Consider the following 72,089-nt stretch of genomic DNA (forward strand, 5'->3'; position numbering starts at 1 on the left):
ATCTTAAATCAGATTAACTTCCTGTTATGTTTCCCTGAAGCTGATTTATCATCCCACAGCTTGTTAGGTCGACTGACTCAAACATTTTCCGTGCAACAACCGAGCAGTGCTGCAGAGGAGTTTATCTTCATCAGATGATGGACCACTTGAAGTTGACACTGTTGGCAGTGGGCAGGTGAAGAGGTAGGTGTGTGTGTTTCAGAGTGTGTGCAATGAAAAGAATCTACCTCTTCAGCAATGAGTTCAAGGAGGTTGTGATAGGCTCTCAAAGCTTGAATCAAACAGCTAAAAAAGACAGATTTCTTACTTTCTGAGAGGCGAACAGCGCTGCACTGATCGGAAAGGTGAATTTGAGAAAGATGTTGGTCTTTAGTGTGCTAGAAATGTTAAATCAGTGCTCCTTTCTGCTTTGCAATTCACATTCAATTCAGTTCTCTCTAAAGTCACTGGTTCCAGGTTGATAATAACGTGATTTCATTTGTTCAAAGCATCACAGTTGGATTCAACCTTTTTTATAAGAGCAAATCCTTAAATCAGACTTTTCAAATTGTAAGAAAAGGAGTGTGTTTAAAACATTCTGGGTAAAATTGGGACAGTTATCCAAGAACAGCCTGGAAGAGTCTGGAAAATGTCTATAAAATTTTATTTTTAGGCTTTTTGTTTTTTTGCTTTGCTTGTTAAAGAGGACAGATGAATCGACAGGAAATAAGAGGAGAAGAGAGTAAGGAAAGACCTGCAGAAAATAGCCTGGGCTGAGAGTCAAATAGTGTGGGCTGCTGAAAAGACAACAGCGTCTATACATGGGGTGCACGTTTTAACAGTTGGCCAACAGCAAAACACACAAGAGCAGCGATAAACACACAACTCGAGGTAATCAACTGAACTTAGAACTGATTGATGGAGAAGATAGGCGAAAAAATTATTAATGTTCAAACAAAACATACTTTTATAATAGTCTTGAGATTTTTACTTTCTACTATTTAACTCTTTTTTTTCAATCTGTGCGGATTTTAGTGCCCCTCAGGTGTACAGATGCATATGCAGGAGCCGGGGGCTCAAGAGAGAGCCAGTGAAAGAGATGCCCAAACTCTTGGGAGACTGGGCAAAAACTGCAAACAAGTAAAAGCATACACAAATCACCCCATATCTTTACATTTTTTACATGCTGTAGTGAACAATGTAGACTGTGTCCAGTCTGACTAGATAAATAACTAAAAAGTGAAATAAATAAATAAATAAATAAACTAGAAAAGCACTCTGAGAGCGCAGACCTTCACCAAGCATATTGTGATTGTCAGGCAACACTTCAGTCCTACTTTAATGTTATACTCCCTTTCAGCAGACTGTCTGCTACAGTTTGGTGTTAGTAGCAGGTTTGTACCATAATTTGTGACCTGACAGTGTTGAAAATTATGATTACCCAATACACATTACATATTCCGTTATCCAGAATATAGCCAGGATCTCGATCATATTTTTACATCTGTCAGAAATGATGTTGACCTTGTCTTGTGTTGTTTTGCAAAGCAATCCAACCATTTATCGTGGAGTTATATACACATATGGCGGAAACAGCCCTATCTTACAATGATAAAGAATCCTTTAAAAAAGTCCTGGATCCAGACAGTGATTCAGATCATCTCCAAAATTCAATCACTTCTTACTTAGTCAATTTTGAACATTTCCTGAGAATTTCATCAAGAATTTTGATTTTTTCATTGCTGGCATGTAAAATCATTAAGATAGATGACAAATTGCTAATCTGCAGATGATTTTATTGATTTGACAAATAAGATCAAGCTCTTCCTAATGCTGTTCTTGCCGTTAAGGATAAATTACCAGTATTGTGAGGTTTGGACTAATCAGGATCAAGTATCGACACAGATAGATAATAAGGCCAATATTTAAGATGAAGCAGATTTAAAGTAGGAAAGTAATGGGGGTGGGGAAGGGTTGTGTTATTAAGGCTCATGTTCATGGGGAAAGGAAAATAAAGAGAATCTTGTTTTTTTTCCTTTTTTTTTTTTGCAAGACCCTAACAACCACAAACTTTCTGCCTCCGCTCGAAGCTGCTGATTCATTCCCACCTGAGTGTCACATCACTCCTCTTAACATTTGGAAACTCATTCAAATGCAGCCAAAATGGACTCTCTTAAAGCCCAGCTGCACCTGTGAAAACCATCCCCGGCTCTGGCTCTAACTCTGAATAATCTGAACTGCAGGCTGCAGATTTTAAAAACAGCTCTCACTCTGAGCTGAAGTTTTCCCCCCAGCAGCCAAACCTCAGCATCTCCTGGTTGATATCTTAGGGAACACAGACGTGAGATAACGGCGTTAAAGCTTTGTGCTGCAGAGCGGAGTGACTGCCTCACTGATCTATGCTAAGGAGATAAGCTGTGTCCAGACTGTGTGAGTATAACAGCATAATCAATGTTAGGGATGTTATTTAGGAGAGTCCACATCAGTGATTTTAATGAACAATATGGACTCATAAAGAAGAACTTTATTGCCTCATAAATTACCAAAGAGCAGACCCTTCCACTCAGAGTCCAGAGCCAAGAGTCTGCGATTTATGAATCTCTTATTAATGTGATGGTATAATTAGAAAGAGAGATCCTCTGTATGTCAATATGTAATAATCACAAATAATCCTGATCCCCACAGGACTGAACTCAGAGAGAACCAGCAGTGAAAGTCCACACACAGAGTGTTTTCTAGCACCACTTAAATAGCTTTTCAGGCTCTCAGGGCTGCAGCTCGGCCCACCAAGCAGAGGGCGTCTCTCACATAGTGCTCAACGTTCAGATCGGCCCTGAATTGATTTAAGCTTTTTCTGCACCCTGAGTGAGAAAAATCAGAATCAGGATACAAATCAGGAACAGCAGTATGAGGAAAGTATGCACACATTCTGCCTCTGGTTTACAGACGCAACATACAAAATAAAGCAGAACAGTGGCATTCTGTACTCTGGAGGTTTCTGTTGAGTTAGCGTCTGCAACATTAACAGAGATTTTTACACTCATCTCAGATCGATTTCAGTGAAACGATGGTATAAGTGAGCAGTGAATCACAGCCACAGATGGAAAAGTTAAATGTGTGTTAGTAAAGTATTTTGTGGTTGGAGTAGAGTTGGATTTTATCTCATGAGTGAATGAATCTTCTCGCTGAAACAGGTCAAAACTCACACTGTAATGCCTCAAATACACCGTATATAATTCAATCCATTCAATCAGATTCACAATTCAAACAAAGGCAAATGGATTAACAAAGTAAGTAACTAACAGAAAACAATGTGCAAACAAGGAATAACGTAGAGCCCAGCCAGGCCACACCAAGCCGAACAGAGCCAAGCAGGGCTGAGGGTGAAAATGTCCAGCCAGAACTTATACACCTGGGGGATCAACTCAGGTGTGGCGAACGGCTGCCACCAGGCCTGGAGGGACACAAAACAACAAAAAAGGGGAGACACAAACTGCAAAAGGCCCTAGAGGCAGGAGGCTGTCACACCCTTCTTCATAAAAGTGGGGTTCCTACCCCAGAATTAATAAAAATTACAATTTTCAGAAACAAATCATGATAGTGGTGTACAATGGTGAATTTTTGCTGTTTTTTTTTAAGTTTTCCAATATTTACAAGTAAGTGTCATTTTTAACTTTTGTTTTATCATATTTTTACATTTAATTAACAAAACTCACCAAGAGTCACTTTACCCATCTGCATTATGCACCAGAAACCAGCCTGATGCCTGATATCAATACCTTTGCTTCTACCTGCATCTCCCCCCTCCCACCTCTGCAACCTGGTACCTGGGAGCCATTTAAGAGGAGTAAGGGGAGATAAACAAATGGTTAAGAAACACAGTTTCTGACTTGAAAAACAACATCAAAATGGCAAAAACCAACTCAGAACAAAGCTGAAGGCTGACAAGACGGCACATGAACAACAAGGATAGATGTTATGGCCAGCCAAGGTTAAATGTCTCAGGGACAGATACCTGACATGGCCAGCATGCTTTATTGGAGATTGAGTGTGCAAATGTTTTGATAGAAGTTACAGGAAAGAATTTGAGGGCCGTTCAGGGAAATTTGATTTGTCACCATGGGTTGTTTCCATGGAAATGTCCAGGCATACGCACACTGATGTCATTGAGGGCTATAAAATATCGGAGAAAGGTTGGGGGGGGGTCTGTCTGTCGAGGGATGTTCAGAGATGTGAACTCAGTGTTGCATCTTCAGTAAATAGCACAAAAGGCTGCATAGCTGATTCTGAGTCCAGTTTTTCTCCAGGTGGAGGACATCAACAACAGACACAACAATCCGGCACAGAACAAGGGTAGACGGGCTTTTATATATGTTATATATCTGCTTGTTCAAAGTCCACAGTTTAAAATGAGATCATCAGCACCAAAAACAGTTATTTCCTAATGCTACTACTCAGTATCTGTGGATGAGAGCACAAGCCTTTTAACTGGACATTGATGAAATAGCAAAATCAACTGAAAGCAAGTTAAAAATCCTAAGCTTTATGAAAGTGATATGAAAAATGACGCCATTTTATTTTCTCCAAGTTGTTCCACAGTTTAGGTTCCTAGACAGACAAGGCCTCATCACCTTAAAGGTAGGGTCTGCAGGAAATGTCGTTACTTGTTAGTGAACGCAACATTTAAACTGGGCTCCTCCTCTTTGGCTTAGTGCAAGGGGCAGCACAAACCCGCTGCCTTCAACCACACTCACTGGGAGAGACTCAAGAGCTGTGCACCTGGGCATGTTAGCACAGGCTAATCACGGTTATTTGACACATACTTGGCTAGCAGAAAGCCAACTCGAGTGGCTCTTTGTCCTGTGCTGCTCTCCAGCGCCCTAAAGCGAGTGAAAGTCAAGCTGAGCTTCAACCGGGTTTGGTAAAAACTTTATCTGTTTGGCGTTTCGTTTCACTTTGGATGTGTTTTCCTTCCTCTGTGCTATGTCCTCTACCGTAGCTGCTCTATTCAGTTTCTTGCAATCACAATCATCAACACGCAAAATCACTTGCACACAGGGCGCGCTGTGATTAGCTGAAGTAACCACGCCTACTCTCTGCCCAGAAACATTCTGACACTACGAAAACATCAATATAAAGGCAGAGGAGACGGTTGGGGCAAACAAAGACACTGACACACACATATAGAGTTTATGGCATTTTATTTTTCAAGGATTTATAATTGACCTACCAGGGACCTCAGGTTACATGCAGGCTCATAAGAGGTCAGAGATGTATTCTCAAGCTGACCCCCATCAAGTTTTAAAAGTGAGCACCAGAATATTAAATTTAACACAAAAACAGACTGAGGATCCTTCTGTCGGACCTGGTTTTGAGTTGGGCTGCAGGGTTTGGTTTGACGAAAAGGAAGCCGAGTTTTTTTTTCGATGTAATCCCCCTCATCCTTTGAAATCTATATTTGCTCAATAAATAAGTTTTAAGATGACAGCAGCTGTCACAGATATCGGCTTAATTCATACAAGAATTTAGATCTAATTTGAACAAAGTGCCATTCAGATGCTAGAACTCATAACGGTAGCTGATGCTGCCATGAGGTGTTTCATATTTACTCCACTTTTCAACGTTAATGTTGCAGAGCAAAGAGCTGCAGAGTGCGTTTATATTCCTGGCTGCGCACACGATGAATGGGCAGCTGCTTTATTCTGGATCAATGCCTCATAACGGCTTTATCGGTCATCATAAAATCTGACTCTGTAGCATTTTGCACAAATGAAACATAAAAATGGAATGAATATGTGATAATAACACATGAGCAGATTTATTTTAAAAACTGCTGAAAGGTTTAAAGTTTCTGGAGGTGTAATTCAGGAGGGAGTCACTGGTGAGGAGAAGGCAAGGTGGTAAAACGGGAAAATGATTTAGGCTTTTGCATAACTCTGAGATTCTTTTTTGTTTTTGGATTTATAGAGTAAATAAAAACTCTGCCCAGTCTTGCAAACATCAGTGTAGAGAGTTCAAAGTCCACATCCAGAATTTGTTTGACAAATGGTTTCATAGGCGAAGAACAAAGATAGTGAATTTGCCCAATTATCAACCTTTTTGGTTACCACTGTTTTTCCTTGAGCTCTGCACCCTTACATGTTTCTTAGTTGATGTTTTCTTTTCTCATAACCTCAGAAATAAGCAAGAAAATCTATGACAGCATATGGCAATTTTGGGGCACTTACAAAACCTGAGTCACCCAATTCTCTGAAAGCAGCATCAACGTGGTGGATAAACCAAATCTGATATGAAAGTAAGGCAGGTTTTACAATCAGAGAGGCAGAGAGAGAAGCCAAATTATCTTGAGAAACGCAAACTGTCTAAAAGTCATTTTCCACCAGAAGGTCCAGAAGCTTTTAGTTCCAAGTAAAACATTACTAAGAACTAAACCACTCCTGTGGCCCATTTTTTCTCGTTATTTTCAAAGTGGGCCAGGGAAGACCTGGGTAGACATATGTAGGGAAAAAAAAGGTAATTGCAATTCACTACCAGACCAGTAGAGGGCAACAAGACAGTGACAAAGGCCATTTGACAAAAATATAATATATATAATAATGCGCAGCACCACAAGTAGCCTGTTAGCATGGAGAGTATTCAGCCTGTGCTGGTTTTGACAATGCTTTATTTTACTGGCAAAGCTGTTGCTGGTCGAGACCTTTTTAAAACCCGACTTCAAAAGCCATTTCAAAAAGCTGTTTCATGTTTAAAAATACTGCTACAAAAAGCACTTTCACAGTTCAAAAAGCCAATTCATGTTTCAAAGGGTAATTTCAAAAAGTCTTTTTACATTTCAGAGCTTTTTCATGTTTCAAAAAGACATTTCAAAAAGCTAATTCACATTTAATAACGTTGTTTCAAAATTTTGTTTCACAATGCCTCAAAAGCAGCACTTTAGACTCAACTTCATGCAGTTTACAACACGTCTTGTTGCTTCTTCCTGTGATATTGATCTGTGGCTGTAAACCTGTACACTGTGTATGTAACTTAATATCATATATACCCTACATGTGATGTGTTTGAGCATAACAGCATCATGAATCCTGTAACATGTCTAGACTGCACTTCCTCTCTATCAGACCTTAATGTTTCCCTGTAGAAAATACTGATATTGTAATCTGTCCGTGCAGCTAATAGGTGAAGCACCAATTAGACGGTATGTATGCACTAACAAAGACACGGCTTACACTCTCCCTCCCACAGCCAAAGGTCTACACCAGCCTCTCTTCAGCACTGACTCCTTTAGGGGGAACGCCAAATAACTCTCCAACAAATAAATCCAATTAACCACAGGGCAGGATGTAAATGAACAGCAGAGAGCACCTCTCACTGAACGCAAAACACTTCATCAGGAGGAAAATTATGGCTATCAAGTTTCATACGACAACACAGAGAGGGCGATGAGAGAGCAGCGGCAGAAAACGTGTGGGAGTCGGCGTGTGAGCATGTGGTGGGCTGAGGTTAGAAGGTCTTCTCGACACTGTCTTTGCTGAGTGTCCACACACTCTGCAGCACACACATGTGCACACATGTATCAACATGTATGCACAGCTGCAGAGAGAAAGATAAGGTGCAGGAGATACTGCATGTGGGGGCAGTGTGCTTGTGTTACAGAGCGAGAGAAGTTGGTGGTTCCTGCAGCCCTCCTACAGTCTCCTCTCCTCTGTGAGCTTTCCAGGCAAATAAAATTACCCCCATACATCTTCTGACTGTGACATATTGATTGTGAGGCGGAGGAGAGGCTATCATCTCATCTACAGTATGGTGCCGTCGTCCTCTCCACTCGTTTTAAGTGTTCAGACGTTTATGGGAAGAGACAGTGTTAAAAATGCATGTTGGTTTTTCTAATTAAATGTTTATTCCGTCCATTTTTCACACGTTTTATTGGATTTCTGACCAAACAAGGCAGAAAAAAATCTATGAGATGATGTGCTGAATGGACGCAGGGGAAGTCTGTGAGAGGAGAAATAGAGAAGCGGTGACGGGAAGAGCTTGGATAAAGAAGAAGTGTCAGATTTTAAAAAGCACATCAAGTGCGAGTGGAAACTTTGCACACACACACACACACACACACACACACACACACACACACACACACACACACACACACACACACACACACACACACACACACACACACACACACACACACACACACACACACACACAGTCACAGTGTTCTTGTGCATGACTGCCGGCTCTCTCCCAGACCCTGCTGACTAACAGTTCTCTTTTTCAGGAGATCTGAGCCCCGTCTCTGGGCAGACGCCATCACTTCCGCCCCTTCCACCTGTCAGGTGTCCTTGCCTGCTTTAATGGTGGCAGCCGAGAGGGCAGGCGGCTGTGTGTGTGGGAGAGAGAGGAGGAAGAGGAGGAGGAAGGGGGGAACACTGGACGAGCTGCTGGATTCTGTCCCTGCCTGCGTGTGCCAGGCCTGCATCACAGTTCATTTCCCGGCCTCGTCTCTCCTCCACTGTGCTCAGCCAAGCCTCTCAGCAGGTGTCTCTCCCTCTTTCTGCAGAAGATTTCTGCCTCCACACAGAGCTGCATTTCTGAGCCACAACTCAAGCAAGAAAGCATCTCCACAACAGAACTAATGACCTCAGAGTTGAGGGAGCTCTTTGGAAAATTCACTCAAATCTTCACACCAGACTCTATTAAGGTTTTTTACTTCTTTTTCAGCCACTCTGGGAATCTATTTCGTGTTTCCTGAGCTCAGCTTCCTCCTTCTCTGCACATCCTGATGGCCCCTGTGTGTACACTTCTGCACGTTGGATTAACTAACTGTGCAACTGTGCAAAAAACTGGCATCCTGTGTGCTTTCTCTCTGGCTTGATCTAAAACTCCTCATAATCATTTCTGTCTTTATCATTTGAGGCCCTGTTTACACAACAATGTTTCATCCAAAAAAGCTTACATGCAGTGAAAAAACTGCATTTACACAGAAACGCTGAGAGACTAAAAACGCTGTGGTAAGCATGCCAGGCCTGTAGTTGGCGCTATAACTGTCTTGTCCAGAAGCCGCATTTAGGACATCTTTATCGAAGTAGAGTTGAGCCGATTATTTGGTGTGTCAGGGAATACTAAGTGCAGAAGTGGAGCAACAGATGCACATTTTGTTGAAAGACAGTTAGCAGATACAGCAGATTCAGCAGCACAAGCACAACATAGTCTGCGACGGTTGTAACAATGGTACTGTTGCATGTGCTAGCACAAACTGGAGCTTAGAGTTAGCATTTCTACTACAAAAGGCCGGCTTATTGTTTACATGACAAGGGTGTGGGCAACGTTTCCGAAAAATTCCACTCTGAAGGCCCTTTTCAAAAGTTTGCGTTTTAGCTTGGTTTTGTCATTTCCGTGTTAACATGAGGCCGAAGCGCAACAATACTTCTGCGTTTCACCTTAAAACCATTGTCATGTAAATGGCAGAGAATAGTGGTTATCAGGTTCAAGACTTTGCATTCGGATCCTTCCAAACCAGTGTCTGTTCCATCTCTGCTCCAATCAGTCTGGTATCAACCAAGAGGACTTAATGGTTGCTTTGGTCCCTGACTTCCTGTCCTGCTTGATCTGCTCTGAGCCATTTGACACTTGGGTATGTAAACCTGAGGCCTCCAACCTGCTGAAGCTGGTTCACAGCTTCAATGCAACTGAATGGAGTCATGGCCAAAGTACCCCAGACACATCTCCAGCACTAATCAGATAAGTTTCTATTTAAGTAAATGTGTCAATCATAAACAGTATAATAAATGATGACTAATATTACCTGTCTAATATCTTTTTTGGCTTGGTGTGAGTACTTCCAGAGCCAGCCTGTAGCGGACAGTCAACAAACTCTTCCATTGTCTCAAATTTTTAGACCGGAGTTTGCCATTTGGTGTCAACTCCCACTAGCTCCACTCCACTGTGGTCCAGTTGTGTCCCTGCACTGGCAGCTCGCAGCAGATATGCCACTGTCTTATCTTTGCCGGATGTCGTCTGGCAGATTGAGCAGGACAGGAAGTCTTAGATAGGGACTACTGAAAAGCCAGTGACTTTCAGTATAAAACCAAACCGTGTCCCAAACCACGAGACTGCACACAGTTAACACGAAATGGAATGGAGCCAGACCAGAGAAGAAACTGGTTTATTCCCTGCATCAGTGTGTTTGAAATAAAACATATCCAATGCAGTTTACTGACAGAGCAGAGATGGGTTGGACACAGAACTGGTGTGCTTTAGCTCTATTACTTGTCCTCGAAGGCTATCATTGCTTATGATACTTTAAAGTCTGTGGGACTGAGTTAGAGAGCATTCCGTTAACAGCTAAGAAAATCTCTTACCAATCTATTGGCTTTATGAAATGGCATTAAAGCCTATTCTAGCAGCTTAACAGGGTTTTTTAGTCATTGAAAATTAAGACCTTGACTGAGACTCCAGGTGGTTTTGCTTTACTTGGTTACAAAAAGGCATTAGTATCATTAAGGTCTGTTTTATCAATTAATTGATTTATCAATTTATTTAAAAACTTTCTAGCTTAAATAAAGAGTCTTGTCAACACTTTAAACTAAGTATATATTCACTAAAATTTTTCTCTAAACATTTTAAGGCACCTGGTTGTTTCTTCTCTGTAAACTTCCTCTGGCTCTTACGTGTTTCACACCTGCTGCAGTCATTTCTTAAAAGATAAAGTTCCCGGTTCGACTACTTTGAAGATAAAGGCACTGCACTGAGTACTGTCATCAAGAAGCAATCAACAAAGGCACAGCTGGACTCCTGCTGCTTTTTAACTCTACTGTTTGAAGTTAATACGCTGAAGATGGAGCTCTGCCAGGCGCTGGAGGAGCAGAAAAATATTCAAACTGTGAAGCTGGGGTCAAAAATGAATAGAGCGGTTTCAGAAAGTCAAAAGTTCAAGATTTTATCTCAGCAGCATCAAAGAGTGACAGAAGAGTGATGGTGAGAAGGATTCATCACAGTTCATCATCTTTTCTTCACACTTATTCCAGCCTGTGATTGTGTTAACAACTCTTTTATTTCATCATACGTGATTTTTAATGCCCCGTTCGTGGCGCTACTACCCTCATGCTAATGTGTCTTCTTTTGCTGGGAAAATGTGTGATGATGAGATGACAAAGTGTGAGACAAAGGTGATGTTGACGCCATGACAACACCATCATTACTTCCTCCTCTGGCTGTTACCTCCAAATGTGTGAATAACACGATTACATTTTCTGCTGATGAATGGAGAGAGAATGTAATTAAGGAAAGCGGGGAGCCACTCAGGGTGATATATAATGACATCCTATTTATCAAACAGGCTGCTGCAGCTTGATGCCAGATAAATCAGAAAAGTGTCAGTTTAGCATGTGCATCCTGACAGTGTTTATCAAGGATGCATCTTAAGGATTGCACTTTTCATCTACATGTTTTCAACAGCAACAGATCACTCTGAAATAACCAAAACATCTCATTTGAATTTGGGTTCTCCCTTCTTTATCACCCTGCAACTTTCCCCTGCAAGATCTGTCTTATTTAAGTCATTTATTAGTCGCACCAATGTTTTCTTTTGTTTGTTTTTCAGCCCCTCACCCTCTGTCACTGACCTTTCCTACACAAAACAAATCCCTGAATTTACTTTTAAAACCAGCTTCATCTTGCCTTCCCTAAAGAGAAAAACAGCTCAATTAGCCAGTTAGATTGAAGAGAGGCTCATCGTTTAAAGGTTGACACATCATTGAGAAAACTTAAGGCAGGCCACATCAACCTGGCGTCCAACTAATTACAAAAAGCACCCACACTGCATCTGGCCTGCCATGACCAGCTAGCCAACACAGCAACAAAGCTAGCAAAACAGAGTATGGGCAGAGAGGGACCTTGAGTTTCTTGTAAAAAATGATTTTACAAAACTTCCTTTTGGGGAATGCCATTCTTCTGTGACACCTCAATTCACCATAGGGAAGATCATGCTGAAACAAGAAGTAGCGCACGAAAAAAACACCCAGTGACTTTCAAAATAAAAGAAACTAAATTAAAACCAGATGGTATTTAGCTTGAGTATGACAACAAATAGACATAACAAGTGGAGCTAGACCAGGAGTCAACAGGTTTGAGGTTTTACAGCCCAACATAAATGAAAAGAAGCGTATCAGTAGTTAGTGTGGTAACTCAATAATCAGCCAAAAGATACAACTTCAACATCCCAGTACACAGGAAGATTCTGTGAAGATTAAATGCCTAAGGGTAAACAAACACCCTCCACGAAAAAGGAAATTATTCTCCACTCTGTGAAATCTACAGCTCCCTAAAATCATACCAGTATTATCCTGCTAGAATATGTTCTGATTTATTGAAATGTTCAAAGAAATTGCTAAACGCTTAAGCTATGCAAATCTTCAATGCATACTACCTCGCCCCCAATAATAATGATAGCACGATATTATAATGAACCAAAGATTTAAAAAAAATAAATAAATAAAAACCTTTCTAAAAGGCTAAAAGTAGGATTAATGTACTCTTTTACTGCACTTTGGTCTGTTATCATTGAGATAAACAATGCCCCTATTTCTGGTCAGTAAATTGAATTTGCAGAACTTTGAAACAACACCACAATTCAGTTAATGAGTGCAGCAATCCAACACCAAAACAGTGTTTTTAAAAAGTTTTACACCAAAAAATATATAGTGGCACAGGGCAGTGCTGTACCTGGGAGCCTAAAAACAACTAGATACAACTCAACCAGTGGAAGGGAGAGGCTGAGGCTGGTACAGGAGGAGGTGGGAGCTTAAACTGAGGGAGAACTAGCAGAGCAGTGGCCATGTGGAAACAAGGTGCCTGGTTGAATCGGAGCAAGCGATGGAGAGGAAGGTCACCTGGGATAACACCTGGATGTGTCTGATTCAGGGGGTGATTGATATCCTTCTGAGTCCATTGAACTTGCGCACTCTGGGCAAAAATACCTGCATGCCCACCATGTTCCCAAACAGGGACACTTGAACACATCATTGTCAGCTGCCCAAAAGTGCTATGTAGGGCCGGTATCTGTGGAGGCACATGCAGATCTTGAAGTCCATTGCAGAGACAATCAGCAAGGGAATCGAGGACAGCCAGTACCACCAAAGCTACAACCAAGACCATTCACTTTGTAAAGGAAGGAGAGAGACCACAGGGAATGTCAAGGAACTGCTCTGTTGGTTTGCTCTTCACAGCTAAAAACCAGGCAACAACAGTTGACCTGGAGAGGCAGCTGAAAGTTCCACCACACATCACCCAGTCCAGACTGAAACCTGACATCATCCTTGACCCGGAGGCCAAACAACAGATCCTGTGGGAGCTAACAATGCCCCTAGGAGGGAAGGATGGAGAAGGCTCATGAGAGGGGGAGGAAGAGTAACTAGGAGCTGGTGAGGCACTGTCAGAGGAACTGGTGCAAGACCAAGGGTATGCCAGTGGAAGTGGGCAGTTGCTTGTCACTCCCTGGGCAAGGGCAAAGGGACACTGGGCTTTACAGGAGCCAAATGCAGAAGAGCCACCAACAACAGTGTAGAAGCAGCAGAATATGCATCCAGATGGCTCTGGTTAAAGAGGTGAGAGGTGAGCAGAGGGGGCAGTAGAACGCCACTGGACACAGGCCTGGGTCTAATCAGCCTCGGCGGGGTCGCCTGGAAGAGAGTATCTGTTGCAAGATCCGAAACACCCAGTGAATTCAAGATACTACACTGATGATGTGTCCAAGGTTGTGTATTTCTTAATATTACTATAGCAGAAGACATACAATATTGAATATGTCAGAAATGGGGCGACATGTCTGTCTCCAAGTCGACTCTGAGAGAGCCCTGCACAAGAATTCCTATGTGTCTGGACTGTTGGTTGGTCCATGTACAACGGGCCAATAAAAACCTTGGCTTCTTAAATCCTTGAAGTCCTCCCCAAGTCTTCAAAAATGCACCTTAAAGCATCCAATGACACCAGCTTGCAAAAGCTCTGTTTTACCAGGCAGTTCAGTTCCCCAACTTACTGACCCATACTGTTCCGCTTTTTGGTACCCTTCTGTTGGGGTGCCAGACATAGCAATCCAACCCCAGAAGGTGCAGGTAGAAACACTGCAGTCTGTTAATTGGTCAAAAGATTCGTAGCTTCCTGTGCAACAGTGGTAATAAAGAACAACACATAACCCAGTCTCAAGTCGACTGTGTGTAGATAACTTTCTTTTTGTTTGGACAATGGTAATGTTGTATTTTTCTTCTCTGTTGGATTTCTTAGTGGTGTGTCATGCTGCCATGCTGTCACATAATTACGTAGCTAATGCAGCCATGGACATCCAGCTTATAAACCTCTCACCAAGAAGGGCACAGTTGACTGTGGAAACACAAATCAGATCAGGCTTTACCGATCCAACCCATACCAAACTGTACTGATCCTTACTGGACTGCTTGGTGGGAACCGGGCTTAAGTTTCAGGTCTTTTTGTGATTCCTACACAAATATATATTCACTTCTTGTTAAAAAAAAACATCACAGCCCAAAACTTTAAGGCTTGGTTTGATCAAAATACTGTTGTATATAAATTTACACCTGCACACTTATCATGTATAGAAACAGATGCTACGGAGACTGTGACATGCTATCTCTGCTGCTGACATAGAGGGGAGGATCCTTATAGGAAGGCTGTAAGCATTTGGGACCAGCCTCTTGTGGACATCTAAGGAACTGCAGTCTGCAGTGGCTTTATTTTTTTTTTAACACAGGAGGATGACAGTTTTCTGTGCAACAGGATAACCCTATCCATTCACAGGGAAGAAAAAGTGAATATTTTTATCATATTATCCTTGCAGCAGTTTTGTTCCCTCAGTGCATTATTTATGTCTATCTCTTTATCACTGTGTTACTCCTTTCTTTTTGCAAGCTGCTGTGTGAAATAAATTTCTCCTGTGGAGCTTCAGTAAAGCTTATCTTTTGTAGTTAATGCAGAGGATGCAGATCTCATATGAAGACTTCTCCTGTCCTCTCCTCATTGTTTGCCTGTGTACTATATATCCTGTCCTGCTGTTGCAAGAGGAGGTGGTTTCCAAGGTAACATCTCTAGTGGCCTGCAATTTGAGAGTATAGTGCCCGGTAATGTTGGCTCCATGTTAGTAAAGCAGATTTCTGTGTTCTTCCGTGTGCACTGCATGAGGGAGCTTAGTGAGCTAATGCCCCTCAAACACTGAGACAGTTAATTAGGGTTTATGGAAAAATCAATATTGTGACAGCGGTTCAAGGAAGACTTTCTCAATTAAATTTATCCACCTCATCCTGCTCGCCTTCAGCCTGTTTTTCACTCCAGCAAATATACCACAATATTAAAACTCTAATGAACTACACTATTCAGCTAATTAGTCCTGCTATTACAATATTATTATCAGGACAAGAGATACAATTACAGTGGTAATAAAACCAAACAGCTTAACACTGCAAACAGACTTAAAGAGTGACTTTAAAGCTCCTGTGAAGAGTTTTCTTTGAACGGTTATGAAACACACCAGAGATGCAGATTGATGCCTTGGGCAAAAGGAAATTAGTCCGTCACTGACATGATTCAATATTTCTATATGTTTATTTAATGCCTCTACACGCTGTCAACTGCTGAGCGCCAGACAGGAAATGCGGTCAAAACAGCCTTCACTTGAAAAAAAATTGAAAATAAATAACAACAAGGATTCTCCATGATTAATACAATTGAAGGTCAAAAGATAAAAGCATGATGTTTATGATACACACAAGTCAGGACTAATACTGCATCTTGGTGTCTCCTTCTTCTGTGTGCCTGTTTATAAGAGGACCTCACTGTTTTCTTTCTGTTCAACTCAGATTTCCAAACCCTCCCCCAAACTCCTCTCACCTTCTTACCTCTCCACTAAACAAGGATCAATAAAGGGGGCAGAACCAGAGCATGTTGAGATGTTTCCCCACTATGAGGGTCTAGTTTACTGAAGGATTGTGGAGGTTTTGCACCCACAAAGGTGTACAAACGAGCCAATAAGACATCCTCTAACTAAAGATGTACACAAAGTTCCTACTCTTCAGTTCCTGACTGCTTTTCCTTCCTACCCCAGACACCTTCTCACCCCTCCCTCCTCTCCTTGACCATTGATTTAGGTCGTTCCTTACCTCAACCCCTACTCATCATTTCTTTATTACATGAATCCTTAGTTACCTTTCCTTCCTGTCCTCAACCCCTATTAATTATTCCTTCCTTACCTCAATCCCTAGTTATTGTTCCTTCCTTCCACCCCTGCACATCCTCCAGTCATATCTCAGCCCCTATTCATCCCTCCATCCTTACCTCAACCTCAACTCATCCTTCCCTCCTTACTTCAGCCTCTAATCAGCCTCCAGTCATACCTCAACCCCTACTCATGCCTCCCTCCTTACTTAAACCATGGATCATCCCTCTCTCCATATTTCTACCACTACTCATCCCTCCCTACTTACTTCGACCGCTAATCATCCTTCCCTCCTTACTTCAACCACTAAACATCACTCCTTTCCTTCTCTCCTTTCTTCCTTTCTTCCTTCCTTCCTTCCTTCCTTCCTTCCTTCCTTCCTTCCTTCCTTCCTTCCTTCTCCCAACTGCTACTTACCATTTTGCCCTGTCTTCAACCCCTAATCCTTCCTTCCCTCCTTCCATCCCTATCTCAACCCCTATTCATTCTTCCTTCTTACCTCAACCCCATCTTATCCTTCCTTCCTCAACTTATTATCTACTTATCTGGCCTTCTTTGTCACAATCTTCTTTTCTTACTTTAACCCCTTTTAAACCCTTTCCTTCACTCAAACTTATTCTTTTTCATTTCCTAAACCCCTACTTATCCTTCATTCCTTACCTCAGCTCCTATTTATCACTCCTTTCTTACCTCAACCCCTGACCTGACTACCTTAACCCTAACTTATCTTTCCTGTCTTATCTGAACTTCTACTCATCCCTCTTTACCTCATTCCTACTTATCCTACCTCCCTTACCTTAACCCCTTTTCAACCTTTCTCCTTCCCTTCTTCAGCCTCTATCATTCCCTCCTTACCTAGACCCTTACACTTCCTTTTTTCCTTACTTGAACCCTTCTTTTCCTTCTTCTACATATTCCCACTCTACTCTGACTGCTGAGTACAGTTTTAATTAAACTTCTTAGTACACAAGTATTGTACAAGACTGGCTTAGAGGTGATAGATAATACATTGTTCAAAGGAGGCGCCAAATTCAACAAAACCCAAAATTTCTTAAAATGGACCTTAAATCGAGTTCCACCTCTTTAAACTTTTAAGCTCCATCAACAAAAAGCCCTATCATCTTGGACTTTTAAATAGAAGACTGAGGATGCCCAGGCCCAACAGGACAAGAGGAGCAAAGGAGCTGAATGCATTATACATAGTGCAAAGAGTGTGTTACATTTATAGCTCTATGTACTCTTCTGGAGGGATGACTTAACAAGAAAGCTTCTGCACAGGCACAAGGGAGACTCTGAGAAAAGGTTTGGCCATTTCACAGTGAGTTTGCACATTCAGATACACATACACAAAATCAACATCATTTTCCTTCAAATTTAAAATATCTAAGGATACATGCATCAAATTTTTATCACACGTGTTCACATGGAGGTCAAAAGAGCAATGAAAAAGCAAAAATCGATGAATTGCAAATGAATCTGTTTTTATACATATATAAAAGGATCATTATAAAAGAGGAATTGCATTATGCATTAAACAAATCTTGCCCTAAGAAGGAGCATGTAAATTTGCCCTTTTGAATGATACCACAGAGTCTTTGTTTACTGTGATGCAAACTGAAGCAGAGGCTCTAGGTGAAGCAAAGCTTCATGGGAATATATCATTCTTCTGGGCCACGGCTGTCACTTTAATTGAGTCGTTGACTATTGCATATTCAAGTATGTGCTGCACTCAGCTGCATTAGCCAATCATGAATGCTGTGTGCTGCCATTGGCTGAGCCTCGGAGAGAGCCGTACACAGTGCTGTGAGGGGCGGAGGGGGGGCTCTGTATCTCCTCTGCGCTCTCTCATTCAACCTCTGTAGTCAGCAGAACGGGAGGCTGAGGAGAGCCGCGCAGCATCCACGGCTCCAGCATCCTGCAGAGGACTCAGAGGAGGAGAAGTGAGGGGAAGAGAGAGGCACTGATCTACAGCTGGAGGGAGACTGGGAGGAGAGGATGAGCAGGAGAAAGAGTGGGAAATGAAAGGAATTAAGGAAGCATCGCTGCCTGTGTGAGGACCACTGCAGCTGTACTAAATCTGGGGCTGTCAGGCCAACGCTCAGCTCTGTGTGAGAGAGGAAGAGGAGTGAGGAGAAGCAGAGTGAGGGGCTGATCTTACCACACTGGATGAGCAAAAATGGAAACTCTTAGAGCCTGTGCATCCACAGATCAAACTTCTCACAGGAAAAGTGCCTTTGGATCTCCAGTGTGAGCCCGCCTGAAGTGAACAGGAGCAAACCAGACTGTCAGTTCCTGCAAGGTGAAACCAGGAACTCTAAGTCCCCGCTCTCCTCTCTCCAAGTCCCCCCTCCATCCGCCTGCTCCTGGTGAATGTCTTCTCTGCATGTACTCCCACTGCTCGGCAGTTGAACACACTCATGGTCGATGCCAAGGGAAGGAACATGAAATGTCTGACTTTCTTTTTAATGCTTCCCGAGTCAGTGAAAAGCAAGTCAAGTAAGAGCTCCAAGAAAGGGAATGCCAGCGGGAGCTCCAAGCTGCCCCCCGTCTGTTATGAGATTATCACTCTGAGGAGCAAGAAAAAGAAGAAGATGGCAGCAGATATTTTTCCCACCAAAAAGCCGGTGTCCACCACCACGGTGCAACAGTACCAGCAGCAGAACCTCAACAACAACAACACCATACAGAACTGCAACTGGCAGGGACTCTACTCCACAATAAGAGAGAGGTAAGGCTTCAGCTGAGACAGGAAGCATGAGTCTGAAGAGGGATTCATTCAAAATTTCACAAAGTTTTCAAAGCATACCATCAGAGCCTAAAAATATGAAAAAAGAAGAAACCTTTCATTTGTTCATCTTTGCAGTGTATTTGTGCGTGGGTGGGAGTGAGCACCAGTGGGTGTTCCCCTTGCCCTGCCCCTGCCCTGCTGGGGGTATCTGTGTTTACAGCCTCTCCTGCTCCTGCAGACTCTGCCGCTCTGACATAACAAGAGGGCGAACAGGCAGCGGGTGCATTTGATTTGCACAACACGCAGAGGCTGCTCAGTGCTAAAAGCTAAATATTTACCTTGGCCTATCAGCAAAAGACCCCAGCTGTCCATGGCTAAACGGGCGATTTCCGACCTGGCTTTGTTGTCTCTCCAGAACATCACAGGGTTGTTTACCCACCCGGTGACATGTTCCACTGCTCAATAATATATGAACACAGCTTTATTGTTGGTCCCATTCTCTCACAGTGGGGATTTTCCATTCAGCTCATTGTTTAATGTGAATTTATTTATGTGGATAGAGCTCAGGTTGAACATTATGAGACTTTGAGTGATTTTGATCTCTTAAAGTGTGTTATGAAGAACTTGACGCTATATTTCTGGCTTGTGTTCAGCTTATTTGGCTTCTACAACCTTCTGTTTGTCTCTAACTTTGTGTCTCTAACATCTTCTGCGTCTTTCCTCAGCAGAGGACCTTGTGTCTAAAAAAGATTATGTGTTAAAATAGAAGGGTGCCTGATTAAATAAGCATGATTTATCCAAACTCAATACTCTGTTTTTATCTTTAAGAGCTGCAGAAGAAATCAATATCTGTCGGATTCTCTCAAGAAAGTGACTTTATGTTCTTAATAATCAGATTATGTGCACTATCATGACTGTAATCTTAAACCAGAATCTCCAAAACACACTTTTCTCCTTTCATTCTCCTTCTCCAAAAATACACGCTACTTATGCCCTCCTGTTTCCTGTTATCCTATCTTCTGGAAACTCTATTTTGGCTTGCATTTCAGTTATATTGCATCTTCTTTTTGTCTTTTTGTTTTGCTGTTAATGTCTTGGCCAAGTCTCTCACCTTATTCCTGTTAAAAAAAAAAAAAGGCGTTATGCAAATCCAATACTCTGTTTTCTCCTTTATAACTGAAGAATACTGGTATGACTTACCAAATCAAGTTACTTTTTGCTTCTTTTCAAAGTATAAAAATTAGATTTTGTGTATTATCACAACTGACATCTAACATCTTGCAGCATTATATCTAAAACGTGCTTTTTCTCTCATCCCTGGCCACCAAAACACATCCTATTCATTCACCTGTCTGATCTTTCAAAACATCTTTTTTGACTTGCATTTTAGCCATTTGTCTTGTCTAATCTTCTTTTTCTCTGCAACTTTGCGTTACTGCTAAAATAAATGGTGTCAACACTTTTTTTAATACAACAAACTTGCTATATGCAAGTCAGTGCTCTGCTTTCCCCATTAAAAGCTGCAGAAAACACAAGTATTTGTGGGTTTTACTAAATAAAGTGGCATCTGTCTCATATTTATGCACAGAAATAAGATTGTTTTTATACATACATGTTCATATGTACATACATATGACTGTAACCCTGCAGCAGATATCTTGAACATGCTTTCTCATCTTGTCTCCAACCACCCAAATGCATGCTAATGCATGTTCCTTCCTGTTTATCTGAAGTCTTATCTCACAGAAACTTTTTTTTTTCCACATTTTACTTATTTGGTATCTCCAATTTTCTTTTATGTCTGTTACTTGGTATTTTTCAGCATTTTAGGATTTTAGCCAAGTGTCTTAAGAATATGACAAACTTAAAGCTTTCTCCACTTCTTGATCAAAAAATACACTCAGACATGCAAAACTCAACACTGTACCTTTTACTTTAAGGGCTACAGATAAGATGCATATCTTTGTAATTTAGTAAATAAAGTGACTTTTATATACAGAAACAAGATCATATAGATTATTATGACTGCAATCTGGCTCAGGTATTTCTAAGACTTGCATTTTGTGCTTCACTTATTTAGTATCTCCAACCTTTTTTGTGTGTTTTTGTAACTTTTTGTTGTTTTGCTGCTATCATGCTGAAAATAAAAGATGGATCAACTTGGTCTTGATCCAAAACAAGCATGCTTTATGCAAAACCAGTACTCTAATTTTGACTTCATGGGCTGCAGAAAAGATGAATACCAATTAAGTCAGTGAAGTGACCTTTTACTTATTTTAATGCACAGAAACAAGGTAATACATGATGCTGCACAAGTACCTCCATAACATGCCTTTTGACATGCATTTTTCTTTTTTTGACATCTCTAATCTCCTGTTTATCTGAAAATGTGTGGGGGAGAGTTTGCTTGGCCAAATGTCAAAAGAAGATGACCTCCATCATGAATGATGTCTCCACTCGTGTTTTGTCAAATATGCATGCTTTATGCAAACTTAAAACTCTACTTTTGAGTTTAATAGCCGCAGGGGAGACAAATATCTGTTGAAATTAGTACATAGAGTGGCTCGTGCTCACATTTTTACACAGAAATGAGATTATGTCTTTCATGACTGTAATCTTGCTGCATTATCTCTACAACATTTTCCTCTCAACCAAAATAAATGCAACTTATTTCCTCCTGTTCTCTGTCGTCTTATCTTTCAGAAACTCTGTGATGTTCAACAATGAGCTGATGGCAGATGTTCACTTTGTGGTGGGTCAGCCTGGAAGGACCCAGCGGCTGCCAGGACACAGAGTAAGACTTTCATCATCCACTAAAAAAAAACAGCAAGAGAGGAAATTAACAAACAAGCTATCAGCCAGCCCGGCCCTGTGTTGTTCATATCATATCAGCGTAGGAATAATATTCTTCATCGGCAGCTGTAGTGGGAGTGAAATCCTTTGTGCTCTGCTCTCACTTCCGCACCATGTGTCTTCTCGAGACAGTCCTCAATTATTTATGTAAATGAGGCTGAAGGATGGAGGCAGGGAGACAGAAAGAAAGAAAGAAGGAGGACGGGATATCCTCCTCAGCAGTCATCTCAATGAAAAGATCGTCTTTGTTTCTGCTGTGGCTCAGATTTTCAGAGGCAGCTCTGCAATCACTCAACTTTTAATCAAACACATCCAGGAGGACGCGCTCAGGATAAGACACGGAGAGAGGTGTATTCAGCCCCACATCTTAAAAACACTTTGGAGCTCCTTCCCTTGATGAGCTTTTTTTAAATATTTGAAACCTGAATCTGCTTCAAAAAGATGGATTCTTATAATAATCAGACTTATTTTTATGCTGTTTGTGTCAGATGTGACCTGCAGGCCGACCCGGCTTTCTTTGTTTAATCCACTCTGTGACCTCATGTTTTTCAAGATGTTCCCATAAATGATTGACTAAGGTTCAAAGCTGCCTCACCCTCTCTAAAAGCACATTATGTCTGCTCTGCCTGGATGTTTGGGCTCATTTCACTTCATGGAGACGATGCAGTCTGACAGAAATACAGAGAATGAATCTCAAGGGCTGCAAAGAGCGAGTTCAAAACCTTCGCTGATGTTTGACTCTTGTCCCTGGTTTGACCTTTGATATAAAAGATTAAATATCATAAATAAACCTCAAATGATGAAAAAACAGCAAAAGACATGTAACATCATGACTTTTTTTTCAGAAACATAGTTGTTAATCAAAAACATATGCAGTAAAACAAAGAGTACAGCCCTGGTTAGCTTTCAGACACCACTTATCCCATCGAGAAAGCCAGACGCACAAAACAAAACTGTTAATTTTGTAACAATACCAACACTCCTGATGCAGTTTTAACAACTAACTAAAAACTAACTAAACTAACTAACTAAAATGATTGAACTTGAAAGCAATTCACATGGCACGTCAGAAAATTTTGTGATGGTGGGGATGTGCATGTTATCAAAATGCCATGACCCACGAGTTACAAGCTTATTGCTGGTTTAACAACTCATTCATATTTTTATGACTGTAGAATCAAAGTATTGTTCACGTGTTGTGTTTAAGCCGTAATGCAGCCTCCCTCCACTAGATGGGGCTGTAGCTACAACTTACTTTACTAATCCAAATTATAATTGCAATTGCAGGAATTAAGAGGGGAGAACGGGGTAAATTTTTGGTAGTCACACTCATTACTTCTTGCCACCAGAGGGCGCTGACTCTTGAATTGTGATATGGAAATTTACGGAATTGGGATCAGAGCTCAACCACTTAGACTTATCTGGAGTAAGACACCTGACCTTTAGGAGTTCTGTTTTTCATGTCAAATTGTAAATATTGGCTTCAACACAATGGGCTCTAATTTCGTGGCGCAGCGCAGGGGGCGCAAGCCTGGCGCAGCCTGCGCAGTGCTAATTTCGTGTGGCGCACCGCTGTGCGCTGCCAATTTGACAATTTGGTAGACCGTCTGCGCAGTGATGGGTGTGACGGCGCGCCAGGGCACGCCCTGTGCGCACGGCGAAGGCTGGCGCAGGGCAGGTGCGCCTGCGCCTGTGCCTGCGCCTGGTCTACGAAATGAGAGCCCACTGAGTTTATAACAAAACAAGTATTAGCATTCAAACGTGTGAAAGGAAATCCATTGTTTACATTGTCATAAGCTAGCTTACTGGCTCTTACACAGTTGTTAGCCTTGATGCTAACAAGAAATTCCAGTTGGGGTTGGTCGTCGGTTGGTTGCATTATGTTATATAGAGAAGGTTGGCGTAAAGATGTGTTATTTGTTCATGTTCTTTGCTCACTTTGTGTTATATTAATTAAGTTATGTATTTGTCAACTTGTCAGTGAAGTTAAACTTTTAAATACAGTTTTGCCTTTTTGCCTTTTCAAAAGATTTTTCACAGTTAAATAACACCGTCACCTCTGCTACAAAAATTATTTATAAAAAAAGACACCTTCCAAATACAATTACATAACAAAATGTCGCTAACTGCTTTTAGCTTATGGCAGTCTGAGGTCAGAAGAGGCAAAACAATCTGCCATATCTTTTAGTTGTCTTTAGAAGAGTGAGATAGCGCCACCCTGCAGGCTTTCAAGAAAATTCTTCAGCTAGCAAGGTTTACCCAGAACCCCTTCAGCCTTTTTGACAACCTGTTTCCTCCAGTGGGCGCTAAAACCCTCCTGCCTTCCTCCAATCATTTCATAGCAGATTGCAAAAACAAGACGTTAAAAATAGCACAAAAAAAGAAAATGTTAAAAGTCGGAAAATAAAAGCTACTTAACATGTTCTCTGAGATACTAAAAGACGAAACTACTGTTATCTTTTACAGTCATTTCTGTATTTCCATAAAGCTGTTCTGATCTACTACCTGGATGTAAACAAGCACAGACGATAGAAAGTGGGGCAGTTTGTTAGTGTTTTGATCTAAAGAAAAGAATGAAGTCGTATACAAGCTATTCATGGTTAATTTGACTAGAGAGCAGCAGTGACTCAGTGGTAGAGCAGGTCATCTCTCAACTGGAGGGTCAGAGGTTTGATCACATGACAAAGTGTCTTTGAGCAACACCTTAAACCCCAAATTGATGCTGCTTTTGTTCCTGCTCAGACACTAATGGGGTCACAAACCAGTTTTCTCATTCGTGCTGGCCTCAAGCCTGAAAAAATGGGGAGGGTTGAGTCAGGAAAAGCATGCTAAAACTTGAGCTAAACCAATGTGTAGAACACAAATCAAGAATAATGCTGAGATTACTCTTAAAAGGGAAAAGTCAAAAGAAGATAGTTAATTTTACTGGATCAATGTGTAACCAGCACAGACGTGTGGACGTTTACCCGTCAGAAAGACCAAAGGCTGTTGGTGCTAGCTCTGCTAGTGTTAGCCACACTCTGCTCACCAACCTGACACTGTTTACCTGCAGACTCTGAGATCAGCTGTGTCATTCAGCTTAGTTTTGAATGTTTTCTGACTTTCCAAGGACACTTTTTTAACACGCAGTTCACTGGGAGGGCATCTAGGGCTCTTTTTTTTGTTGCATCCACTAGAAGGGCGGCTACAAGAGCAAATTTAATGGGTTTTCCACCAAATGGGGACCCGAGTAGGAATGTTTTATCAGCCACAGAGGAATCCAAGAGGACACAAAACTTCTTTCAGAAAGTGAAATGTATAACATTTTCAAAACTTAAAAGCCTGTGCCTCTTCAGTATTTCATATCAGTGCTACTTTACATTTTTTCACCATTATTTTTAATGACAAAAAGAGAAAACCTTCACATTAAACCAGGCAGTTGAAATCCTGCTCCATGTGTAAACTGTCAAATGGGTCGTCTAGTTTGTCCTCTCCGTGGGAGCACCATGTTTCATCTCTGATTGGTCACTGCAGCGCTCTTTATGCATTTATAGAAAGCAGTAATGGGAGGACATCCAGAATGACTCGGCTGCACTTTATGCTGAGACATTATGCCGACGAAAATAATGACGACGTTCAGGGCTGCAGTCTTTATTGTGACCATTTGGCAGGAAGTCAGATATGCGTTTTGATTTGATCCACAAAGTTATATCCGTGCACGATGAAGGACGAGGCAAGCGGCGGAGGTCGGTTATTAATGTGAACATCCGTAAAATACAAAGAGTGTAAAGGTGATAGTAATTTTATTCTAATATGTACATTTTATAGCCTCATCTTTGACTCCTGCTGACAGTGGCTGTCTGACACATGACCTCTCTGTGTGAGACATATTCAACAACAACAGCAGCAGCGTTGTTGTCCGAATCCTTGCACACTTTATTTAAAACATCTCAGCTCACTTTGGAGAACATCTGTCTTTTTCAGGAAATTTCATCCCACCCACACACACACCTACATACTCTGCTAACACACACATATCACAGACATGCACACACTGAACTAAACATGAACAAAGCATAATTAGAGGCTCCCTTGTATTGCACTGTGCGATAATTACTGAATAAAAAGCAGCATTGTGTTGCTTCAGATTTCATCATGAGTTCAGAAAGTCATTAATTTCTGCAAATTAAACTTATGCTGCACGCTGATCACTGTGTTATTCAGAGTTTCTTTTTTTATAGTGTTGTGTTTTTTTTAGTCAGATTAGACCTCGTTCGTTAGAAATCTGCTTCCCTGTCCTCAGGGGCAGCACAGCTCGTTATGTGAGCAGCTACACAGGTTCATAAGAGCTACATGTGAACAAATTACACTCAGCACCCTCACATCATGTTTTCCCCCTTTTGCTGTGCTGTTTCCACTGGAGTCATGGATAAACTATGGTGTGTTTTCTTTCCTCATTTCACGCTCAAACCTCTCCATCTTCCCTCTCCCTGCAGTATGTTCTGGCGGTTGGCAGCTCGGTGTTCCACGCCATGTTTTATGGCGAGCTGGCTGAGAACAAGGATGAAATCCATATCCCAGATGTGGAACCTGCAGCATTTCTGGCAATGCTGAAGTAAGACCCGAAATCATTTCATCTTAAAATGGCAAAGTGAATCTGTTGGATCTGCTCATCGTAAACCCCGCCAGATAAATGAGAAATAAAGTGATGCTCTCAGTCTCAGAAATAAAATCCATTTCTGTCTGTTTTCATTTCATTTATGTAGTTTTGTTTTTGTGCCATTCCTGCAGAATAACTTGATACTGTTATTTACCTCCTCTTCTATGATCCTCCATCATCTTTATTTCTGTTTTATGATCTGGACCAGCTACAGCTGACGGTCGCAGGAGGAATATCATTTAGTTTGATTTCACTCTTTTAGAGCTTTATTCCAACCTGATTAAAGTGTAATCAGGACTAAAAGCAGATATCTCAAACTGCTGTGTTTGTTTGAAGTATAATCATCTTCTCTTTGTGCACAGGTACATTTACTGTGATGAGATTGACCTGAGTGCTGACACAGTCCTAGCCACTCTTTATGCTGCCAAGAAGTACATTGTCCCTCACCTGGCACGTGCCTGCGTCAACTTCCTGGAGACGAGCCTGAGTGCCAAAAACGCCTGCGTGCTACTCTCCCAGAGCTGTCTGTTCGAGGAGCCAGAGCTGACGCAGCGCTGCTGGGAGGTGATTGATGCCCAGGCCGAGCTGGCGTTACGCTCCGAGGGATTCTGCGACATCGACTCTCAGACCCTGGAGAGTATCCTGCAGCGGGAGACTCTCAATGCTAAAGAGATAGTGGTGTTTGAGGCGGCGCTGAGCTGGGCCGAGGCTGAGTGCCAGAGACAGGAGCTCACCTCATCCACTGATAACAAGCGCAAGGTTTTGGGCCAGGCCATGTACTTGATTCGTATCCCAACGATGGCTCTGGATGACTTTGCCAATGGAGCGGCACAGTCGGGCGTGTTGACGCTTACTGAGACCAATGACATCTTCCTGTGGTACACAGCCGCCAAGAAGCCCGATCTGCAGTTTGCCAGCCAGCCCAGGAAGGGTCTGACACCGCAGCGCTGCCACAGATTCCAGTCGTGTGCCTACCGGAGCAATCAGTGGCGTTACCGGGGCCGCTGTGACAGTATACAGTTCGCAGTGGATAAAAGAGTTTTCATCGCTGGGTTTGGACTGTATGGCTCGAGCTGCGGCTCAGCAGAGTACAGTGCAAAGATAGAGCTCAAACGTCAGGGAGTCCTTCTGGGTCAAAACCTCAGCAAATACTTCTCTGACGGCTCCAGCAACACCTTTCCAGTTTGGTTTGAGTACCCGGTGCAGATCGAGCCCGATACCTTCTACACAGCCAGCGTGGTGCTGGACGGGAACGAGCTGAGCTACTTTGGACAGGAGGGGATGACAGAGGTGCAGTGTGGGAAAGTGACCTTTCAGTTCCAGTGCTCCTCTGACAGCACTAACGGCACAGGGGTGCAGGGGGGACAGATTCCTGAGCTTATCTTCTATGCTTGACATCCTCTGTGAAAGCAACAGACTCTTATCAGTGCACTTACGGAGAGTAGAATCACTTTGTGCATAGTGTCACTTTCTTTAATTTATTTTTGTCACTGTAAAAGAATCTGATGTCAGACCTGAGAGGAGGTCTTTTGTGGTTTTGATTTGAGAATTGGTTGACTTGAGTAGGACTGCGTTCAGAATATGTTGGATTGTGAGTCCTAAAAGATAAAGAAAAGAATCTTGCACAGTGTGTGCATGTAAATATGGACATATGTAAATCCTGAAATGTATATGATTCCACAGATGTGGCTAAAGCTGGCCACAAAAATCTTATATAATGAATACGCTACAGTATGTTTATTATTTCTATGCTTGCATAGAATGCACATATATAGCAGCAATACTTCACAGTCTGTATTAAACAACAAGCATTTCATGTCACAACTCAGCCTGGGCCATTAAAGCATTTCACTGGTTCCTAACTGCAACAAAAATATCAGCAAGAAAACTTAAAGAGTTTCGGTTCTCCTCAGCATAGATGATCAGCAGACTTCAATTTAAAGTGCAGAGAAGGGTTAAGAAGAGACACCAAAATAATCCTGTCCCCTCTGCAGCGATGCAGAGTCACTCGTAGAGTCTCTGGAGAAGTTTTCACACACTATCTGCTGTAGTTTGTTTACTAGCTGTACGTTAGGAAGCATTTCTTCTTCTTGTGTTCACACCAGACATGAATTCAATTTTTTGCTTGCTTTATTCATGTACATTTGAGTGCAGGAAATGTTAATGTCTCACTCGCTCCATATCGATTTGCTTTAGTACCCACAGGTTTAAGGTCAAAGATGCTAACAGCCAGCTAGTGTGTAGTTCTGCTTCTTTGGAAAGATTACAGATGAAGGGTTTGTCTCAAGTAGCTAAACCAAGGCATAATTATTTTTTCTATGATTTTTATTTATTTTTATTAATCTGTTTACTATTTCTTATATTTTTCTGGTCAACAAGACTCTTGCCAGTCCGTCCAACTCATTACACATCACGAGGACTTCATGCTTACTGGTCATCGTGGCACAAAGGATCTAAGATTGCCCCACTCTCAAACAAGCAAAGGAAGCAAACTGTACTTTACAGATCTACAGTCATCATTTTAGGACTTCTTCATAGTAGGGTGTCAGACCTCAGATAAAAAAGGATTAAATCTCCAGAATCTCCAGAATCCCTCTGGATCCCTCTGGATCCCTTTGCCATGTGTCTGACTTCAGACTGAACGGCTGCAGATCAATGAACAGTAACTCTTCAAGATAACAGTCACAAGTAAATTGGTTTTCCAGATGCATAAATGTTAAACTAACTTTTCATTTTAATTATTATGTAACTTGTATTGCCTTTAACAAATTAGACATGGACCATGTGTATTCTTGGCGTAACACATTACAGAGGTTTATAAGATTCCAAATGCCAGGTCTTACCCCTCACTCTGAGACCTGAAGATGTCCTAAAATGTACACAGTCACAAATTAATGTGATTTTAACCTTTAACTCTCAATTTACAAAATTTGAGCTGTGTGACTCTTTTCAGCTGAGAGATGTGTCCTCAGAAAACAAACTTGATTAGTTATATTAAATTTAGAATGCTCAATTTGAATAACTGTATTTAAATTGTGTTTGACTGGTATGATTTGAAAATTTCAATTCTTTATTACTGAAAAAAAAACAATATTCAATTTCAGTTCGCACAACTTCGATTCAGTTTTTCTATTTAGTTTCAGTTCAGCAGGACACACTTCTTGTTCCTGTGGGCGAGTAATCGACCACAGATACACAGAACTTTTACTTACATTGGTCATGCTCTGTTGAGGAGTATAGCCACAGATCATGAAAGTTTTTGAATTGTGCAAATGAAACTAATATGCATTTTTTTATTATTTAGGTATAAGGGCAGTTTAATGTTTTAATTGGTTGAAATACAGTTATAAAGCAAATACATCCGATTTCCTGAGCATTCCAAATTCAATATTACTATTCAGGCTGTTGATTCAGTTCATTTAAGATCCTGCATCTAATCCCATTTTGATATTGATATTTCCTGTCATCTCTTTATGAGAAAGACTTCATTTACGTCTGGTGTGAACATAACAGTGTCTGATACTCAGTATCCACCTTTAGGCATTTGAACCTGAATGGTTTGAATTAAAAATGCAGTTTTCTGATTCTTTGACTCTAGTAACTGAGCACTTAGAGAGGACTGAAGCGGTCTGATAGTTTAGGGAGCACTAGATTTAAAGAGACACGTTATCCTCTGTAGCATGTTGCTCTGCACTCAGTGAGGTTTCATTTAAATCCATGTTTACAGCGATGTTAGCTATCCTGACAGAGCTCTTTGCTTTCCAGTCCGGGTCTGTCTGCATTGCAGCACTCGCAGCGTGGGCAGGACTGCTCGTTTTCATCCGTTGTGAAACGCTAATTGTTCTGGCGCCTTGGTTATTGTTTACAGCCGAGATCAATGATTGATCCAGTGTTTGAAGCTGTTTCTCTTCTCTTTGTTGAAACCCTGTACACTCTGAACTGCTGAGCACTCCCTCTTAATGTGACCATACAGTATGAGTACCTGCAGGAGTATACTGTATATGCTACAGAATTGCACTGATGTAACTTGTTTTACAGGTTTTTCTTTTTTCGTTCCTGTGCTACTGAATATTTCCTCTGCTGTCTGATAAACATCCACAGGCTTGTTTGCTGATGACAATGGATGGGCAAACTGGTGTTCATGTCCTGTGTTTACGTGCTACAGTGCTGGGAGACCAACGAATGTGTATGATTGTTGATGACGCAAATAAACAAAACAAGTGGTACATGTTGGTTTTTCTTCTCATCTGTGAAAAGTCACAACGCTGCACACTTTATCTGATTCACTGCGATGGGGACAGATGATGCCCTCTGGCACAGCGGTGATTTATAGTAACAAGAAGAGCTGTCTGCTGATTGATGACGCCTGTCTTCACGCCACTTACACGCCAAGCTCTTTGTCTGTCAAACTCCAAACTCTATCCCCGCTACACAGCATATGACAACAACTCAAAAGTACGTCTTTTTTATGAGCAATCACTTCTGCAGCAACTGACAGGATGGTGAAACTATTTATGCTATCTTTGAAATTTACAGACTGCAGTCTTAAAAAACGCCTCCTTGACACAGCTTTTCAATGATAAAGAGATTTAAAAAAAAACAATCCTCATGGTGAATTCACAGCATACCACGCTAACTATGTGAGCCAAGGTTGGAGGGAAAGTGTCTCTGCTGATAAAAAGAAGACAGCAGCTCAAAAAAGTACTTTGTGTTCAAGAGGAGTTGAAGATGAACTTTAAATAAGAGATGCAAAAGTGCTGACATAACAACAAACTAAAAACACTTTTTTCTATGATTTTTGAGTAATATTCTCTGAAAATCTGAAATCAAATGAGTCACTTGGTGGATCATGTCTCTCAGTGAGCTGTGTGTTCAAAAAGATAATCAGTCCTCTGAGCTTATGGCAGCTACTTGATTACAGAGCCACTCAATAACACTGAGACCAAGTTTGACATCGCCAATGAGCGTGACGCCCTTGATGAATTGAGCTCAATATGTTGTGGGACTCTGCTGCGCTGCGATTTTTCATGATTGTGGCGCTAATGTCGTATGCAGGATCATTAATTGCACTGGAGACAGCGAGGGGACCTGAGTGTGCCAGGAGAGAGTCCTGAAAGCACAACACACCATGTAATTTTACAGATACAGGAAAACTATCAGAGAGTGTGAGAGTTTGTGAATTTATTCAAGCATAAACAAAAACCGCAGCCTTGAAACACTAAGCCACTATTCTTTTGTCGTTCCTCTGCAAGAATGACCTGCAGATGAGATGTTTGTTGGGGTTAGTGCCAGAATCAGGATCACTCAAGTTTTCTGATGCAAATAGAAGAATCAGAGTGTGAATTCTTCTGAGGTTGCATAAAAAGATGCACAGGTACATGAAAATGTGTCAATCCTAAGCCCCATAATTCATTACTTATCCCTAAAAGGCAACTACTGCTGCAAACAAGCAACACGACCTCCACTTGAAGCGGCAGTTTTTGAGCTGTTAAGAAGGACGCTGCTAGATAAAGTTAAGTCAGCAAAGAAAAAAAATTGCAGGCCTTTAAACTCCATGAAGCTGATTACGTGAAAGAAATCACATGCTCTTTAAAAACAGTAACCTATGAAATTATTTTAAAAGGGATGATGCCTAATTATGATAGCCAAAGTTAGAAAATAACAGCAATCCAGTCACACTTTTTATAGCCATTATTTGAGTTCAAAGTCAAGAGCATCAGGTTTACACCACCATGCTGCCTCATTTCATAGTATTAAAAAGAGCACAACACTTTCTTTGTTGTTGCAATAGATGCAGAGCACTAACTGCTTTAATTAGCTTGAAAAGAAGAAAATTATGTTGGCAGTTGCTGGCAATGCTGGTAAATTGCTGTGAGATTCAGACATGGAGAATGTTGTGACAACAAATATATACAGGAGATTGAGACAGTACCAGCAGCACCTCACCCCCTGCTGGTTTAAGTAACTGCCACAGAAACACACTGTTAACAGGACAGATGTCTCATGGAGTGAATCATTTTACAGTCTGTTGTGTTGTTTTCTCTACTTCTCTAAAGCAGATGTCTGACAAAACAAACTTTATAAACCAAATCATTTACCTCTGATTTTTGGTTTATATCCATAATAAAAATAAAAAAAAATTCTTACCCCATAAGTTTTGACTTTGGCATTTTTCTCATTTATCAATATATTTAGTGAAAAGAAGTGCACATCGCTTCATTCATAAAAAATGTACTTACAGAAAAGGTGTCAGTTACTATCAAATAGTATTTTGGAAAAAAAAAAAAACATGTCCCTTTCAATTCCCAGCAGGCACTGCACTGTTTAACGTGAAGCAGTACCTCAGTGTTTCAGTCAGAAATGTCAAAGTCGGGTAAATTACAGACTTCAGTGTAAATGCACCTCACTACACATTGACGTCAGGGAGTAATTCACAAATCAACACAGCTCCCCTGGTTATACTAATCCTCTGCAAGTGTTGCTAAAGACTCATTATGTGATGAAGCTCTTCTTGTTGGAGTACTGTATTTTTAGTTATTTTACAAGGAGGCGACAAGTATTACAGTTTGCTATTTTAATTATTTCAATGAAATATAATTAAACCCAACCAGGCGGAGGATAAAAAGCTCGGTTAGGCTTCAAATTATAATTATTTTGTCAGTGAAGGGGAAACATAGACAAGTAAGAGTGGTGATACAACATTTTCCCCAAATACTGGAAGAGAATAATAAATATCTCCATTTCTGGGATGAATTTTTAATGCGTCTGATGGTGGTTTTGGTTAATGGGGGGAGGAAAAGCAGAGTACTGAGCATGCTTACTGCCCAAAGATGGGGAAGTCTCATTGAGAGTTTAATTACAGTTCAATAGGACTTAAGGATGAAAAGATTGAGCCTGGCTGGAGGGAGGACTGTGGATTAACATTCTTAATGCTCTCTCAGATTGATTGTTCTGAGTGCAGATAAGTCTGTGAACAGGACCCAAAGGTCTCCCCGCTATCTGAGACGGACGCTGTTGTTTCCTGGTGCTGTGGTGAACACGCTGCACAAACACACACGCAACAACCTACAGGGCCTTTAAACGCAGCACGGGGTTACACTAAGATAGACATGTCTCCGGTGAAACACCACACAGGGGAAGAGAGAGCAGCAAGAGGAACCACATTCTGGATTTTTCACTATCAAACATCAGTCTGCTCACTGTATGAGGCTATCACATCCCCACTCCGCAACATCCTCATCATTTCCATCCGAGCAAAATGTCAATGAATTAATAATGGCCAAAGAGAGGAGGGAAACACAGCTGTGGGTTTAAAGAATTCATCAAAGGAAATTATTTAGAAATATGTTTTTTAATTCAACAACTCTCTCAGGAGAAGGCTGAGCTCTTTCCCCGCTCAACGGTTAAACCATATGTTCTCTCCAAAGGTGTTCATGTTTCCATCAGAGCTGCAGCGAAGCATTACTAAAGGGCTGTTCCACTTTTTATTCCAATGATGAAACAGGTCATCAGATTGGAAATACTTCTTCAGGTTCTTTTTTAGCTATGAAAAATAAGATGAGGCTTGATGAACTGAACATTTGTAGATCTCTGCATTAAGCTGTGATTTACAGATAGACTATTTACAATAGTTCCGTCATATTTCATCTGTGTAGTGTTTGACTTTTATTTAAGACCATGCAATTAGGGAAAGTTTGATCCGTTTTCCCCCATTTTTAAATTGATAATCCATAAAACACATGAATATGTGCACATAGGTACCCTGATTTTCAACCCAGGCAGCACGCATGAGGGTTTGCCTAATGAGGCGCACAACCTTGACCACTAGGCTACATTGGCACCCCTTTTCTCAATGTTCTGTATTTTTTGCATTCTCATTGGTTATTGCAGAGAACATTTGGGTACTGGCTGAAAAACCCCAGCCAGTACCCAAATGTTGTAAAACCACTCAAAGGAGTGACCATGGCGAAGATATCAACGGTGGCTCTTTCATCTTCACAAATGTGGGGGGGTTTTAAACGTTATTGTTGTGGAAGGAACTAAGGCGTGTCAGGTTACTGCAGACCAGGAACACCACACAAAGGATTGCAGTTTTCGGTAATGCTATAATAACCGTTCTGGTACTCATTAATGTTGCTCAAAAACTTGTTCATTTTTCCTGCTTCAACACGTCAACTTTAAGGAAGAAATGTCCACCTGTGGCTGAACTCATCCCACCCACTGATAGGTGGCATTTACAGTGTTTTTTACTTCACCTGTCAGTGCTCATGATGTTCTGACTGACTGGTGGTGTATACATTAACATACACTTACTCACTTTAAGTTTATCCTCTCACTGCAGACCCTTCTGTCTGCAGCTCTTTATAAAGTCTGGACTGATGAATTTGAGACTTTAATTTCTTCTCATGTTATATTGAGTTTCTAAGTGTCAATGTTCAGGTGTTTGGCTGAGATGTTCAGAGTTTCACAAACCGTCATCAGCTTTTTCCCCTGCTTGTTTTCTTGTTCTAAACCTTGTTAAGTCAAAGATGTTGAAACAAGCGACTCTATTGATCCAGCCCTGAAAGAGAACTTCACCTCGCTGCCATTGGCAGATGATTAAGACTAAGAACTATTGAGAGCAGAGTCAAGTTATTCTATCAAGGGGGAAGGAGGCAAAAGCACTTTCTGTATTCATGGAGAAGAGAATTCACCAAGAAGGGCGTTCTATTTAAAGTGCTTTATCCTGCAAACCTCTTTAGAAACACACCTCTGTCTTTTTATGCTGTTTCTGATTTTATCAGGGTCATAAATGTTGTTACTGATGCATGCATGCATGAAATACATGAAAGAGCAGTTTAGTTGTGCTCTCCCAACATCAAGCTTTGGTGGTTCACGTATGGAGGGCAAGAGCTCATAAAACAGAGACGTACCTAATAGCATCCAGGTATTAAATTATTTTAACAAGAGTTGTCCAAATTGAATCTAAGTTGCCATTCTTTACCTCCCTCTATAATTCATTTACTTTAAGTCACAACACGCATCACAAAAGACTCACACAAGATCCATGTTGGGTGTTAACTTCATACACTCAAATCTGGCTGTGAGTTCACTACGGCACATAGCTGGGCTGACAGACAGCTGTTGTGAGACCTAGAAGTTCCCACACCTTCCACCTCAATGATGATCCTCTCCTGGTTCATGTTGGGTTGTATAACCTCAAACCCGCTGACCCCTGGCCTGGCCCTGCTCGTTTTATTAGTTTCTTGTTGAAGTTCAGTGAAATTTAATCTGGTTTTGACTTGGTTTGTTTCGTTTTGAAAGTCACTGGTTGTTTTCATGTGGTTTCTATAAAACCACAATTGATGCGATACAGCTCTGGCATCCAACATAAAAAATGGGGACCTTGCGTCTCTGATGCAGAGGACTCAACTTGCTGGATCTGGGAAGTAGTAGAGCACACAGTAGAACCAATGTGAGTTAGGCTGAACTGCTTCGAAAAAGCCTTGTGTATCTGATCCAGAAGGAACCACTGACTTGAATAGAAACCTTGATGCTAAGACTGAATGCTGAAAATGTTTGCAGCTCACATCATGCTTTCGTTTACATCCTGTTTCAGACTATTAGCTGAAAACAATACATTGTTTTCAATTGGCTCCGGTCTGATATGATCTCCAACTTTGGACACTGGATGCTACTCTCTGATCAACATCTATCTCACATCCTCTTGTATCGAATTCACAAATATTTGCATGCTTTTGGTAAAAAAAAAAAAAAAAAAAAAGCATGAATCTAATGTTTTGTTTTTACCCAACAAGCTATTGGAGCGCCCTCAGAGATGGTTACAGCCTGAGTGTGCGCATACTGCTGTGTGCTTTGAGCAAAAACTGCTCAGTAAGTGTTAGGGGAGTGTTTGGCAAGGTCTGCTGAAGGTCACAAAGACCTGCTGTAATTCTGACAGAAGTAATGTACCTGAGCCCCCCCACCACCCTTATTACACCAACATCAGCCCACTGGCAGCCAGTCAGGCGAGAACAAGGCAGGGGGTGAAAGGGGGAGGCAGGGGTGAGTGAGTTGTGAGCAGTTTTCAGGTAAAGTGGTCATTCCCTGAATAATTACCACATAGATTATTAGTGCAGTAGCAATTAATCACACCTGAGAATGGCCAAAGGTCACAAAGGTCAGACGTGAGGTGTAGATAGAGGCGAGGAGGAGACAGGAGTTTGACTGATGACACCCGCCTTCATCCTGAAGCCTGCGGTGCTAAAGAGCTGCAGAATGTAAAGGATATTATTCCCAATAATCTCCTATCTCTGCCTGCGGTCGTGTGCGGTTTGGATGCACCAGCCTGAGATTGTGTGTCTCATTTATCTATTTATTTATTCATTGCTACCAGGCACGGCTAAATCGCTTCAACAGGCCGGGGCACAGAGAGGCCAGCTTTTATGTTAGATTAGCCTGTTTATAGCGACGTCGCTCGGCTCCTGGCGGATCAATACGGCTGGGGTTTTTGGAGGTAAACGGCGTGTGTATCGGCTGAATTATGATTCCTGAAAAGAGGAGGAATATGCTTTTCGTGGACAAAGGAAGCTGCTGAGTCTATTCAAAGCTGCCAAAATTTAGACAACACAGAGAGGGAGGAAGTAAATTATATTACCTTCCAACGGTGCAGAGGTAAATACCCTGTTTACATAATTGTGTGTTTGTCCTATGAAATACGATCCCACAAGCTTCACGAATGCCGCACTCAGGCAAAAAAGTCGTCCTTTCTCGGGCTCTGAAAGCTGAATTTGTTGGTGATGCATTATGCTAATCAAGCTATTTATCCCCACAACGATGGTCTCGTATACCTGTCACCCTCAGCCATTACAGCCAGGCGTGATCAAAACCTTGAATGTTGGCAGCCTCCCGCTGAGAGAGGTGATGAGGGCTGAGCATGCTACTTTCTGTGTGTACTCTAGAGCCTCTATTCACACTGAAGCATGTCCTCTAAGGCAGCTCTGTGGCTTTGATAGTATGGAGTGAGAGGGCCCTCCTCTCCTCAGGGTCTGATATAATGAGAGCTAGCTTACTAAACATGATCTGCAGCTCTCTCAAATAAGCTACTTGAAACAGCCCAGGTCTGAAACAGTACAACAAACAGTTCTGATTCATGTGTACACATGCTCTGCCTCTCTGCCTCTCTAATGTGTTTTAATGTAAGATACAGAGATACAGAGGCGCAGGAGTCGAGCCTTGTGAGCACTTGCTCCGAACTGGAACACAAGAAAGCTGCCTTTCCAGTTTAATTATTTCCTTTCAGCACAAAGAAAATGTCAAGTGACAGATTTTTATTTGATTGCATTCATGGCCTGCATTTGTGCAAATATGAAAAGAAACGCTCACCGCCGTTATGACAGAATAACGCCTTAACTGTGCCATTTTTCATATTCAGTCATTATCTCCTCCAGGATCTTATCACGTGCCGCAGGACGTCTGGTAATCAACAGAGACATTATACTGGCAACAAGGTACTTCTTTTGTCAGACGATTCAGAAATAAAGCCAGTCTGGGAGTCAGCACTATTTAACTGAGCGGCTGAGATGCATTCTGTGTCTCTGAATGCACATTTACAAGACTGATTTTTATTTGCTGATGCTCATTTTTCTCTGTTTAACCTTACAGTGACCGAACATTTTCTGGCACTGGTGATTTCTGTCTGATTTAATGCGATATGTATAATCGCACACATCCACGGTGGAGGGATACGAGCCCACGTTGTTTCCAGCCTCCTTTTGTGGCCTAATTTGAAAAGTGGAGCACAATCTCCTGTCCTTCAGCTTGTTTTTGTATCCTGCTCACTGCAGCTCTGCATGATGAAGTCCAAACAATCAGCACCTTATGAAGAAGCATTACCTCAGTGATTAATGCATGCTGGAAAAACAAGGGTAATTTGGTTGAGATGAACTTTAAAGCTCATATTGTCATTTAAGTCACAGGGGGATTAAGTGTGGAGATTTATTTTGGCCGTCGTTTGTATTGTTAGGTTAGCAATGAAGCATGAGAGGCCACATGTTTACTTCTTAGCTTGTTTCAACATAATATTTCATTACTTTGACTTTTTATCTTGTAATTTTTTTGTTAAGAATCTTGTAGCCTCAACTTAGTCCCCAAAGATTCAAAATTAGCTCATAATTTATGGCATTAAACCACAATTTGGAATAAATTCCTGTAGATAGGACACGTTGTCTTGTAATTCTGTCTTTTCATGCGATAACTCTTGCATTTTTAATAGAGCTAAATAAGGCATTTGCAATAAAGCTTCATCAGGTATGCTCACAGTTTTGTGTCAGGTGCTTTAATAAATGAGAGTTAAAATACTCAACAAGTATCTCATTGTTATGATTGAGTCTCTCATAATTTAATATTTTTATCCCATAAGTTTATCTTTTTTTTTTTTATTTGGGTTGTTTTTGTTTGTTAGTGCTGTGCAAAAATGTGTTTTCTTATTTCTAGGACTGGGTACTCAGCGAGCAATAAGTTGACAAACTATTATAAAGTTATGACAACATGTCTGAAAATAGCCCCCTCCAAAAAAAAATAAAAAAAATAAATAAAATAAATAAAAACAAAATATAAAAATGTATAACAGTTTTTTTATAGATAAACAAAATTTTTGCATGGCAACATTTCTAGTTTAGTTGATACGTGAATTTCTATCTCATGAGTTTTAATTTCCCTACAAAGGCTAATGATACCATTCATAATGTATAAAGGTTCAGCGATCTACAAGAATAACAATGTGCATACCAAGAGGCAACTTCTGCTTTAGAAAAATGAAGCCTATGCGGATGTGCTTAAAGTTACTGTTAATCAAGAATCCACTTAAGGCTGGCTGCAGAAAGACTGGAAACCATGTACACACAAAGCCAAAAAAAACTGTCTTTTACTAGAGAAAACCCAATATACAGCCTGGTTAAAAAAACAGCCAGGGTTTGACTTGTTAAATTAGCTATTGCCATACACTGTACAGAGGGTGATTTTTTTTTACTAACTCTTTGGTTAAGAAGATATTAGGATCACAAGTTGTTCCTATCAGAGGCACAGCTCAGCTCACGTGACTGCCCTATAGCTGTTAGTAAGGGGCTCAAAGCCTGTGTCACATCCAATATGGTCAGGACCGCAAACATTCAGCTTCATTATTCTGTATCAGAAATGGACAGGTGATGTAGCAAAAACTACGTCCATATTGATTAATCGGGCCGATTATGCCTGTCACCGATTAATCGACATCGGCCAAAATGTAGCCGATTATAAAAAATTTTTGCTCCACCGAGATTCTGTCCCTCCTGCTCCTGTGTGTCTGTGTGTTGGGCTGTACACTGCCCGAGTGCCCACCCCCTCTGTCCACCATTATGTAATGTAGGACTATAATACAGCGTTTTAACATCATGTTAGTTGCTTTTTTGTGAGATAAACAGAGATAAATGCTACTGTTAATTCACACGTCCACCATTATCTAATGTAAGACTATAATACGGCGTTTTAATGCCGTGTAAGTTTCTCATTGTGTGTATACATTTTTTAATTTTTGTTATACTTACTGTGTTTAAAGTTTGACTTACTTATTTAAGGTGTTTACAGTTTGACTTCTTTATCTATTATTGTGTTTACAGCTTGTTCTTATTTATCATTGATTAATACTACAGTTCTTATGTTGACAGTTTTATAATTAAAGTTCCTTGTCTTAATTTAATAGTGAGCTTTCTCTGTCTTGAATCATATGGGTATTATAATGATTTTTGATTATATGCAGTATATATCCTGTGTATATCAATAAATTTATTATACATATCAGCTGATATATCGGATATTAGCCAATATATCGGATATCTGCTGTTCTTTTGCTCCAGTATCGGTATTGGCATCGGCCCCAAAAATCCCATATCAGTCGGGCTCTAGACCATATTGTACACAGTCTATGGAGAATACTCAGGCAAGTCAGCTGTGCAGGTCTAAGTGTGACAGAATATGTATGCAACTTTGAGATGGTCACAGTGATGCTCTGTTAACTTGTGAAAACATTGTCACTGCTTTGTAGGGAAGTGTGAAAAAATTGTTTGACTGAAGCATATTTCTCTAGAAAATGGTTTCAATGGAATACTGTAACAAACGTTGGACCATTATGAAGGACAAATGTGGGACCGAAAACAAGGTGCAGGTCTTACTCTCAATTCATGCCAACTTCATCTGAGGTAGAAACAATGGGCCACATGAACCATTTAGTTCCCAGAAAAGTAGTTCCAGATGTTAAAAGTTTCAAGATCTTCTGGTCATAAAGCAACTTTTAGTACCTGTACTGCAGCCAGCCAGTAAGGGGAGCTCTAAATGTTTTGCCTTCAGCTGTGGAGAGCTGCACTGTTGTCTAATTTTTTATGGCACTGCACTCACAGCAGCTTCACATCTCAATTATCTCTTAACGTAAACATCCCACAGCTGCATAATCTCCACCCTTATTGTCAGGCTGACGCTGAATCTGAGGTTAGGGAAGGAAAAATGTTTTTGCTTCTTGTTATTCTCTGGGATAATTAGCTGCAGCTGCCTCAACTGTCAGAAAAAGACGTTGTCTGAGTCTGGAGTGTCAGGAGTTGTTTCTTTATGTTGAGTCAGACAGAGGGAAATATCAGGTCATGGTTTAAATGTGCAGTAACATCAAATGATTGCACTTCACCAGTAAAAAGTAGACAGGTGTCTGGTCAAATTGGCAGGTGAAGGTGAGAATTCAATGTTCTGTAGCTTTGTTTCAGTTCAGAGATTTATAAGAGGAGCCATCAGTGTTCACCTGACCTAACTAAAGCTCTGTCTGCCTCTGCTCTTTTTTTCAGTCCAGCCTCAGACGATTCCCACTCTGCCCTCAATAATGGCCTCAATTTAAGCTTTACTGTGCCTTACCTTTCCCTTATTTCCTTCCCTTTGAGATAGCAAAGCTTTTCTGGCTCTGAGCTGCTGGAAATAATCACAGGACATGAGATGAATAAAAAGCCTTGTGTTTCATGGAAGTTTTTATGCTCTGACTCTAGATGTGTTTTGTATTCTTGTGCACGTTTTTGAACACGTTTTGAGCAGCAGAGCGCCATATGACAGCTCTGATTAATTCAGCAGCTTATATGAAAATAATGAAATTACGTGTGAACGATAACAGCAGCATCAGAGCTTTATGCAGAGTGCTTTTCACAAAAAAGACCCCCTGTCTGTGTGACTGAGACATGTGTTCATGCTGGCTGGCGGACATTTATGTAAACGGGCATGAGATCAACACTTAATGTGTTTTTCACATGGAGCATCGGACATGGTCAGTGCAGACATCATTTCATCGCCCCAAATCTGTGAGTCTACCATATTTACCAATCATACAGAAAAACTGGTTAATTTATTTTCCATACAGCGTTGTGTTGAATACTTTATTCTAATTTAGAAGACTTCTTTATTGCGTTCTTTGTATTTACTGCTCCAAATTAACATTTAAAGCTACTGTTTTTATGTACACAAACAAGCAGATAATGTAGCAGGAGTGGATTTGACTGGCATCCCTAGAATCAAAGATGGTGCATGAAGAAAACTCATAGGTTATATAGCGGTGTTTGGAGACTGTTGGGAGAAAAAGACAACATCTCAGACTTCCATAAGGTGATGCTGATTCTTGCAGTCTTACTACCTTTGTTTCACATCGCAAGTGACCTATGGTTAAGTCCTGCTGTCAAACGTGATGAGCCAGTCACAGTGCATATAGCCATTCCCAAAAACTCAGACATTTTCTGACCAGACATACATTGAAATGCTTTACAGAAAGTCAGTTTTAGGTTGGTTTCATGAGGTTTTTCCAAGATTTTATGTTAAAAAATGGTCAAATGGTGTTAATGGGATACATGCAACTCTATTACAAGGTATCTTGAGAGGCTGGGCAATGGGGATAGCTGTTCTGTTCTGTTTAAAGGTAAGTTGACACGTATTTGAGGCAACATATTGTCACTTTGCTGTGAAGAAATATAAAATGATCTTTAACACTAGAACCACCACTGCAGTCTGACAGATGGTTTGGGATTTTTTTCTTACGTTAGCCTAACTTTAGCTCTTAGCTGCGTTATTCATCATGTCACTTTGTTTGTTGGGAGTTCATTGGACTGTTTTGCTCTAGTTTTTGTTCTTTGATGATTGTACATCATTTTGAGCTGTTTTCCAAGAGGCTCTAGTTAAACTAACATTAACTTCTGAAGCTTAGTTTTATTAACTTGTCTGTAATAACTGAGATAACAAAGGTTATGAAACGTTATGCTGAAGGATTTAATGTAAATACTGCAGCACCAAACTAACAGAGACACTCTTGGTAAGAATGGTAAAAAAACAAAACAAAAAAAAAAAAAACATAATATCTAGATGTTGTCTAAAATGGTAACGGCAAACATTTGCTATTTATCACATTTGCACTCAAACCTTAAAATTTTGTCGAGTAAAAGGAGCTTTTTATCGACCTTCTCAACAATAAAAAGATTCATATACCCCTCCAATGTGTAGTTTAGACCCGTTTGGTGACTTCTAGATGATAGGTGATCTTTCTGTCACTACAAATCATCAAGAGCATCCAGTCTTACCTGCACAACACCTCACATGATCTACAAGTGTAGAAACCAAAAGTAAACATGATGGTCCTGTTTAACAGTCTACAGGTGTGCACACAATGTTATAGAACATCAAGGCAAGCACTGACAAAAAATTGTCTCCATTAATTGAGTATTTGGTTCAACATCTGTGATGACAGTGGCATCATGTGAATGTTAACAGTCATGTGACACATACAGACTCTGCATGCACAGAAGTGAGTTCAGTCAACCTTTTAAACCAAAGCATGATGTGTGTGAGGTAAAATAGATGATGTTCTAGGTCTAGAATATGACTTCTGCACACATGCAAATCACACTTGAATTGGTTGAAAGGACTGATGACTAAAGTGGATTGCAGCGACACCTTTGGCGTTGCACATACACTGTCATAATGACATGACTCTTGACAAGGTGTGTGTTTGTTCTAAAAAAATAAATGAATGGTCCTGCTTGACCCAATCAGAGGCTGAGAAATACTATGTAGAAATAACCTATATTAGTGATGATAATCTCATTTTAAATTGTGCATTACCATCAGGCATTTATCTTGAAGGGAGACTTTTTCATGAACATTTAGAAAGTCCTCATAGCCCCTTTAATTGATCAATAGTTAAGCCCTACTTCCATTCTACGATAACCCTCTCACCGAAAATCATCTCTTGCTTGTTTCAGGATACTAAATTTGAGTTCTAATTATGATATTTTTTCAGGTTTAACTCTGAGAAAAGCCAAGACAGAAATATTCTTCTAGGCTTTAAGTCCTGATGTGATTCATTTGTATCTGCTCAATAATTCAGAAGTTTCTGACAGCTTTAACAGAAAATGAAAAAGGATGTTTCCCTCAGATAGTTAGGCAGAAAACTTCTGCTGCTGAAGATCCAGACCACCCCAAGGCAACACAAAGTCAATGTAGAGATGTAATATCAACCCAAGTGGTGGTGCATCCAATTCCAACATAATTTCTTTGGCTATCAATTATTATGTTGTCACCCAAGGCAGCACAAAGGAAGCAGAAAGAGCTGGAAGTTCACTGGTGTGCACAGCTGCAATACTACTGCTTAAAATTCCTGCAGAATTAGCATTTAAGGAGAACAATAGGAGGAAGTTAAATATGCTCAAAATGTGCCAGGTCAGGAAATGTGCATTGAAACAGTAAGCAAGATACAATGTGAATAATTAATATCTTTCATCCAGAACCTCGGGTTCATTAAAGAGGCAGAGTCTGTAGTTCCTGCTCTGAGAGGATCCGCGTTTACAGTGAGGCACAATGACTCCATATTCAGGTTTGACTGCTCTGAACGACCCCTGCAGCACCCGCCTCTGCTGCATGAGAAAAGGGACATGAAATATAAAAAGGCCAAGTACGTCAGCTCAACCAGATTGGAGTGGAGGGGATTTTCCTCCCGTGTGGAGCTGCACCTCCAGCAGCACTTACCACCACAGAGCGGAGGAGGAGGGGCAGCTACAATTCCATTTCTCAATGATGAAACTCTTTTCATCATGCCTCGTTTGCATAACAAAGGTGTATAAAATGCATTATATATGGCAAAGTGTAACTGTGAGGCATCACAGGAAGAAGTCTCACCAACACAGTGCTCTATTTCCAGGAATAAAAGCAGACTGCGTGCGCGATAACATTCAAGGGGTTAAAAATATCACCACCCACAACTGACTTAACATGACACGAGCCACCGAGCAAACATTTAATGTGGAAACTAATTCACCCAGTGACTACAGAAGATGACAGTCTCCTATTTCCTCATGTTATTCACACCTTTTTGAATGCATGTTTTTAATTTGCTACATCATTTAAGTCCAATGCACCAATGATTTGTTTCTTTCACTGATTCAGTGAAGCACAGAGCAGGAGCTGAAGGATTGTAATATTTCATCAGAGCTCTATTATGCTGATAAAAAAGGCCGGGGCTGAAGAGAAGGGCCATTACAGGCGAGGATCCACGCCAGGTGTCACAATAATTTAATCGAGCCACTAAAGACAAAGAGGCGGCCTGAGGGAAAGCTCTCAATAACAGGCGTCACTGCAGATGACAAGTGGCACAGTAACCCGTGATTGAGGGGAAAGCTTCAGGGGACAACAAGACTCTGAGGATTCAAGAGTCCTGGGACACAAAATGTGGTTTTCTGAGGATAATTACAACTGCACTGCATCAAATATGTATAAAACCATTAAATGTGCTGTTATTTTCACGCACAGTATGTTCAGTGATGCCGGTAACACATTACACTGGTATGAGCACTTTTTTCATTAACGAGTTAAGTGAAATTACTCATTCAAGTCACTGTGCATTGCTATTTTTTAACATATCTTAAGAAAAAAGACATACTTGCTTTCTTCTTGTGTCTCAGGGAGTGCTGTAAGGTATGTAGCAGGTCACGTTTTCAGCATGAGGACAGTTCATGTTCAACACCAAGCAGCTAGTGACACAAACGTGAATGACAATAGCAGAAAGGGAGAGATATGCATTTTCTAGCTGGAAATACAGTCTCTGTTGAGAGTGTTAGCTAATAATGACAATGTCAGGGTTAGTTTTACACATTCTGTGAGGAAGATCTGTTTTTTATTGGACTGCAGCGCCACCTTTTAGCCCCGAGTCTTACACAGACTGTCGTGAAGACGTTACTTTTAACAAGGCATGTGCTTGTTTTGGAAGTGAATGAAGATTAGATCGGAAGAAACACTGATCAGAAGCATGACTGCTTGAAATGGATAAAAAGCAAACCCTGTAAATTTGCATATTGTTGTCATAGAGTTATCAGTAATCAGATTACTTTTTCAAGGTAACTGTGGCTACTCTGAATATGTCAGAGGAATGTCATATAATCTGATCCAGTAGAAGCACAACTCTGGTACATTTTACACCACTTTTCACTGTGCATCCTAACTTATTTTAGAGCAATTATGCAACCACAGTCTGAACTAGAAGTTAAAAGTGTGAACAGTGCATAAAGTTGCTCTGAAAGTTTGTGTAACTGAATTTCTCTAACTGGGGAATAAATTGAGTTAACTTTTCCTACCTTAATTTTGAAAATTTAGCAAGTAAAGAGCTGTGTTTTAAACATCCTCTCTAATATCAGCGTATGCAGAGTCACAGCCTCTAAACAAAGAGCAGAGGCGGTTTGTTTTCATGATGAACATTAGGGCATGTGGGCGGTGAAGCATATGTGCGAGCTCCACTCAGCTGTTGATAAAAGAGAAATTTTATTTTCCCTGTGCCACACACGCCTTCAGATGTTCCTCTGTCTAGGTGTGTATCATTACTATTTGGATCAAGGCCATGCGTGATGGGATCTGAGCACATTAGAGATGCAGAGCATGCTGCAGACTCTGAAAAGCAGATTATAAAGCCAACAGTTTTTTGAAGGCTGAAGATGTGATTTATGGTTTCAAAACTGAAACCTGATACATTATATGATATCTATGTTTTAGACTTACATAAAAAAAATGAAAATCAATCCTTGAAAGAATAGATTTTGGTGCGAGAAGTGTGGTCAGATCAGTGTTGCCCAACCAGGTTTTGGTTCCTGCAGGATAAACAGTGAGTATGGAGAGCAACAGCAGGCAGGACACAAACTGAAACCATCACAGCACTCATTTGCTGTAATCTGAAGATAATCTATTCATCCTTAGTAGGGATTAACACATTTAGTATTGAGTATTTGTTACAAACCTTGACACAAAAACTCCTAATGAGCTGAATTAATTATTAATATCGTCATCATTAAATGGAAGAGATTCTTTTCAGAGGTCAGAATAAGTGGACAAAGATGACTAACAGAATATCAAAAACACATAAAGATAAAATAATAAAGAAATATAAAAAGAAACCAGAATAAATAAATACTCAATACATAAATAAAAATTGAAAAAAATGTTTCTTTTCTAGCTGACTGTTCTGATATTTTTGATGTGTATCTGATGAAAACTTAACCATGCACTGCTCACCTGTGCTGTAGTTCCAGGCAGTGGCTTGCTGCCCTAAAGCTCTAACGCTCTACTACCTGGATGTAAACAAGCTCAGATGACAGATTGCAGAGAACAAAAACAACACCATCACATATTTCAGGAAGCTAAACCCACCCCCATGTTTTAAAAATCAGTGCAAGATTTGATTTTTCAGATTTGTTCTCAAGTAAAAAATATTTAGAGATCTTAGAAATGTAACCACTGATTGATCTTTAATTTGTTTATTGAAGATAAATCACTGGAGGATTTGTTCTTTTTCAGGTTTCTACAGCTAAGGAGAAAGATCAGTATGTAGCTTCTATGTAACTTGCAATTTACAGTGAAGCTGAGACCTACCAGAAACAGATGAACACATGCTCCTCTGAGGATCTGATTTGCAAAAAATGACTGAAATAATTGCAGACAAATCTGGAGGGATAATTTTTTTTCAGTAATGATCTTGCTGCACAATCACTTCTCAAGTTGTTGATTGGATGGAAAAAAAAGAGACTGTATATAAAGAAAGTCTCAGCTAGGTGTCATTTAACACCGCTACACTGGAGACACTGAAAACTTTGCCGTCATTCCCAGAGGCACAAATCACCCTCAGGGGATGTTCAATGGGTCCTGAGATTGAAGTGATTGCGGTCTAACTCGTAAACTAATAGCCTCTGCAGCTAAATATATCTGGATGGCAGAAAGGTCGAGTGATCTTGAGAGATCACTGGGCACTATGATAATGAATGTGGACACAGTTAGACGCATTACATAAATTATGCTTAAGCAGTGCTCTCCGAGTCATTCAGATATTCAATACAGCACTTCAGGACCTCAGGAAGATTTGCAGGATTAGAGGTTGTAAGCCAGGCCGGCTCGATATATTGATCCACCCCTCACAGAGAGCTGCATTCAATTTCCCAACAATTAGATGCACCTGAAGGTTAATATGGTGCTTTGTTAATCTGTTATGTTTTGGGTTGTCGAAAACCAACTCCTTTTCTTTCTCTTTTCAACAGATTCTGGTGACTGAAGGGGTGAACTCTCCGGCAGGGAGCGTTCCATACTGGAGGTCATTTAGTAATTAGTAATGGGGGGATATTAATGCATACGAGGAGAGGCTGTCCCTGTGCAATAACAAAGCTAGTAAAGTACTTCAGATCATTTCTAGGCACCATTACAGGCCAGAGGAAATTAGGTTGGTCCCCACTCTGACCTTCCAACCATATTCCCTCCTCCCATGACCACAGTATGTTTTTTAATAGGCCTGCCTATTATACCCAATGGCATATTGTTTCCACCCATCCCCGCTGTGTGATCTCATATTCTGAGGATGCTGCATGACTTATGGCCGCGTGAGAATGAAATGTCCCCCATGGGATCCGGGGGATATTTCTCTGGTGTGGCATTCATTGGGATCCAAGAAGTAGAAATGACAGCAACATTACATGGTTGAAATGAAAGCCCCATACTGTTATCTATTTTTATTCATAAGCAGCGATGATACGCCTCTCATTGGTTCCTGTGTCTGAAGGCACAGCAGCGATGGCGGTGGTGGTGGGGGGATTTTGTTGCAATTCTCCATTATAAATCAGGGACAACTGAGAATTATGGGGTCAACAGAAATATAAAGTGGCAGAGTATGGGTTGATGTGTAGCACACGTGTCTCACATGTTTTCAGTTCTGCCTCAGCCACAGCCAGCCGGATGAATTCATACACCCTAATCTCTGCTGAAAGTGAGCGGCAGAGCGAGGAGGTGGCTGATACTGACCAACTAGGAGGGAGGAGATTAGCTACAGAGCTTTTTGCTGCTGTCTGCTATTTTAGTGGGAAACTAATGAAAACTGAAAAGGGAAACAATGAGTGCAGATCTCTAGTAAAAGCAGCTGAAGCGGAAACAGGGAAAGAGTCATTCTTTCAATACCTCTCCAGGTGAAAATGCAAGATAATGGTTGTCGTTAAAGTCACCAATTTTCTCCTGTATAATTTATCTGGATTCATTATTACCATTAAGCTGAAGCACACCAGTTTCCATCAAAGAGTCCGTCTCCGTCAGAGCTGATATATTAAGCAGTCAGGACAAACAGAGAGTAACAACCAGCCGACTTTAGACAGAGTCTGCGACTTTTTACCGCTCTGAGGAGGGCACAGTCACCCAGAGCTCTTCACGCTCACTCTGCTGAAGAATGATGAAGAAATAATGACTCATGGAAAATCTATTTTAATAGCAATCAATTTTTGTTCTTAAAAGCCTCGCTTCAACAGTTTCCATAGAATGGCTGCTCCCCTATCCTTTGGATGAGAGAAGAAGCTTCAGTGGTCAGTAATTCTGAAGTTATTCAGTCATCCAGAGGTCACACAGGACTTTACTAAAGCCTGAAGGGATGTAGCCTTCTGCATTAGCAGTCCATGTGTCACTCACTCAACCTGAGGGAGGCATGAAGGCTATTAGGTGATGCTACAGCACTTTGGAAGAAAGCTTTACTGTATGTAGTGATAATTTTATAAGTGCATGGTGCCATTAGTCTCGAAGACTCTTCCTACATTTCTGCAAAGGGCTGTGAGAGTAACATGCACATCTGGAGGTGGAGGTTCAACATTTGCAAAAACAAAGCCCTTCCACACTAATTGTGTCACATCTTGGCCGAAAATACCTCAGTGGAGAATTCACTTAATCTTCTGGGGAAGCTTCCTCTCCCCTCGATCCTCTCTCCTCGGTGCTCGTCTCTTCGGGGTGCATTAAAGAAATTGGAAGAATATTGTGGAGGAGTACGACTAAGAAGAAATGACCATGTCTGAAACACAGGGCGACACTGAAGAGGAGCACACGGTAAGGATCAACTGCTAGCTGTTATCTATGAAAGGGAAAGCCAACAACCACCCTGACTACCAGGCGCCACAACCAAATGCCAGCACATGACGAGCAAGTTAAGAGGCAGTGTCCCATCCTGAACTTGAAACCTTGCAATAATTTCAGCTGTGGAGTTGTTTTAAGTATTTTTAGTTTGAATTTGTCGTCACTTCTAGATTGTGTAAAATTGACAATGGCCCAGTGTTGCCAACTGAGCATCTTCACCATCACATGTAGCAACTTTTCAGACCCTTTTTTTTTTTTTTTTCAAAAACGCAACAAATTCTAGTGAAACTTTCTGGTGTTACTTCGTAATGGGTGCAGTGATCACCAGGTATTCTACACCACGTACACATTACCACCATAGACTGTATAAAATGTGGAAGTAGTCTCTGTGACCTCACCCATCTGATTCTGTTCAGGTCACCCAATCAGGTGAGCTGTGCCTCTGATTGGGTTAACTTGTGGTCTTAATATCTTCTTGACTGCTGAGTTATAAAAATATTCTATCCCTGTACAGGGTGCAGCATTTTTGAATCTGGCTGTGAACATGTTTAGTAATGCTGGGTTTTTTTCCCAACAGCTGGAGCTTGCTGCTTGGTCACCAGTCGACAGATCGGTCTACTTTTGGCTTTCACACACACTGAAGCAACTATTCCATCAGCACCCAGAACTGCATTCATACAAACTAGAGACTCCAGGGGAGAGATGAAAGTTGTTTGTTGTGTTGGTTCCTGGTGAGGAGAGGTGCAGTTGAAGCTAAGACAAAACCAGCAGACTGACTGGGCTGACTGGACCCTTTTTCTGTCCAGGAAGTATTTTGAGTTGTTTGTTGTGGTTGAATCTAAACCCAGGATTGGATTTGGTGAACTTCTTGAAGGAATATTCACTTCCGCCAAGGAGGTTATGTTTTTGGGAGAGTTTATGTTTGTCTGTGAACAACATAACTCAAAAAGTAATGAACCGATCTTGATAAAATTTCAAGGAAATGTTCAAAATGAGATAAGAAAGAAGTGATTAAATTTTGAAGGTGATCCAGATCTGGATTTTTTTAAAAGATTCTTTATCATTGTGAGATAGGGCTGTTTTCACCATATGTTTATATAGCTCCAAGTTAAATAGTCTGATCGCTTTGCAAAAGAGTACAAGACAAGGTCACCATAATTTCGGACAGATTTAAAAGTACAATCCAGATCCTGGCAAAATTCTGGATACTAAGATACAGAATACAAAATATGTACTGGGCCATCACAATTTTCAACATTTTCAGGTAACAAATTACTGTACAAACCTGCAACTAACACCAAATTGTAGCAGACAGTGGGTGTAAAACATTAAAGTAGGACTAAAGTGTTGCATCACAATCACAATATTCTTGCCAGGGGTCGGCACTCTGAGTGCTGTTCTACTTTTGATTGTGTTTCTTTGTCCATATGTATGGATTAATGGCACATACAAATCCATTTACTGTGTTTTAATTGTTTGTGTATTGAATTCTTTCTGTGGAAAGTTTTGATTGGAATAATGGAACTTTGTATGGTTCACTTAACATAAAAAAAATAAATACTGGAGTCTAGGGGAGACTGCATGACTTTTGGAGCTTGTCTCTAGTGGATGCGTCATGAGCTGCAGTTTTTAACGCTTCATTTCTCCGCCCTCAAGATGACCCCATGCTCTTAACAAATATGGCTGGCATCCATTATCTTTCTCCAAAGAACACCATTAACCTCCACTCCAATCAGGGTGAAAAGGAGACTGTAAATCCACATCACTGCTCTACTCTCTCTGCCCCAGGTCTCCTCTCATTTTCACCTACCAGCCTCCCCTCAGCACCATCATATCATCACCTCTGCTCCAGCTGATTCTGCAAATCTGAGACCTGAGTCCGTGTGTGAGGATGATATTAATGCTAGTGTGTGTGTCAGTGTGCATGACTGTGATCTCGAGTGTGTGTGTGTGTTGCAGATGTCTCCAATCAGTCGATCTATCAGCGTGATTGATATCCTGTCTTTGACTTTCACAGGCTGCTGTCCTCACTGATGACTGATAATCCATGAGGTGGTCAGTGACTCATCCAAAGATGGGTAAATCCGGCATGAATGTGTGACATCTATATGTGTCCTCAGGGGCACTGATTCATGCCATATTCTTCCTTATTTGACGTCATTTTTCAGTGCACAGTGCACGTGAAGGTGCCTCAGGGGAAATATCTGCTGTAGCATGTTTGTAGCAGTGAGACTGAGGATGAATAAGAGTTCAGTTAATGTAATGTGTGTTTTAAACAGTGGGCACTTAAATGGAAATAACCCTCACATTTCATTTATTCCATCCTGCTAATTTCAACCATTAATTCAAACTCACACTGTTCCCAGAAGCCCTCCATTTTCTCATCTCCTCACACACCTTCCTACTCTCCCCCCTGGTGGCGGATGGAGAAGCGGTTGGGGGTACAGCCTCGGTAATTGGAGAAACCTTCTGAAACATGCAGATGAAGCCGGGTGAGCCGGAGAGGACTTGAAGCGTTAAAGGAAAAAGGACCAGATTCCTAATTATCCATTCTCCCTTTTCTTCTATTCCCTCCTTTCTTGCTCTGGCAGGGTTAGAGTTGTACATTGGAGGCTCCTTCTTCTTCTCATACTGGACTGGGTATAATTAGGCGCAGTGTGTACTGGGCTGAACAGGGATTGATGATCACATAAAGGGCTGAGTGAGGAGCAGGTTTAAAGGAAAGCAGGGGCTTTGAAGAGAGGGTTAATAGCACGGTCAGCACTTTCACACTAAACAAATGTTACAGTGAACACTGTTACCGTGTCAGCTGACACACCGACTGCAGAACATGAAACCTTTTTACATGGACCAAAACCAAACATGTGACCCATGTGCTAATATAGTTTTAGTTCTGAATCTAAAAAAGACATAATCTGGTTTAAATGAAGGAATGCCTTTTTTAAAACACCCAGCAGGGGGCAAGTCTGGGTATTTGAAAGCTGTCCAGAAAGTCAACACACATCTCTGATAATTCATAACTTCGTCTCAATAGTTAATTTCAAAACCTCTTAATTACCCTGATCTGAAGAACAAAAAAAAACAAATTTCCCTCCAAGCCTTTTCTGTTTATCTCAAGGGCCCCACGAGAACTTCATTTGCCTGTGAATAATCCTTTATTTAAAATGAAGACATAAGTGCCAACGTTGGATATTTTTAAATAATATTTCTCAGTATCTGCAATCAGGTCCGAATTTCCAGGGAGAACATGAATCCATTTACGACAAGAAGATGGTGTGCAAAATACCTGACTGCAACCGGGGGTCCACCTTAACTAGTGCTTAAGTGACTTTGAGTCACTTCTTAAAGTCTGCTGATCATACAGTTATTCTTCAGGGGAGGATTTGAGCAGGACCATGAGCCTGCTGTAGTTGACTTTGTGGCTTGATGTGATGAGTCTTCTCTCAAGTTGACATGTTGACAACCAAAGACATGATTATTGATTTAAGGAAGTCTACCTCCACCACCAACTGTTATCAAAAGTGCTGATGTTGAGATGGTGGCTCGCTACAAATATCTGGGTGTGGTCCTTGATAATAAACTGTATTTCAAACCCCATGTTGATGTAACCTCTAAAAGGTTTGGCAAAGATTTTTCTTTTTGAAGAAAATGGGAACCTTCCATGTTTCTTCTGAGATGATAACTCTCTTTTGCATAAGTTTAATTGAATCTGTTTTAACTTTTTGTATTGCTGCATGGTTGGGAAACCCTGAACTGGTCCAATTAGAATTGTCTCAGAAGTCTTATTAAAACTGCTGGAAAAACCTATGAAAGTCAGCAGGCCGGGGTAATGTCAGTCTATAACAGACAGGTCCTGAGGGCAGCTAATTCTGTTCCAGAGTGTCCTAACCATCCTCATCAAAATGAGTTTGAGCTTTTACCCTCAGGCCGTTATTTTAGGGCTCCTATGAGGAGGACTAAAAGACTTCAGGTCTCCTGTATCCCCAGTGCAATTTATTTACTTATTGGCAGTTATCCCTTGAGTTGCTTATGCTCTTCTTGTATTATTACTTGTATTGCTGATTTGCACATCTTAATACACAATCTTTAATACTTGTTTTTCAACACTACTTTGTTCATGATAACTTCTTTTTGCATGTTGATTTAAAACAAAGCATTTAATGTTGCTTTAGCGCTGGACCTTCCTCTGCATGATGTCTTGGTCATCTTGCGGACATCATGCATTGCCTTCTTAGATCTTATCGGGGCCATGTGTGAGCATGCAGCTTTGTAAAATGTATGGGGTAAGCACTCCTGAAAATCTGTAGAAATGTCAGGAGTATAAAAAGAGGCTTGTGTCTGCAGCCTTTTAACCAAACTGAGATAAATATTACATTTATCCCGTCGATCATATGGGGTACTACTGACTCTGAAAAAACACGACAGCGACAGACAAAACAGCCAAGTCTGCAAGCTTCAAATGGATGGATAATGTCTAAGACTATTCTGTTTTTCTAATAGCATCCTCTGCAGATCTGTTTGGTTTTGGGCTCCTTCCTGAGGGGCTTTAATGGGTCAAGACTTCTTGTTCTGCAGAGACGTGTTAGCCTTTATGACAGGTTCACAAAGCCACCAGAGATTGTTTGCAGGTGCGTGTCGACATAGGTTGCTGGAGGCATTTGACAGATAACTAATAGGGTCTCATATTTTCTGACACCAAGCCTCAATCTACATATTATTTTCTTACCTAAGGAACAGCAGAGAGGGTGTGGAGTAGGGTGTCGGTATGATGCTAACCTTTACATGTATGCAATCCAAACATATGCATCATGCCAATTAGACTGCAAGCTGAAACAGTCCAGGTTATCTCTGCTCCAGTCTGAGGGTCAGAAACATCAAACCTACTCTTGCACTCACAGATTTTTAAGATAATAAGAAGTCAGAGCAGCTCTGTGTGTTTTCTAAATGTGGGGGAGGAAAATGCAGCCCCAAATAGCAAATAGACATCTGAAATGATATTACTTCTTTGCCATGAAAGAGAGCCAATTTCAATGAGGTGACATTCATTTCCTTTCAGGTGCTTTCAGGAGGAGGAAGAGATAGACTGTCTGATTTTTAATATATCTAACTGTGTCAGGGCCCCTGGTGGCACGCAGCAGAGGAAATACATGAGGGTATATTCTGCAGCAGTTTCTAAAGCAGAAAAAGCAGGACGCGGTTTTTGCACGGGAACTATTTTTACTTCTGTAAAATGTGGATAAATATTGGGCTCCATCTCTTGTCTGAGTGCAGATTCTACTCATGCACATGTACCACTGAAACATTTCAGAGACTACGGATGAGATCTAACTCTTGATTGTGCATGAAAGATGCTTAATTGAGCTTTGTGCATTAATTCCTTCTTAAAGTTTTGCAAAGTCTGCTCCTAAGATGAAATCAGGAAGCTTTAATCCAGACTGTCCCACTTTTAAATAGAATTGTTTTATTTGTCACTTCAAAGACATGCTTCCTGTTTTCTCTACAGATGCACCGAGTCTATTTACCAGCCTATTTATAATCGTAATGTCTTTTTCTCCGTCTTTTATGCCACAGATATGTGGACAGACACATTTTTGGTTTATTTTCCTCCAGGCAATTTCATCTCTAACAAACACCTCTTTGCAGAAGCTAATTCCCTCTGAAATGAAGAGAGCCAAAGCTCTGTGGAGCATTCTTCTCGCGGTTAAGCCACCTACCGCAGCTAAAGGAGAATCAGCGCTGCCCGTCTTGCAGGGCGCCGGGCTGCTCTTATCGCCCCGCCATGAGGCCGTCGAGGGGTAATAGGATTGCTGCTCACAGAGAAAGTGCCGTGCTCACCGAGCGGTGGGGTGGGCTGGGGTAAGGGGGGCTGAGGCGAAAAGTGTGAAGGGCCTCTGCTGCTGTCCAGCATCATGAAAGCAGAGAGGAGCCAGCACGGAGGATGTGTTCTCCTCGCTTCATAAATAACCCTGCTAAATTGCAGGCTTTGGAGGGTCAGTGGGACACTGGACTGCCAGTGTATATCTGGAGGCCGGGATATAACCTGTAATCCTGCAGCCCAGGAAACCAACAGCACAGCAGTTATGGCAAAATGTCTTTTCTGCAAAATGGAAGCCGCGGTGTTTATGAGTATGGAGGGAGAGAGACAGAGCCAGAGAAAAAGCAGGGAGTGAGTGAGTGTCAAGTCAGGGTGGGGGTGAGTTTATAGTTTGTAGTCAGTGTCTGAGGCAGAGACTCCTTCCTTCCTCAGCTGGCTGGAACCCAGCAGCCGCACAGCATCCACTTTGTACTCGGATGAGGGAGATGAAAGCAGCTATAAGGCTGGAAAAGGGAGTGATGGGGGGGCTCTTTTTATTTATTTATTTATTTATTTTTGTAGAGAGACCACTATTTCTCATTAGCTGTCTGAGAGAGTGTCACCATATAGAGAGCACTATCAGGGCTATGCAAACAGAAAAAGATTCAAAACTAACAACAGATGTGTTGCTTGGTGTTTTTTTTTTTAATGCATAAAAAGCTCCAAAGGTTACCATTTCTGAAGACAGCGTGGGCGTGCCAGGTCACGTTTTGACTGTCTTCTTCTTGGCTTCACACACAACAAAGATGCACGAAATGATGAGAGTGTGTTTTACTCTTCAGAGTCAAATTCTGCTGGTTAAAAAAATCTGTCAAATAGTTAAAGGAACGGTGTGTAGGAATGGTAATATTTAGTGATATCTAAGGATCTGATTTCAGATTGAAACGTTCTCTTGCTCACCCCTCCTGTCAGTGAAGTGACGGTGGCCTTTGAGGGCAAAAAGCATGATTCTTCATTTGACTGTTCAAAAAATACAAAAGCATATATCTTACTTGTTTTTCTATACCTGTGAAAGTAGTAGGCTATGAAGGAGCCATATAAATCTGAAACCTAAAAATTTCAGAGTTTTGGAGCACAGATGGCCTATGGTTTAGGTCATGCTTCATGAGGTTCGAACCCAGCCTGTGATGCAATGTTAGGTTATGGCTCTTAATTTTAATTCATGCTTACTAAAATCATCTAACACCCAAACCAAGCTCCTGCTGTCATAAGGAAATGACTGCTGTTGACATCAAGCCATCAAAATGCGATCCAGGGATACACTGAGGCTAAATGTCTGAAGAGCCGCACTGACCCTCTCTGAGTGTCATCCATGATTTCAAACTCTATATTTTGTAGTTGTGTATCGTGGATTGTGGTTTCTGGAGGATTCACCGGTTGTTAGATTATCTCAAAAACCTGATTCTCGTTAATCCATGTCTTTCCGCTCTCTATATTGTGTTCTGAGCTGCTGGGAAAGCTGCCCCACCTGTGGGCTGTTAGCTTAAGTAAGGTGAGTGGGTGTGTTTTCCGGTTATATCAGTGCTCGGTGCTCATGGGAAGGGCAGTAAAAGGCACTGCAGGTGGGGAAGGCTGAAATGGCCATGCTGGTTGTTTTGATAGAATAAAACTGGCCTGAGGCGGAGAGCAGCGGATGGAGGGCTGCGGTGTAGATTTAGTGTTATTATTGAGAGCTAGGAATGGTGTAACACTCCAACATGCACACAGGCGTGGGTTTGATATCTGTATCTGATTGGTGAGATAGCAGGTCTGCCCTGCAGGACTGATTACTCCATCTGGGGGACCGTAAAGCAGAGAGCAGGTTAAGACAACGTTGAGCAGGGAGAAATATAGCCAGCACTTAAAGTGAAGGTGCAACACACAGAATATTTAATGCAATCAGTGCAAAGAGATGAGATTTGTTTGCTTTACCTTTCTGTACAACACCAGCATGATGTGAATAGGTTGAGTGGGAATGATTGGTGGTTAAGAATTCATGCACAAACAGGCATGTGCACACAGGTAAGGAAGGGTCTCTGTGACTCAATGAGCCTTTGCATCAGCTGCCTTGTTTAGTCTGATTAAGTGTACTGTTTTGCACTCTCACCTTCTGAGTCAAATGATGTTTCCCAGGAACACTGTCTTCATATCATGCACTCTGCACTGAGCAGATATCCTCATGGGTCTGAACAGCAGAATGCAGTTAGAATTAGTACGGCTACCATTAGTCATGGAGACGTCCTGGATCCAATCTGAAGTATTAGACTGGAGCTAATCTAGGCTTCTTCTTTTTTTTTTATTGATGGTTGATCTGCATTTAAGTCGGTCATCTCATCAGATCAGTTGCTGCCAAAAAAATGTGTCAGTATAACCAATTGCTTAATATCTAATTTATTACTAGTGTTAACATCTGATCTACAGTGTGTGCCAACTGAATCAGGCTGGAAACATGTTTGTTTTTGATTTTTTGAATGGGTGTCTTTGTGATTTATGTTGTTTCTTCAACCAGCCTCGGGTGGACACTTGAGAAACCACAGATTTTAACACTTTTGCACTGGCTTAATATCTAAGACTGAGGCTGCAGCTTGGTGGAGACCATAAACTATATAAAGAGTGGACAGCATGGCTCTGCCAGAGACTGTGAGGGATTCTGAGAGAATCTGAGTGGACGCGGGTGACAAAAATAATATATATATTTTTTCTCTCAAGAGTCTTATCACTTCCTGACTCTACCCCCAACATATTTTACATTCCCTGAAAAAAATACACAAGAACGGCAGCTGTCAATCATCAATAAACAAAACATACAACCTCGATTTTAGCCTCTCATATCTAATGAAAACCAAGTTTGACCACAGCCCATCTGGAATGAATGGAAAGCTGGATTTTTTGACCCATACTGCAACCAGTCACTAGGGGGAGCAGTTTTTGTGGCAACCTCACTTAAAGCTGAGCAAGATGACGTCCATTTTTTTTTCCATAGTCTATGGTAGAGACTTGCGTTATTCATTTTAATTATATAATCTATGATAAAGAAAAGCAGAACACTTACAAGTGTCTGTGAGCCGTTAACTTTTTAATCATAATGTGCAAAAGAAATTTTCTTGCCTGAACCTACGATGAGTTTGAAGATGTTTTGAGTTTCCTGATGATTGCTAATTTGACATACCCTCATGCTTAGACTCTTTTCTCTGTGCAGACTCAGACTTTTTCACTGCCTACAGTCCTATTTCACATAATACATCTATGATCCACTCTAACAAGAAGCAGAACTCTGGTTAGATTGCTCTTTTGTATTCATACTTAACTAAGTCCTGAATACTTCTTTGTTCAAACATTCAAGTTTAAGGTATAAAGGATGTCTTCCTGAAATTACATCGTCAGCAGCTACATCCCTGGCCTCTTTTGTAACAATAAGATTCAGAAAAGACTCCTTGATCCAAAATCTTCTTTTAATTAACGCCCTTCTGCTCTGCGAATTAAGATTTCAGCAGCAATTACATTTGGAATATGTGTCACATCCAAAAGACGGAGCTTCATTTTTCACACTTTGCAAAGTGACAGCGTGCAGCAAACTGAAATCAATGCCACATGCATGAAATTATGGAGCATTAATGACAAAACAAGATTATCAGACAATGTCACGTGTGTCAGAGCGGACACAGCTTCTGTTTTCCCTGCGTCGGCTGTTTTCTCATTTATTTCCTGACAAGTTTGATGAGATAAGGTGACGAGTGGAAGGAGAGGGCTGTCAGGAGGAGACGGGGTCTTTGTCCTCACTGGCTTTGGATGGATATCAGAGTGTCTGATCTGGTTCAGAGCATGCCTGCCACACTGAGAGGGTCAATAGCCCTCACACTGCAACACAAGTGCTTTTTGTTCTTTGACTGACATCAAATCACAGCACATAAAGTTGGTGCTAAGTCTATAAACGTCTATAAAAAGCTTTATTCCTCAGGGGGGATGGTAAAAATAATAAATACACAAAGCAGACACAGACATGCATTATTTATACGGCGTAAACCCTGAAGATGGTGATCAGTTTAACAATGGTAGCTGAGGTAATAATAAGAGATACAGCTGTGAGTCTCAGTGACATAGATACAGATAAAGCCTGAGAGCTTACAGTGAGTCTCTGTTATCAGTGAACACACATGTAGCTGAACGAGAAGGAGTCAGAGCGAGCGGACAAAGACGCCTTCACACAGGGTACAAAGGTCCAACATCGAGAGTGAGCATATAGTTTACGAGTTCATGAAGCTGTCATATAATCTGGAGAGGAAAGAGGTGCTGGAAATTGTTTTCTTGTGCTGCACATTAAAACATAATATGCCCTACAAATACAACCCACTTCACAAACAGCAATTGCAAACAACACATACTTATAGACCTGCCCCCCTTGGTGGACCTAAAGGCTTTCATTATTGTGAGTTAGATAAGCAAGCTGATGAGGAGTTCATTTTTGTCTTTAACTTGTCCTGTTATTTTATAATAATGTCTCTCCTCTTGGTTCCAAAAATTAACTTCTTTCCCATATATGTCCCCCACCTTTGTGATTATGGTCCCCACCCCCATTGTTTCTGTGCCCCTTTACCTCATGTATTAAAGATAACCCATATATTTGGTTATGGTTGCTGCTTTTACTTTGAAGGTGTCTGGACTTGTGTTACTGTTTCCCGCAAGTTGTATTTTAATGGTAGATGCTTTAACCTGGAGGACTATAAACCCAAAGTATTGTGTAATGAAGTAGAAAAACGGCACAAGTAATGCAAAAAGTTAGGGGTAAAAGTTGTTTTATGTTCAAAACGCACCTGGTTGATAGAGGCACAAATTTTGTATATATTTCAATTTTAATGGAGATTGTTCCGAGTAACTTTGAAGCTGCTTGCGGAAGTTTGTTTTGGTTTTATATTGGATGTTTGAGCTAGTGTGAATGCTTCAACAGCTACATCCATCATGCTAAAAGCTATAAGAAATAGTGAATTTATTTAATGTGTCATTGTCTTTGTTTACTAAAGTATGTACGACTTCAGAAAACTGAAGTCATACATTTTCATGCAAGATATTTTGATAAATGTCATTTTTTTAAGCAAATTGAAAAGCTGGTTTTAACCATAGACTGTATGAAATATGCACATAGTTAAGTGGCGTCGCCCATCTGTTTCTGACACAGTATTTTAAAGCCTTTAAGAGCCATACTGGAAATGAGGTATAGAAGAGGATGAGGGCTACTGGGAAAAATAAAGCCAAGGTTGAATATTTATTTATCTATCTATTCTATTCATTTTTTGTTTATCATTAAAAAAAAAAAAACTCTAGTCCTCCTCTGTTGGGAGGTGGGATTTGAGCCTCCTCAATAATAGCTACAGGGTGTCTGTTCTGTCAATCAGTTGAACTGTGGCTCTGATTGGGTAAACCAGTGATCCTTACATTCTTAACGACCAATTAATAAAAAAAAAACACCTCTGCCTCTCCAATTACCAAAGTTTTTCATTATGGCAACGTTTAAAGAGAAATATTCTTCTTTTATTATAAGTAAACAGCACCGATGTGAAGTTTTGATGAGGGCTGAGCCATTCAAAGGGGGTTCAAAGGATGCTGTTTGATGGTCACATGCAACCCAGGCATGAAGTTTCTCTTTTTATCTCTGATTCTCTGAGGTTGTTAGGTGATGTACACACTTATGCCAATTATCTTCAAATACGCAAGATCTAACACAAAGACTAATGTCAAGAGGAGGTAAATATCATCATGGACGCAGATTGAAGATTCATTTAACTTCAGCTTCCTTTATATGTGCAATTTTGGAAACTTGAAGGTTTTTGATGAGCTTCTCACACTTTATTTTCCAAATATACATGTTGACACATCCCTCACAGCGTGATGCCTTCTCTCAGTACCAGGGTTTGTAAGCAAGAGGATCTGAGTCTCAGGGGGCTGGACATGATATCAAACACATGCTGTGAAAGACTCAGTGTGATGTGGCATACGGAGCAATAGACTTACACAATGATGATTGTTTTTACATTTATATCACCACTACATTTGAAAGAATATGCAGACATTTTTGCTCAATTAATCTGGGAAATTTTTCTTTGTTTCTTAATTCAGATGTTTTCATTCATTTTGTTAGGAGTGTCTGCTAATGATATAAAGGTCATTGGTCTCGCACACTCAAACATGGGGAACATTTCCTGCTGTGATCTCACATCCTCTCACCCATGATCATCTTACAAACACTGTCCGATTCCTCAAATAAAACAAAGGTATTACTACTGTGCATGGTGCCATATTTCGCTGTACACTAAAAACCATGCTGCTACATGTTCAGTGCATCTACAAATCCAGAACACATGTGTGAGTGTCTTTCTGTTTATTTTTAGATGCCAAGAAGATAAAGAAGCTGTCATGAAGCCGCTACTTCACACCCTCTGTCTGAATATTTAAATGTAGTCATGTCTAAATGCTTTCCTGTGTGAAATTTCCATTTGTTATCGCTCAGTTGATGGTCACTTGACAACCTGTGGTATTTTTTGTCAGCTCTCTGCACAGATATTTCTCCCACCTTATTATTATGTATGGATAAATTCTCTTTTCATTTCTGTCACATGAAGCGCTGTTATCTCTTTTTCTTTAAAGTTTCTGTCGTCTCGTGTGTGGATGATGCTCTGGTCTGATCTGCGAGGTTACTGTCTCACTTTGATTATGTCTCTTTTCTTTTAGAGGCATCTTGTATCCTCCTCCTCCTCCTCCTTCCTCTTCTCTCCTCTTGCTGTGTTTGTCCTTCTGTTCCTGGTTTCTGTCTTATGTGCATGAAGTAGACATACTGCTCTGTGTTTCTGGCTGAGCTTATGCTTCAAGACACACAATCCTGTTAGGAGTTGGCACGGCTCAGTCCATTTAGTGCCAGTCAAAATATTACAGTCTGTTCACTGAAATAAAGAGCAATGGGCATAATGTGGACCATAATGAGGCTTGTTTATGTCTATGGGTCTGGTATGTTTTGGAGCGATGCCATCATTTTTAAGCACCAGAATCTGTTACCCTTGTTTTACAGCTTCAGTGTGTGCCTGAGTGTGTGTGTGTGTGTGTGTGTGTGTGTGTGTGTGTGTGCATTTGTGTGTTGCTGTTTGAACCCCAGCAGCAAGACATGGATGCTATCCTGACAAAGTGATGTGCTTCTCTAATACGAGCCAACCGTCTGATCAGGATTCAGCAGGTGTTCTGCATGGAGGAGACTGACGTCTGCTTGGGACCATCCATCAGGGCTAAATGGCAGATGGTCGTCTCTGTGGCCAGGCAGGAAGTGCACTAACACAATCGCTGCAGAGACACAGGGAGCACTCTACCTGCTGATAATCCACTTACACACAGACAAAGCTGCTTTAATCTGCCCGCTCCTTTCCCTGCACACTCCCCCGCCACACGACAAGGCCGAGGCGCCGTGCTGCAGAATCACCATTGATCCACTGCACACATGTACACAAGCTGAGCACTGACAGGCCATGTTCATAATGAATCCCTAACCGCCCTCACAAGTGACAGCAGCACCGTGCACCATGAATATTAAATCTTACAAGCAATCCAAAAATCTCCTCTGATGCTCTCCTCCTGTTGAATTGATACGTTTCTCCTTCCAGACAAAATTGTTCATGTGCTGAGTTGAAACAATAAAGCACGCTGATATGGATAAGAGCAACATTATTCTTGTATATGTGACAAAAAGACAACCCACACTGAATATAAACACTTATAAGTAATCAGAAAATTGCAGCACAAGTTTTCTTTCTGTCTTTAATTACATTTTTTATCCTGTCGCCGAAGATTAGATAAGAGTTACATTAAATAAGTTTCATACTGAAATGAAACACTGCTGGAATAAACGAGCTCATCAAGGAAAACTGAGAGGAAAGGAAATGCTGGTTAAATATTCAAATCTGTGGATGAAACGTCATTGTTTATCATCATCCAGTGGCTGCTCTCTATAAGACTGTAAAAAAAAAATGGATGTCATCTCGCTCGGCTTAGAGTGAGGTCGCCACAAAAACTGTTCCCCCATGGTAACTGGCTGAAGTAGGTCAAAAACTCTGTCTCCCCACTCATCCCAGATGAGCTGTAGACAAACTTTAAAAGATAAATACACCTTGTAGAAATGATTCTCACATCTGTTTGCTGTGGTGATGCAAAGATATCATTGGGCTGCATTGCATTCAAGTCCTTTTTTTCTGAAAAATGTCTTATTCATAAGTGATTTGATGATAAAAAATGGGGTCTTAGTCACATTGAACAATGATTGATAGCTGCCTTCACAGTATATGCACCAGATATAAAGCTAACAGGAAGCTGCTCTTTAGTGTCTCTCAGTTACGGTCAGCACAAAAAATAAGCACTTAACACCACAAAAAAAACATTGAAATCAAAATATTTTTCTCAGGTTAGGAGGACACTAATCTAGTGAATGATTCACTTCATCATAGCTTGTGTAACATCTGGCAGGACGTACCCACAGGCATTGTTTTTATGCCCTGCACTACCAACACCAAACCCAGCCTCAAAATAGAAGCCCCACTCGATTTTATCAATAAGGGAACAAGAGAACAAACAAATGAGGGAAAAGAAATAACCATGAAAGAAAACATCACAAACTAGCGCCCTTTGATGCTGAATGACTCATACCTTGGTCATTTACAGTTTCTCTGCTCTCTTAGGTTTTTCTTGCATTGCTGTGATTTTTCTGTTACCACTTTGTTTTTAGTTTCCAGAGTTCAGGCTGTGATTTTGTGTTGTCACTTTGGTTTTATAACTCTGAACAATAAAGAGTTTATTTTTGATAATCCTGAAAGCTGTGCGTTGGGGGCCCCCCTGAGCCAGATGGATTTTGGGGATGCAGTTAGAAGTGCCTTACAGAGATGTGGCAAAAGGATATTACCAACCACGTTGTCACCATCGACAGTTTCCAGACTGTCCAGAAACAGACCTGCTTATTCTGACGTTACCAAATAAAACTTACCAAAATAAGATGTTACTTTTGATGAGAGCAGTGCAGGATGATACAAGGACGACATTTTGTTTCCTTTTAAAATTACAGCTTTTATTCAATGACTCATGTCTTCCAACATTTACTGTTCTACCAATCAGAAATGTCCTTGCAGAGTCCCTTCAGCCATTTGCAGTTAGGCTTTTAGAGCTTTTCGGGCAGTTCAGAACCTCAGGGTCTGGAACAATGAAGTAAATAAAGTGGCCAAACATGCTTTTGTACACTATCAGAGGCTGCTTCTCATTCTGTCCCCCTCCTGTCCTCTAAAAAGCAAAGAATAATCACATCACAGCAGTGTAACAGATCATGTTGCCTCCATTTTGTCTCTGAATGCTCCATTAATCAAAAAATGGAGACTTGGTGTTTGTTTTTGTTATGTCACTATTTTATCCTTTAAATCTTTCAGGATAAATATTTTTACAAGAATAAGAAGTGCTTTCTCTCAGTGGAACTAAGCATTCTGATGTTCTCGAGTGCAATAGAGTACTACTATTTTTAGCAACGCTTAAAGAATAATCAGTTTAATGTTATGGGTGTGCAAATATTAGCATAATCTGCTCCATCTGATGAGGAATGAGATGCATTGAGCCTGCAGCTTTGTGGACAATGTCCAAATCTGCCTATAAGACAAAATCAAACTTCTGACATTCATAATCTTCTATATTTATCAGCTCTTTAATGAGGGAACATTTTAGTTCTCAGTGCTTGTTAGATAAGCTGGACTTAGAGCTGTTTTTGGAGGTGCATCAGGCCAGGACCTGTTGGTCCCTCAGGGAGTCATTAGATAAGAAGATGAAGTTTGATTGAGATCCTTTGCCAGGTTGTTCGCTCTGACTGAGCTTCATTAAATAACACAGACGTACAGCAGTCGAGCAGAAGGAAGTTATGTTTATCATTCTGACATCAGAAAGCTCTGCTGTGCTGAAACTCTGCTCACATCAAACCAGATTTATGGCTGGTTTCACTCTCTCTACATCCCGGGGTGCAGAGCTGCTCTTCCTTATGAGCTCATCTGTTTAACAGTTTGAATAAAGAGTTGTCCTCTTTTCTCAAGGCAGGAGCGCCGGAGCTCTACGGGGAGGAGGTGTCAGAGCAGAATAAGAGGGAGAGGAGGAATGAACAATTAGTGTGGAGAGGTGGAACAGCTCCGCGGCGAGGCAGAGGCGAAGGAGGGGGGAGGGTGCCATGAAAGAGGCCAGGTGCAATATCGCATCCTTCCTGTCAGAGGCTTTAAAGGAGAGCAGAGGAAGAGCGTTTAGCTCCGAGGGACGCATGTGGAATGCTGACCACAGGTTTGAGGAATCGACTATTCAGAGAGCGTCCCTTCCATGTGCCCTATCGGGTCGGGGAGGTATCTGCCAAGTAAAAACTGCTGCCAACGTCTTCTGAGGTGCTTGGAATACCGACAAGGAAAATCAGGTCTGGGGGATGAGGGCTGACCTTGATCACCACAACTGTAATACTCTGCTGAGAGGCTGTGGAGTCAGGAGAGGAGAGAGATACCAGGAGTTTGCCAGCTTTCTTTTAGCACCTCACAGCTTTTTCTGGGGAGCATTTTTCTGTTTTATTACATTTAAAAGAGAAGAATACAATGGAGAAGATAATCCACTGAAGAAATGAATCAAGATTATTACAGCTTTCATTTACTGATCTCTCTGTGAAAGTGGTCCTCTGTGTTGTTATTCATTCAATCAATACTAACTTCATTTTAAACTCAACAGCAGTTATGCTATAAATGTTTTTTCAGCCACTCCACTGATGAAGTGAGCACTATTGTAGCTCTCTGATCCAACTTACTGCCAAGCATCAATCCAGCTCAGTTGTTCAGTGTCAGACTTATCTACAAACAACATTTGTTTACTTAGGGGAGGAGTTTCTGTGCTGTGTTTGACATCATGCTACATATAAAATAAAAAGCCTAATATTTAACTCCAAGTATCTTGCAGGGACAAACATAAGGTTCCCACTTCAGGGCTTTCAGACGGTTTGAAGCCAGGCTCAAGCTGCAGGAGTTTTGGGTCCCTATGAACTCTATGTGTCTTTAAAACACTCCAGACAGGAATGGTTTGGGACTTTGGTGGGTACTCTGTTGGGCCTAGATAATCTGGTAGTGTAAGAGTGTTAAAACTCAAGAAATGCTCTCAACCTCCAAGAAATTTTCCTTATAACATGGTTTTCAATCTTGGTGATGATGTTAGTGCTCTCCAGCAGGACCCAACAGCTGCCTCACAGGTTGTTACTTGAACAAAAAAGTGAAATTACAACAAAACAGAAACTATCTAAAAGCAAAAGTCTACTTTCTAACATGTTTTTTTGTGCTTTTTTGAAATTAAAGGGTGGTATATATAGCAGGAAAGAGGGCAAGAGTGGGAAAGGTACCACGGGTTGGATTCAAGCCGTTTTCAGAAGATTGTGTTTTATGACCATAGAAACACCAAAACTACCAAAAGAAGAGTAGACTCTTTTCTGTGATGTCAGTCTTACTTTGTTCTGATCCAAAAACATTTTTTTTTTTTAGATAGCACTCATCTCAGGCACTCCATCCTTTAATCCTATCCATGGTCTCTGTCATTTCTTACGATTGCGATACTCTTTCTCTCTGAACTACCGCGACACATCCTCAGTTTGAGAGTGAGCTGCCTGAACTTTTCTAGGCTTGTCTCCATATTCTTGTATTTCTTTTCATATCTATGCTGAGCTCTTATCTTATGAGGGCACTGCTGCCACCTACAGTAGTTTACAAGCCTGATATTATAGACAAGCCCTTCCAGACCCTGCCTTCCACTGTTGAAAAATGTATCTGACGCTTACAGACGCAGTCAATATATATAATCGATTTGACATCTATAGAAGTCAATGGCAGCCAATGAGTTAAAAAAGCCAATATTTACAGCAGAAACAAGCATGTTGACAGTTGATTCAAAAATGATTTAGGTCTGAATAGATTAGCAGACACAAGATTTAAATGATTGGAGGAACATCTGACTTGACTAACAGGCAGCTTGCTGTGACTGTCAGCAACTCCTGGTCTGTGTTTGTTGTAAGGAGAACTGAAATTAAGTTGAGGCATCATATTTTGAGAAAGAGAGACGCCAAATCCCCTAAATCTGTCAGTGCTGACCCAAAAAATCTGTTGTTTTTTTCAGATTCAATCATGTTTCCACAAGCTGCTGTTTATCATGAACATTACAAAGTCCGAATCTTATTGTGAGTGCTGGCATTTTTCTGCTGAGCCAGCAAAATTTAAGACATCAATGACCTAACCAGTGGCGTTGCTGAGGCTTAGGCCATGTATTATACAGTCTATGTGAACTGCCTAGTCCTAGTATATGGTACGGGCTGACCCCAAACTTCAACCGAGGCACAGACTACCCATGCAGTCTACATCACAACCATTTTCCTACCTTCCTCAGAGACCACACAACATTCAAGATCTGGTGTGGTGGTGAATGTTTATTCTCATGCTTCAGTAGGCCCAGTAACACCCCAAACTAAGTTTGGCTTGGTATCTTTTGGAGGATGCAAGTTTAAGACGAACATTTGAAGTGCTTTCAATCAGATTTTTAAACTGGAAAAGGTTTAACGCTCGGTACGGCCTTCCTACACATTGTTGTATGGTTTGCTGCATGAACCCCAGAGTCAACAGTTGTTCCTTTACCGACAAAACACACTTATTTCACTTTTGGAGCACAAGATTTCTCACCTTTTCAGTTCAAATTCAATGTAACGTGGTTTATCTCTCTCCTGCAGCAGCTACGGTCCACATAAAGGCTAAAACCTAATGGTCTTTTAATTTCTGATTGCCTGTCTTCCTGATTGGCCCTAAGTGCTGCCCAATCTCCTTCCAGTAGTGATTACCAGAAGAACTTGCCAGACTGGTTAATTGGATCTATTAGCAGACTTTATTCATGAAAGGGCTCCCTGTGATTCTCAAGGGCAGCAGGTGTCGAAAGAACAACACAGTAGCCTCTCGATGCTAAGAGGACCACTCCAAATGACTCTCATTAAGGCTATTCAAGTGGAAGGACACTTACATAATTATGTGCTTTTAAAGAAGCGACACAAGTTTGGGATTGGTTTAATAAGAGCCAGTCAAACTCACACCACTGTCAGGTTTTAATTCTGTCGCAGAGAAGAGTTGTGCCGTTTTAATGATCAGCATGCTCTGTCAGCACTCCCTTTTGTTTCTATGCAGAGACCACAATGTGTCCTTGGTTGGTTCTTTTTGAAGCGGAGCAAAATCCCTGCAGGGGTTTAAGGTGTTTGTCCACCATTGATTATGAAGTCTGTTAACAGCTTGCACTAACATCTCAATTCACTGATGAGATGAGTGTCAGGTTCAATAACCACCCTCTGCTCTTATACCCACGGTGTCTTTCTGCTCGTCACAAGTACGCACAGCGCCGCCTTTCAGTCTTCATTGACATTTCTGTCCAAAGTTGATATGAACCACTTATTTCCTCAGTTACAGGAGCAGAAAAGGTCTACTGGGTAAAAAAAGAAACAAGGACACAATGTTCTGTGGAAGTTTTGTCTTTTGAGGTAGCTCAACAGTACATGCCATTCCTCAAAGTGTTCTCTTTGAAGAATCTAGTCTGAAAAATAGACTTTATCGGTCCTTCCTACAAAAGAAATGTCAGTTTCATAACGGCTGACAACAGCAGGAATAACAGCAACAGCCTGACAGATAAGTGGTGCCCAGAGAGGGAGAGCACTCACTCACACTCTGTTATTCTATTGATCAGTTTGGGGACTTTAACCAGTTCACCAATAGGGACAGAGAGTCAGAGGACATGTTCTCATATCAGATGCTGAAGGACACTGTACTCCATAATGTTTCTCATTAGTCGACTGTTCCGTACAACAAATGCCCGATTTGTGATGCCTCTGGGTGGCCCAGTTTGTCCTTGGAGGACTTTCCTCTCACACTCTTTTAGAAGCAGGGAAACTTTAGTAAAGATGGATGAAGTGTAGCCTATTAATACTCAGAGCAGACCACACAGCTGCATTTATGTGCTCAGTGGATGGTCCCACTTCAGGACCTGGTAAGTCATCCCTGTGCTGAGCAATTTCAGGGGCAGCGTCCTTTGAAGGACAAAGGATACGAAGGACACATATCTAGGATGAGTAGACCAAACAATCCAAACTAAACTTGGTCTACTGAGGACTGATCATTTCAAGTTTTCAAGGTCCTCTTTTCCAACACTCATCTTTCTAACTATTCCAATCAGTTGTAACCATATATTAGCATTTGAAAGTTTGTTCCTGTATTTGAATTTGCCAGCAATAAATATGTTAGAATTTGTTAGGCCACATACACTGCACCCAATATCTGAAAAAAAAACATTACATTAACTGGTGACATTTGGGACAGTCGTTAACGTCTACACACTGAGACACATTTTTGGTGTGTTTTGAAATTGTTACATTATTAATATGTGTTTTATAAATTAGAATCAGAATTATTGCCCACATATGTGTGTAAATGCAAGGAATTTCACACCTTTAAATACAAGATTGTAAAAGTGCATTGGCAAGAAGAGCAAAGGATGCTGTATAACTGAAAAGTAAACATGTATGTTGTATTTATGTGGTAGATAAACATTTATGTAAACATTTCTTGCAGTATTAACATTAAAAACAGTGTATGGGACATGTATTTCGGAGAATGATATCTACAAGATGATAATATTTCCCAGGGCTGGTCAGAGACTTAGGTGCAGACAAGAGAGGGACACAGCAGATATACAAATAAAGAACACTAACAACACTGCAGGGCAACACTAACGAACAACTACAGCTACAGACCAAAAACACCTATACTGACTTCAACAAAGGGATTCTAGAAAACAAACCAAGCTCACCACCTGGACAGTTCAGCTCTTAAAATGTCTTAGGGATCCATGGTTACCGCCACTTACAGTCCTCCTTCTTTCTTCCACATTCCCCCAATTGAATCTTTAACTCAAGTTTTGTGCAATTCCAGTCTCAATAGAAACACCAGCAATGCACAATTTTAGTTCACTGAAACTCCAGATATAACGCTTTTATTCAGTGAAAAAGTGTAATAGAAACCCAGCTAATTAATGCACTAACCACTGCAAGTGTCTCTTTTGGGATCACTTCTGCTGGCCCCAAGTCTGGGATGAAGGAGGAGGGTTGAAAAGAAGATCCGCTCTCCAAAACAAAGGCACGCTTTGGCAAAAGTCACGACTTCTCAACAGTGGGTGATGATGCTCATGAGAAACGGTGTCTTTATCCCTGAAAAACACTACCGATTCCAGCCACAGGTGTCACTGCTGTCAGCACCAAACTGTGCATTCAGAACTGTAAAATTGAAACACTTCCTCTGATGGGATCTCAAGTCCATCTACTAATATCAAAATTTCCCCAGGCTTTCAGATATGAGAAACATCATGTACATTTCTCAGTTGGACACTAGTTTTCCCTGATGAATCAGCGTCCTCTGAGTGTACGGTGAGGACCACAGTGGCCTGAGATGACATAGAAACAAAACACAGCTTCTGTGAGTCAGCTCCTAGTTCCGACAGCAGCATAATTCGATGAAACCTTTAAGAGCCCTTTAGTTTGAGAAAGTAGGGCATAGTTTGAATTTAATGGATATAAGAGCAGATGTGTAAAGCCCAATTATGTGACAGAGAACAAAGAGAGAGCACTCTGTTTCCTCTGCAGGTAGAGTAAATACCTGTTTAACAGCGAATGAGCTGATCCTGAGCTGTGTGCCTCAGGGCTGTGCAGTAAATATTAAGGCAGAATGAGAATCATTGATTCATAAGGTCCACGATTAAACTGCCTCATTAATCAGAACCAGGCTGTGTTTGTCCATTTCCCTGTGAATGTCAGATATGTGACACAACTTGAGTGCCATTTGGTCCCAAATTTAACGGGCAGCAAAACATAAGAGACATTTTTAGCCGCTGTAATTGAGGTGTCCGGGGATGTTCTTAAGGACCCTCTAATGAATAAATGGCCCGCCAAATGCCGCCTGACTTGGGAAGATGCTTCTGGCCGGCTCCGTGCTTAAAAGCCCAAAGTGAGATTAATCACTGCTGCTGAGGGGGATGATATTCTTTGTTTCTGCTAATTTATGGTCTGTTTAAAACCGAGACCCTGAACCAACATCACGCCTTTCACATACTGTAGGTACTTAACCGCTAATCAGAAGCAGCTCCTGAGGCTCCTCTTTAGTAAACGTTCCAGATGAAGTGTGCATAAACAAGAAATCAGAGCTCATACACTTCAGTAAAGTAAAGATGCTGCTGTTATCTCTCATTTTTACTCTGTGGACATCTTCCCTTTTAATCTATCTATGGATCCTTAGATTCAAGAATCTATCCAGGA

At 41.0% G+C, this 72,089-nt stretch overlaps 1 protein-coding gene across 1 annotated transcript; it reads left to right on the forward strand.

Moving 5' to 3' along the window:
• Window positions 1-18,029: 18,029 nt before the first annotated feature.
• On the forward strand, window positions 18,030-30,640 carry btbd3b (BTB (POZ) domain containing 3b). The gene is made up of 4 exons (XM_074676193.1): window positions 18,030-18,929; window positions 21,633-21,723; window positions 26,258-26,376; window positions 26,784-30,640. Exons 1-4 carry the CDS (start codon window positions 18,619-18,621, stop codon window positions 27,814-27,816), a joined length of 1,554 nt encoding a protein of 517 aa, XP_074532294.1. The 5' UTR covers window positions 18,030-18,618; the 3' UTR covers window positions 27,817-30,640.
• Window positions 30,641-72,089: the final 41,449 nt, after the last annotated feature.

Source organism: Halichoeres trimaculatus, unplaced genomic scaffold (assembly GCF_033239565.1).
Source record: "Halichoeres trimaculatus isolate MK-OKI-2021-1 unplaced genomic scaffold, fHalTri1.1 fHalTri1_scaffold_8, whole genome shotgun sequence".
Taxonomy (NCBI): Eukaryota; Metazoa; Chordata; class Actinopteri; order Labriformes; family Labridae; genus Halichoeres; species Halichoeres trimaculatus.

Bases quoted from the DNA above. Each gene is read 5' to 3' on its own strand.
- btbd3b (XM_074676193.1), top strand. From the start codon at position 18,619: ATGGTCGATGCCAAGGGAAGGAACATGAAATGTCTGACTTTCTTTTTA. The intron at 18,930-21,632 runs GTAAGGCTTCAG...CTTATCTTTCAG, and splicing joins TACTCCACAATAAGAGAGAG to AAACTCTGTGATGTTCAACA. The intron at 21,724-26,257 runs GTAAGACTTTCA...CTCTCCCTGCAG, and splicing joins AGCGGCTGCCAGGACACAGA to TATGTTCTGGCGGTTGGCAG.